At 46.3% G+C, this 70,552-nt stretch overlaps 1 protein-coding gene across 3 annotated transcripts; it reads left to right on the top strand.

The window, feature by feature from the left end:
* Positions 1-10,233: 10,233 nt before the first annotated feature.
* On the top strand, positions 10,234-27,231 carry RBM38 (RNA binding motif protein 38). Of its 3 annotated transcripts, none has more exons than XM_029613769.1 (5): positions 10,234-10,453; positions 14,581-14,704; positions 15,440-15,494; positions 23,342-23,506; positions 25,005-25,469. In XM_029613769.1, exons 1-5 carry the CDS (start codon positions 10,433-10,435, stop codon positions 25,306-25,308), a joined length of 669 nt encoding a protein of 222 aa, XP_029469629.1. In that variant the 5' UTR covers positions 10,234-10,432; the 3' UTR covers positions 25,309-25,469. The 3 variants fall into 3 exon arrangements, with proteins under 3 accessions (XP_029469629.1, XP_029469626.1, XP_029469627.1); XM_029613766.1 differs by lacking the exon at positions 10,234-10,453 and adding an exon at positions 12,893-13,260 and having other exon boundaries at positions 25,005-27,231; XM_029613767.1 differs by lacking the exons at positions 10,234-10,453; positions 23,342-23,506 and adding an exon at positions 12,894-13,260.
* Positions 27,232-70,552: the final 43,321 nt, after the last annotated feature.

Here is a 70,552-nt window from a genome sequence, read left to right as displayed (position 1 = left end):
CCCCCCCGGGGGGTCACACCTTGCCTTGTGGGTGCAATGACTTTTTTTTTTTTATTATTGGTTCAGTCGACTACTGGGGATCGCACGGATACCCCTGTTTGTCTTACACTGCATGTTTAGAGATAAGAGCTGGGGAGGAGGGCAGGACTGGGGGGGGGGTCAGGAAGTCCCTCCACAGTTGACACACACAAGATCTGCGCACGTGTGCATGAATTAGCACTCAGGGATGCAGTCTACTCCAGCCTGAAGGCTTTCAGTTTTATTGTTTCGTTACTTGTGAAGTAATTTTTTAAAAAACGAAATAAACTTGAGGCTACCATGAAATTCGAAGCTGTGCGTAAACTGAAATTACCCTGTCGGAGCTCTAAAAATAAGATTGAAAGGAGCTGTGTTCAAGGACACATTTTATCTAATCCTTTGCTGTTCTCTTCGACGCAAAGTCCTGGCTCTGTTATAGAGGAAAAAAGGTGAAATGTGTTCCGTGGCTTCTAGAGGTAGATTTATTTGTGTAATTATCTCATAGCTGGTGTGGCCAGAAAGCTTACAGACTTTTTTTTTTTCTACAGCCGCCCTTCAGCATAAACTTCATGCGGTGTCATCTGGACGTGTCTAAAATTATCTTAGATTTAGGGAAAAAAAATATTCTGCACTAAACCGTAGCCCAGTTGACGGATGAAGAAAGGGATGGCTTTTCTAAAGAGCAAGTTCCGGGTCTTAGCTTTTGAAGGAAACCAAGTAAAAATAAGCAAATGGGAATTGCAATCGCAGTTTTACTGCACCCTGGGAGCTGAAATGACCAAGTCGGTGGAACCTGGCTCGGTTCTTTTCTGATCAGAATGTGGGTCACGGAACCTTCTGGAGGGCTGGTTTTGAACCTAGCTGGGCGATGTGCTGTACCTCGAGCACGAGACTTATCGGATCCTGCTGGGCTTTAGGCTGGCCTCTTTTGCTGACTTGTCGGGACTCTAGGCTGGCTGCGTTCAAGCTCCGCCTCGGTTTAGTCAACGGTCATTGAGTAATGTTCTCTGACCATGATGTTTATAGTTCATTTTGCACACGGCATTTCTCATTGTGAAAAAAAAAAAAATTCTGTTGTTCTCAACAGACACTTCTACTAAAGCATGAGAGCTGGCATGCGTTATGTTCTCTTTTTAAGCACGGTTGGAGCAATACTGCTGGCTTTTCCCTGTAAATTTCATAGTTTGTTAGAAAAGAGCATAGTGGATAGTTTGTAGTTGGATATTTTACTTAGAAATATGCCTGGTGACACCTTATGATCGGACTAAAGTCAGAAGCTATAACTCCCTCCTTCAGGTCAGTGCTAAAAGACCTAAGATTGATGAGGGCCGAGTCTATCGGTAAATTTATAGATCAGCCTGCAGCGTCCGTGTTTGTTTTGTAGACAGTGGCTGCCCTTCCACGCATTCCTTGTTAAGTCTATGCACTGTGCACTGTAGTGGGGCTATAGAAAGGGTAAGTGGTAGTAAAATTTGAGGCGTAAGAAAGGTGAGTGAGACAAACAGCAGAGCCCTTCTTAAGTCCTTTTCTGTTTGTTGTGAAGTGTGTGACCATTTAATTTCAATTGCCATGCATTCTTGGCTCATTTTGATGTTCCCTTTTAAGTATCCTGCTCATCAGGTCCGCACTGTGCGAGTCTGGCCTGGAAAAAATGTTTCCCCAGAGGAATGCCACTTCATTCTTTACGCTAGTGCATTATCTTCTGTCTGTGGAAGTTTATTCTCTTCCTTAACTTCTCAGCTCTTTCCCCAGTGCAGCCTCCCCCTTCACACTTTCTGCATTGTACGATGTTACATGAAGGGAGCACTTTTTATGAACCCAAATCACAGAGAAGCATCATCTGCGCGGCACTCGGCTCCCAGAGTGCTTCAAACTGCAGCGTTTGCTTTAGTCTGTTCTGTTGCAGAATGCGTGCTTCAAACTGCAGCGTTTGCTTTAGTCTGTTCTGTTGCAGAATGCGTGCTTCAAACAGCAGCGTTTGCTTTAGTCTGTTCTGTTGCAGAATGCGTGCTTCAAACAGCAGCGTTTGCTTTAGTCTGTTCTGTTGCAGAATGCGTGCTTCAAACTGCAGCGTTTGCTTTAGTCTGTTCTGTTGCAGAATGCGTGCTTCAAACTGCAGCGTTTGCTTTAGTCTGTTCTGTTGCAGAATGCTGTCCTCTAGCCCTACAAAGTAACACTCGCTGTAGCTGGTGTGCGGTCACTTCTGCCATTGTATTTGGTTCCCTGCGCTGTCCGATATAGCGCAAGCACGTAGGCACACACCCCCCTGCTATACTTACCTTGAGCACTGCAGCATCACATTTAAGTAGGCAGTGAGAGAGGGAAGTTTCCACAGGTGCCCTCAGTCAGAAGGAGGGGAGGGGGGAGTACCACCCCGAAAGTCATCTGAGGTGTGAGGAGACTTCTCCCGATGTCCCCCCCCCCTCATGTGCTGACAGGCTCTGCAGTGCCCCACCCCCTCGCACGGTTTTCTGGGGTAACAAGCAGCCTGTGTGGATGGAGAGGGCATGGTGCCTCGGGGCCCGTCACTGTGCGAGGGTTTGGTTTTTTTTTTGCAGACCCTGTGCTGAGGTTTCTTGATCACGTTTCTGCCGCTGTGATGTGGGCGCCTCTGGCAGGCTTGGATGAATGCATGGCGGTAGGAGTTGTTCTCCTGCCCCTATGAAAATTTGGTGATGGAGGCAGTTGCCTAGTCCTGAATTCAGGCCTGGCGAATATTAACAAATAGAAGTTTAGGCCTCCCAATACATCAAGATCTATCAAGTCTACCTCACGATAGTGCTCTCATCAGTCATTTTATTCAGCACAAGAGCTTATTGCTGCAGGCTTTACTGGTCTACCGGAGGCAGAAACGAGCTAGTAACGACTTTCCTAACAAATGTTTGGTTAATGTTCCAACAAACAGGCCGATTCAGTAAAGTCCGCGGGAGAGCGGGCGAACGCCCACTCTCCCGGCGCGCACACCGGCCACTCGCCAGTGCATGCAATTCAGTATTTAAATTAGGCCCAGCGGTAAAAACGGGCAAAAGGAGGCGCTAGGGACACTAGCGCTTCCCTAGCGCCTCCTTTTTGACAGGAGCGGCGGCTGGCAGCGGGTTTGACAGCTGACGTTCAATTTTGCCGACGTCTGTTCTCAAGCCCGCTGACAGCCACGGGCTCGGAAACCGGATGCCAGCAAAATTGAGCGTCCGGTTTTCGACCCAACAGCCGCTGGCCGACTTCCAATATTTTTTTAACTTTTTTTACTCTTCGGGACCTCCAACTTAATATCATCATTGACATTAATATCATCAATATATTCAATAATATATTAATATCATTAATATATTAATAATGTAATATATTAATTAATATATTAATACATTAATATCATCAATATATTCAATAATATCATCAATTGACATTAATTGACTTAATATCATCATTGTACTGTATCGGCCTGAAAGGAAGTCTCCCTGGTTTTGACCTGCTTAGAAAACTGTGATGCAGATTCAGTTGGATTCACATGACCCAGGCCAGGTTGGCCTGCAGTCTTCATATGGGATCTTACCCATTGTCCAGACCAGAGCAGTCGAGACTGTGCATGATGTCCCCCTGCCAGCAGATGGCGAGAGTCCCTCCCCTTACAAAGGTCTGGTGCTGCTTTCAGCTCAGTATTTCTGTCTCCAGCAGCTGGTACAGTGATGTGGATTGGTGCTGCTCCTTTGGCAAGGCAGGCAGCAGAAGCTACACACAGGGCTTGTAGGGCAACAGCTTTCACGTTGATCTCCCTGGGAAAGCAGGAGTACAAAAACAGAAGTCGACACCTTACCATATGTAAAAGTGATGGGTTCCCCAGTTCCCCTATGGGGGAAGACAGCACTATAGTGGACTTGAAATAGGGTCTGCTCAGTGTGCTGTTTCCACAAACACGTTTTGTCCTTGCTTATGCCTTTAGACATCCAGTTAACCCCTTGCTCAACTTCAGGTAATCAGAGCTCTGTAATTAACCGCACAGCTGTAATGATGTTGCACGATGATAGCTGAGTTTAACAGAGCAAGCTGCAGCTGTGAGAGAAGCTGGAGTTCAAATTACAAATGATACAGTGCCTTTCTCAGGAGCTGCTGGATAAAGGGGACAGAAGTAGCAGATAGCTTGCTGTGAGCCGTTATAAACTGAAACTCCCTCCAGGCCATAAACCGTCCCAGGCTGCTTTGAATCAAAGGGACCAATTAAAAAGGGAGAAACTCACTGAGAAAAAAGAAAAGGTAGAACAGGCAATAAAGCAAACATATACCAAATATACTGTGAAAATGAAACTGTCAGGGTGCCTGTTTTGGCAGGATTAGCAGCTTTGGCAGGATTGCCACTTTGAACCAAAAATGATAATAATTTAAATAAGACAAACAGGCTGACTCTTCACCTCTTGCAGGTGGCTTTTTCACTGTTGCCTCCTGCAGGGAACAGATATTGAATCTCCTTCACAGGAGCTATGATCCTAGGGTAGCTGAAGCAGGGACAGGAGCCCTGGTGGAGATCCAATGGGTGCGGGTCTAGGCAGAGGGCCTGAGCGAGACATTTGGCATCCCAGAAATCCTGGCTTGCAGCTCAAAAGAAGACAGCCCAGGCGGTGTAGCGGTCAGTGATCTGAAGAGACTGAGGGAACCAGTAGCTCCTGGGTATGCTGGTGAGTCAGATTTGGTTTAGAATGGAGTTCCCCTGGAGGACTGAGCAGCACCTCATGTAGCCAACACGAGCATCATACAGAAACCAGCCTCTGCCTTATGGTGGGGGTCATGTGGTGCGCTTCCATGAGTGGATTTCAGATCAGTCCCATGAAATTCCTAGACAAGCAAGTTTTGCAACTGAAAAAGGAAAGCAGGAACCAGTGGGTTTGGATATCCTGGTAGAACCATGACCGGCAACCAGCCTTTGGCATGTGTATTTTCCAGGAGCCTGGACTGAGATCTGAAGGTGCAAGCAGGGGTGCTTCCTTAGCAGGTCCCTTCCTCTCTCTTTTACAGTCTTGGCTGTTAAAAGAACCAGGCTACATAGTGAGGATACTTAATATCAGGGGTTACGTCAGTGGAACGAAAGAATACCATGTAGCAGAACTCGGAGGCCAGTTTATGGAGACAACATTTCCTGTTGAAAGGTCCATTTCTTCAGTCTTGTCCTTCTGCCAAAGGAAACTAAAGGCAAATCTCACAGAAGGCCGAGACTTGTCCAGGCTTCCTGCAGGAGACACAGGCATGGAAGCTATCTTGCAGCACTCTCAGATTAGATACCTTCTTCCAGGATTCAAGATCACAGGTTCTCCGCTGTGGGAAGTCGCCTTGACTTGGAAGAGAATTTAGTTATAAAGGGATCTGACATCTCTTCCTCTCGAGCTTTGTAGCATAACGTCTCTTTGAGTCTTGTTGTTGAAGTCAGTCTCCCCGGTGGCCTTTGGAATTTTAAAGGAAATGGTAGCTTTGCGCCCAATATGCTACTTTTTTGGGGGGTGGTGTCTCACTGCTGTTGAACTCAGGCTTTAAAGTTGGGTGATGTAGGCTGGATCAAAGATAGGTACTTCAGGTCCATTGTAGGTCACCTTTGAGATGTTTGTAGCGAACCAATTTCTTATTGGATAGGTCTTTGGTCTATTAAGGTGTCCTGTTAAAGGACAGTGGTTTTTAAGGCATTAATTTCAGGAGTAATCAAGGAGAGGAGCTGTTAGCCTACTCCAGCAAGAGTTTGCAGGTCTTAGTGACCCCACTTAATGAGGATAAAGGAGTCCTTGTAGGCAGAATCAGTCTTAAAACACGTGGATGGATCGGTGTAAAACAAGGTTTTATTGAAGCTTGCCCGACTCTGGCCGAGTTTCGCTCAAAGAGCTGCCTCAGGGGCTTACAAGCCACTCGAATTGGCTTAAAGCGTCACAAAGTTATCACGTAACGAAGTCAAAAGGGATAACACAGCAGGTTTCTTTGAAATAATATTCAAATCAGGTCCTTTTAAAGGAGATCTTTAAAAGTAAGAATATTGTATACCAAATAAACTCTCAGAGCATTTATTTGGTATACAATATTCTTACTTTTAAAGATCTCCTTTAAAAGGACCTGATTTGAATATTATTTCAAAGAAACCTGCTGTGTTATCCCTTTTGACTTCGTTACGTGATAACTTTGTGACGCTTTAAGCCAATTCGAGTGGATTGTAAGCCCCTGAGGCAGCTCTTTGAGCGAAACTCGGCCAGAGTCGGACAAGCTTCAATAAAACCTTGTTTTACACCGATCCATCCATGTGTTTTTATTGCTGACAGCCACCTTGGATCGGCTACCGGTTTGCTTTCTTGGCAGAATCAGTCTTTACAGACTATATTTATTTATTTAAAGACATTTTTATACCGGTATTAGAGGGGACATCATACCGGTTCACATTTGAACAACAGGTTTGAAAGTACATATTAACAGGGAGAAAAACGGGGGAGGGGATCACACAAGAACAGAGTAGAAATACAGTGCAACAGCAAGATAAAAACTCCTTAACATAAGGTGAATGTCCGAAATTGTCGATATAGGTGACAACTCCTTAACATAACAGCTTAACAACATAACAACTCCTTAACAAGGGCTGTGCCCTTGCACCCACTGCTCTGAGCACCTCAGTATGGATATGCATGTGGGGAGAGGCTATGCCTTGGATGCAGGAATTCTGAGAGCTTTTATGGCTTCTTCCCGCCATAGATGATAAGGAAAGTGAAGTTTAAACTTACCTGTTAATTTCCTTTCCTTTGATCCTACCAGATCAGTCCAGAACCCACCCAAGCAAGCCACAGCATCAAGGGCTCCTAGTTTGATAAGGTCAGACTAACAGTGAGTACCGTATTACCCATGCCGAAGGCAGCTGGCCTAATTGTGAGTTTGGTGTAGGGATTCTTATTCCTGGGTTAATAACCATGGAGTGAAGTTTTTTAGCTGCATCGGGTTTTGGTTGTAATGGTGATTTGAAATCCAAAACAATTTCCTTTGGTTGTCTTAGCTTTGACGTTGAATACCAAAGAGCTGACAGTAGTAGTAGACCTTGATAGGGGAAGTGGAGTCAGCTTTGAGCTTTTTATTTATTTATTTTTTGTCTCTATCTGCTGGCAGGGGGGAACATTACCCACTTGTCTGGATAGTCTGGAAGGGCTAAAGGAAAGGAAATTAACAGGTAAGTTTACATTTCACCGTAAAGATAGCGCTGCTTGCGACTATAGTTATACATTTTCAACTACTGACCACAATGGATCAAGGGTGGAGACAGAGTGATGGTGTGGCGCTTGGCACTACATGTTAAGGATTCCATAGAGTTGAATAGGATACAAATTGTGCAGAAAACCAACTACTCCGTGGCATCTCTAAGGATATAAATTCAATGTGAGAGGGAAGAGAATAGAAGTGTGGGTCACCACCATCCAGCCAACCAGGTTCGTGAAACAGATTGTGAAATGCTAATGGCAAATTTCCATTACCCCCCAGTATTGATTGGGGGAATGATTCAGGGAGATTGTTCCTAGATGCTATGAGTGATTGCTTCATGGAGCCGTCAGTCATAGAACAAACGAGAGGGGTTGCTACTTTGTGCATTCAACTGAGAATTAGATCCAATCTTGTGCAAAGGGTTATTGGTTGTGGAGCTGCTTGGTAATAAGTGACCATAGTGAAGTCAAATTTGACATATTTGGTGGCGGGAGAATAAATAAAGAAAACTACGGTAACATCTATTAAAAAGGAAAATTATGATCAAAGGAGGAAACTTGTTAGAACCAAAAGGGGCAGTTGCGAGGGTTCAAAGTCTGTGTGAGGCATTGGGACTATTTAAAAGTACCATCTTGAAAGCTCAGATAGAATGATTTACACAAATAAGTTTGTAAGAAGAACAAGTGTCTGTCACAATAGCTAAATAGTGCTGTGAACGAGGCTATTCAAATCAAGAGGCCTCCTTTAAATGAAGAAACCTTGAAGGTGCATAAGCACTGGGCTGTGGTAGATTTTCTGCTTCGAGCCTTTGATAAGGTTGAGGTAGTGGTGGCCTTATTTTTAAATGTCGCTTCTGCATTCGACACCTTTTCCAATATTGTGTTGCTGCAAAGATTAAAATCTCTAGGTATTGGGGGAACTGTCCATACATGGTTTCGGTCAGATCTGGTTACAGGATTCCAGTAGGTTTCTGTGGGTGGGAACCAGTCTGGTTTAATATCCCCCGCAAGGGTCTGTGATTTTAACAGCACTGTTTATCGTCCATTTAAGATCAGTTTGTACTCTTTTTAGATATGCAGGGAATTCAATTCAGAATGTATGCAGACGATTTACAATTTTGCATTGTGAAAGGTGACCCACGGGCTATATTTAATTGGTTTGCAGAGAAGATTACAATGATTAATCACTGGATGAGTCAAAACAATTTGATTTTGAATGTAGAAAAAACTAAGGCCATTTACTTTGCCCATGAACATGATTATCTAAGAATTAATACTTCACTTTCTACATTGGGAACTGTGCTCCCATTTAAAAACTCAGTACGTAACTTCAGTGTAAGCTTTTAAGGATCATCTCTGTTATAAAATCTGGATACGATAAACTCAGACTTTGGCTTTATTTAAAATATGTACTAGAAGTGAAGGATTATTGCAATTCTTTATTTATGGGGTTACCAACCACCTCATTACGGGCAATTCAAGTATTGCAAAATTCTGCTGCACGTTTTAATATCCTGTACACAACGCTGGAAGCACATTTCCCCAGAGCTGAGTGAGCTGCACTGGCTTCCTGCAGCATACAGGATCAAGGTTAACATTTTAGTTTTGACCTTTAAGGTATTAAGAATGGATGGCCGCAGTTATTTAGCAAATCTCTTACAAAATGATGTATCTGGTCGTGCTTTGTTGTCCATAGACCAACATTCATTGGTGCTCCCCTCAGTGAAGACAGCCTTACATCTCTCAACAGTAGGGCCCAAATTATGGGATTCTCTGTCCCCAGTGTTGTGAGCTATTAAAGACATTTGCGTATTCAGGAAACGGGTGAAGGCTCATCTAGTCATGGAAACGTATGAATTGCAGTGATAAATACTGTGCACTGATGTTCAGCAGTAATTTTAGTAATGTGCCATGTTTTATTGTATTGATTGTGAAATTTTAAGTAGGTATTTTAGTTATGTTTTTAATTGTAATCCACCTAGCATGACTGCTCATGTTAGATGGAATAGAAAGTATTTTAAATAAAATAGATATAAAATGTTAATAAAGGAGGCCAAGAGAAAATGTGAGGAAAGAGTTGCTAGGGAGGATAGAACTAATAATGAAAGCTTTTTCAAATACATTAAAAACAGGAAACAGAGAAAAAAGGAGCACTGAGGGACAATAAGGCCATACCAGAAAAAAAACCCCAAATTATTTACTTTGATCTTTACGGGAGAGAATGTTGGGACATGCCCACATCAAAACCATTCTTTTGTAGGTGATATGTGGGAACTGAAACCATCAGTGTGAAGCTGGAAGCGGTGCTAGAGCAAATTGCAAAGCTAAATGGCAAATCACCAGGGCCTGATGATATTCATCCCAGGCTTCTGCAGGATCTCAAATTCAAAATGTAAGACCTGCTGAATATCACCATAAAAGTCGCGAGTTAGCCAGATAAGTATTATCCAGTTATCTTTAGAGCTGCTATGGAGTCCCGGGTCACTTAACCGACAAGTCCGAATATTGGCACTTATCGGGCTAGGTTAAACAGATTAGTAGCTAGCTCCTCCTGATCCGCCCGCATCCCACCCATGACTTATCCGGCTCACTACTTATCTGGCTAAGGGGCGAACACTGATCATAACCGGAAACTCAGCCACAGCCACTGCCACTTAGCTGGTTAAGTAGCGCTGAATATCTGCCTCTAATGATCTGAAAAAGAGTGCAACAAGGCATTACAAATCAAGGTGACACAAAAATGTGCAAGGCAGTTAAAACACAAGCAGACTGAGGAACTGCAGAAGGAAATTGGCAGGGCCGCCTGAAGTACTAGGCAGATGCCTAGAGCACCACGGCTTGGGAGTAGCTGCCCAGAGCTGGCACTGCCCCAGTCTTGAGCGCAGTGCATCACCACCCTAGCTGTATCGGTCGGGAGATAAGAGGAAGTGAATGCCGGTGCTGAAGCTTTGTGAGTGGAGATAACGCCACATAGCATTAAGCTGCTGCTCCTGTGATGCTTCCCCGACCACCAGACCCGTCCTGTATGCTGCAGGGGGGAGGAAGAAGAGTTGCCAAGGAAAGGCAGAGCAGGAGGATGTCAAGCCGTAACCTTCGCCAGCACCTCTGCCTCAGCCACAACCAGGCTGGGGTCATCCTCAGCCGGACCACTGTGATGGAGGACTCCACGCAGCTACCCACTGACCACTGCGCCATGCCTGGAGAAAGGAGAAATGTCCTCACCAACCCAGGAGGTGAGCAGATCCTAAACTGCCGGGGGGGGGGGGGGGGTGTACATGATTTTTAAATTATCGGATGATATTCTGCCTGTCAGCTGTTTTGAAATCTATAATTTTTAGTATTATGATTGTTTTATATTCCTTGATTTGATATTTTTTAAGGAATGGTGGTGATTCTGTATCCAGTGTTACAATGTATACAGAGTCTGGCTTCTTGTGGTTTCCAATTAGGTTTTTGTCTGCACGTTTATTTATACTTTATGCTTTCTTTATTCTATATTTGCTAAGGGTCAGTCTGTATTCTGCGCATGTGCTCGAAGTGAGGTATTTTGATAGCATGTAGTTTCAGTGTAAGAAGCTATTGCAGCCTGGTTTGTTCTGTTTCTGAATAGGTGTATTGGTGTTTGAGGGCCTGGTATAATATTTGCAGTGTTGCCTTTTCATAGGTAGGGTTGTTATGAGTGCTGGCAGTTAGTGCTGTTTAATAAATCCCCCATACCAATATTCTAATTGTTTACTTGTGGCTTTCTGAAGGCTAAGCCTACACTCAAGGTGCATTATGTAATAGATCCAAGTGTCTTTTTTGCAGGCTTTTCTAGTTGGCACTATAATATATTTTATCTCTAAATGTTCTTTTGCTTGTAAAATGTTATAAATGCATACTTTTTAATTGTGTGGAAAGGGTGAGGGGGTACCAGGCTGTAAAGTTTGCCTTACAATGGCCATGGAAACAGGGCACCTAAAGGGCAGGTGCAATTTAATGTGGACAAGTTCAAAATGATGCACATACAGACAAATACTCCTAATTCCAGAGGTACAATGCTGGGTTTTGTATTAGGAGTCTGTACTATGGACCATATTTATTTATTTAGATTTTAATATTCTGCTTTTCGGCAAGTACTTCTTCCTGAGCCGAACTGGCCACGGTCAGGAGCCAGGATACAGGGCTCAATGGCTGTTTGCTCTGACCCACTATGACCCATCTTTGATTCTTAATCCTTGCTACAGGAGGGGTTCATATTAGCAAACTGGTTTACAGTCAGGTACTACAGGTATTTCCCTATTGCCAGTGCGCTTATGCTCTAATTGTGTACATTTGCATCTTGAAAGCAAATAAAATGCAGAGAGTAAGGGAGAGCAAACGGAGAATATCATAATACTGCGGTAGTGAGGCATAGTCCATTGGACCTTGCATATTGGGTGTGGTTCTGGATCCCCGGTCTCAAAAGCGATACTGGAATTGAAAAAGTACAGAGAATATTATGCTTGTCAACATCGATGGAAGTGCTCCCTTAGGTTTTGGGCTCTTCAGTTTAGAGAAGGGAGAGGTGGTAGAATAGTGTGTGTTGTTTTTTTTTAATATATAAAATCAGGCGTGAGATGAGAGAGCTCCATAAGGAGCACTTATTTATTCTCATATATAAGCATTTATTAGCTAGGTCCCTGTGAGGAAGGTCATAGCCAACACAAAATGCATCGCTGTAGTACCATCTGCAAGTACCTCGTCCGTGGCAGCTAGGATGCAGGGCTATGACGTTTGCTGTGACCCAGCATGGCCTATCTTCGATTCTTAATGTTTGGTACAGGAGGGGGTCGTATTAGCAATCTGGCGGCCTGTCATTCAACTAGGGCCTGGATGAGAGCAAAATGAACCCAGAAGCAGTGCTAGCAACGAGGGAGGCAGAATAATTTTAGGAAACTAATCGGGTGGAACCATGGGCCTGTTAGAAATTTCTAACAAGAAGAAAAAAGGAAAGTAGCCAACCACCCAGAATCTATGCTAAAGCAGGCATTATTACTCCAGCATCCTCGAGCCCTTGCTCGTGTTTAGAGAAAAAGAGTGGTTGACATCCTTATTTAAATGTCTTACTACAAATGCAGCTGTTTACACAGTCTGCAACCGTAAAAGAGAACAAAAAAAGCCTTTTTCCTTTTAAAGCGGCTCTTGGTGGCGGGCTCTAGCACTGATATTTGTTTTGCAAACGTCCATTTCTTAGCCAAATGAGGGCCGGCCGTTCCTTTGTGCACCGCGCCTGAGCTGCAGCGCGGGCCGCACGTGGGCTTTGCTCAGCGCGCGGGTGCGGTGCGGGCATTTAAACAAAAAAAAAAAAGAAAAGGGGGGCGAGCGTTGGCTGTAACGGAGCACAGTGCGACTTTTGCAGTAGAGAGGGCGTGCAATGCAGCTTTCCAGTTCCCCCGCACCCCTCCTCTAAACATGGTGCCGACTCCCCTGCAAACGGTGTCGCCCAGGACCCCGTGCATATATTGGGTGGGTGGGTGGGGAAGAGATCAGGTCCCTGGCTCGCCCCCAATAGTAGGTTCGTGGCTGCGCTGGGTTCAGCCGTTCCCGGCTTCCGCCCGGCGGGACTACACCTCCCGTCACCCCCCTCCGCGCCCCGCCCCTTTGGCGCGGCAGCGGAGGGGGCGGGGCCAGCTGCGGGTACAAAGCTCGCCGAGCCGCCTTTCCTGGCCGGCAGTGCCGGGGGGGACTCCGGGGGGTGGTCGCATGGGAGCGCTGGGCGCCGGCTACCTCGGAGCTCCTCGTTCGCCTCCATGCTCTTTTAGCGAAGAGCCTGCCCTTTGCCTGCGCTCTCCTTGGCCGCGCGCGCCTTTTCATGCTCCTGCAGCGCTCCTTAGTTTGCACCCCGGTGACCATGCACACGGTGCAGAAGGACACCACCTTCACCAAGATTTTCGTGGGCGGCCTGCCCTACCACACGACGGACTCCTCCCTGAGGAAGTACTTCGAGGTGTTCGGGGACATCGAGGAGGCTGTGGTCATCACAGACCGGCAGACGGGCAAGTCCCGAGGCTATGGCTTTGTAAGTGGCCCCGCGAGGCGAGCGGGGGGCGGAGTTCCTTCTATGCCCCCTACCTAGCGATCTCTTTAGGGGAGCAGAGCTGAGCCTGCTGCATGCCTGGGACCTGCAAGCCCGGATCGCCCCCGCTCCGGCCGCCTCTCTGTAGAGCTGAGCCGAGTCGTGCATGCGAGGAAACTCGTGGCGGATCGGCGGGGAGCCTCTCGCAGGGGTGCCGATGCCCCTCTCCCTGCTCCGGCTTTGTGTCTCTGCGGCCGGGGTGGGGGGGAGGAGAGGGAGCGGGTTACTCTTTCTTTCTCTCTGTGCACTTCCTCCTCTAAAACTTCTCGGTGTCCTCATGGAAATCGGACGGAGGGCATCTTCTTGCCCCATCCTCATTGCTGCTCATCACAGGAAGGACCCGTGATGAGCAGGGGGAGCTCTGAAGCTAATTTAAGAAAAAAAAAAAGAAAGGGAGGGAGGGGACCACTTCTTAGCAAGACAAAAGGTCCCTATGGACTTGGAGAGACAAGAGCCGGAAAGAGAGCGGAGCTGCCAAACGGTGACTGCCGCCGGCTCTGAATGGCTCTGTGCTTTCCCCCTCTTCATTGAGGAAGCCTTTGTGCGAGTTTCCTGCTCTGGAGCAGGGGATTGCAGGCCCCTCTCCTAGCCTTCCGGGGGGGGGGGACCTTGTTTCTCTCTTGGTTTAGCAAATAATTTATAGTATCGCCCTGTACTTCCTGTGTGGGATGTGTGCTAGTCCCTGCAACATTTCTTTGTTTGGTTTGTTTTTTTTTGGGAGGGGGATTTGTGTCTTTGTTGTGCATCAACAGCAAAAAGCTGACTGCTCGGATCAATTCCTCTGTTCGCACCTCCAGGGCGCACTTGGACGGGCCGAATGCTAAGGGATGGCAAAGGCATTTCTGCTGCCTCAGAGGTCATTGCTGTGGCAACCGAATGTGTGCAAAAAAAAAAAACCCCTACTAACCAAGAATGCCCATAAACTGTCTGAAATCTAATTATTTTTTATGGTCTCTTGTGGCTCCTGTTCTCTACTGAAGCTTTCCCACCTCGGGCCTTCCAGAGTTACCTCATGCACCCCGTTCCGAGCTCCCTAGTGTCCCCAAGACACCAGCAGAGCCCAGCATGTGACACCTTGGGTTTGGTTTTTTTTTTTAATTTTTCTTGAATCTTGCCCAGAGCTAATGGTTTTGAATTTCAGACTCCAGGAAGAAATGCTGATCCCTGCTCCTCCGCGCGTGCACTAGATTGCTTCAGTTCTAACAGGTGGCTGTGGTGGTGTTGGACTCGGGGCTTCCGCTGACCGTCTCCGTTCCTTTGCAGGTGACCATGGTCGACAGGGCGGCAGCAGAGCGAGCCTGCAAGGACCCCAACCCCATCATCGATGGCAGAAAAGCAAACGTTAACCTGGCCTATCTGGGAGCAAAGCCAAGAAATATTCAGAGCGGTGAGCCACAGGAGGGGTTTTGTTTTGTTTTTTTTCAAACAAAGCAAGTCGAGCAGCACTGACTGATACATGGGGTAACCTGCGGGGCAGACACTACCATGGGAAGCTTGCTGGTGGGCAGATTGGATAGCCCATTGGTCCTTTTCGGCCATTATTTCTATGCAACATCTCCTATAATGAGAATGGAAACCTGTTATAGAACCAGAATTCCAAACTAGGCTGGGGATTTTTAGGTTAAAATCAATGTCCCTCCTCTACGAAGGGCATTAAAACTAGAATTAAAGGGCTGTAAAGCACAAGTATAACCTGTTAACCAGAATATACTTAGTTTTGTTTTGTTTTAAACCAGTTTTTTTTTTCTTTTCCGGTATTCAAAACTTAGAGGAGCCACCAAGTGGCCTGTTTTTCTCCCTTGGCTTCCACATTCACGTGGAGGGAAGGTTTTGGGAAGTCTTGGTGCCTTGTCTTGGACGGTTGGTCTTTTCCACCCAGCTGCGTTACCCATAGAGTTGTAACTTTTCAGTAGTTGCGTACAAAACCGCTGGGTCGGGCAGTGCTTTTAGTCCATTGTGAGTTAGAGAGCTTATTTACCACTGACTCCCAGTTGTGCAAGAAAGACGACAAGTGAATTAATTCCTGGTATGTAGCTTGGATAGATGTCCAGGCTGTTCTGGCTCTGAAGCCCTCTTCCTGCGTGATTCATTGGCATTTCAACCTGACTTCTGTCTGTTCTAGGTTTCACCATTGGTGTCCAGCCCTTACACCCTGCTTTTATTCAGAGACCTTTTGGGTAAGTGTGGCGTGCGTGGTTATGTGCGTTTGACTTTTTTTTTTTTTTTTTTGTTCTGTTTTGATATGAAAAGAGCAATATGCTAACTCATTTATAGCTAAACACACTGTGTGCAACTTCCTCATCTTTTAAAGGCACAAACACAAGTTCCTTTGTCGCATGCAAAGTACTTGACTCCCTTTTTTTGCTTTTCCCGCTATGAGTTTCATGGTCTAGTTTTCAGATGTCTGCAAAACAACCTTTGTTTTTCCCTTGTTCTGCTTGGAAAGGAAAACTTCAAAGCGTGCTGTGTTCTGGCCAATGTGTGTGTGGGGGATTTTTTTTTTTTTTCACCTCCTCCTGAAGAAGTGTGAAACGTTTAGAGCTGAAATGCGCCCGCGTCTTGTTGTACAATCTAACAGCACTGCTTGTGCTGTCTTTCCTGGTGGTGTACCTTGGCTTTGTCTTCCGCGCTCTCTCCCACTTAATGAACGTGACATGGGGCTGGACAAACGTGATCTTTTTGGACAGCTGTTCTGCAGACCCTGAAGAGGGTGGTTTTTTTTTTTTTTTGCAAAAGCGGGTTATTGTCTTGTGCCATTGAATAGCTTATCCCATCCCCATGCAGTCCGAAAGGTCTGCCTTCAGATATCCAAAGAGATCAGGCAGCTGCTGTGGGAGAGACAAATGTTACTCCAGAACAATGGAGACTGTCATAGCGCCTGCATTAACTGTTCAATGATTCATGCACGTCCCTTTATGCCAGCCCAGAAGGAGAATATTCATACTGTGTGGAAGAGACTTGGAGCTTTTTCCTTTTAGTTAATCTATTTTTTTTTTTTTTGCAATGGAGTGGGATTGTTATGCATTTTTTGTTGGAGAGGGGTCACAGCGTAGTTTGGCTGGCCCCGTCCTCTGCCTGCCCTTTCTGTTAAACTAGTGTACGTGGCATGGGCTGTTGTCATAACAATATTCTCCCCATACATTAGTGTGTACGTTTGAAACAACATTCTTTGCTTTAATCATCATTATCTGGCCTGTTGGTTGCTTTAGGCGCCACCTCTTATTTTTGTTTTGGTTGCCTATTGAATGCATTCCATCTTTGCGGGGCAGCGCAGGATACCTGCAGCTTGTATCCATTCTTCCTATACTGGTTTTAGATACAAGGGAATGGAGAGAAGGAAAACCTTGCTTTAAAGATAATCCCCTTTGACAGTGCAAGCTTCTTAAAAATGTGTATTACCTTGGCCAGGTCAAAACTCGGTCCATTCCCAAGATGGCTTAGCTGCTCCTCTGAAAGAATTTGAGTTTCTTATAACTCGCATTAAAGCAAGTGTCTGTTTCCTGCAAATTTAAAATTTGGATACACAGGTTGGAGGGCAGTGATCCCTACAGTAAGGAAGACCAGGACAATTTCGTAAGGATTTTTGTTTTTTTCCAGTAGCTTGGGTTTTAGTCGGAGGGGAGCTGTGACACCCCCCCCCCCCCCCTCCCCAGTGTCGTGCAGGATAGCCAGATCTCCTTTCCCTGAAGTAGCACCTGCTACAGGGCCTGGGAGCACTGCTTAGGCCCACGTCAGCAATCACTGGACGGACTACGGGGGCTGTCTTTTTAGCCCCAGACCAAAGAAATGTAGCTGGAAGAGAGACAGTCTCTCTGGGGTGGGGGGAAAGGGATAAAGAACTTAATTTCATTACGAGCTGCCTCTCGTCATTCTTCCCCACCCTCAACCACCTAATTGATCAGGAGAATAGTCTCTAAGGAGAAGAGGGAGGCTGAGGGGCACAGCGGCCAGGCTTCTATTTATTTATTTTACGTGACTGTATTTTCAGGACAGGTTGATCCTGTTCTATATCTTGCACCACTGCATGCTTGGAATTGTAGTCTAGACATCAGAACTCCCAAGTTCATGCAGGGTAACAGGGTAAAATAACTCTATTCCCAGTCAACCAACTACATTTTAACCAATACTTGTTAAACTGGGACTGTACTATGAGATGCTCCCTTAAAGGCAAACTTTAAAAGCCCTGTGCGTGCCAAAGCAGGAGATATGTGCAGAAGTTGGCCGGTAGGCGCGCACTATGTTTTTTGGGTTTTTTTGCCTTGTTTTGAGTTTAAACAAAACAGGGGTGTTTGAAAGAAATATGAATGACACAGATGCTTAAGTTTTTACACTCACCAGGGTTCCTAACCACCTGTGGATGGCAGGTAACTAAAAAAAAAAAAAAAAAGGCAAGTTAGTGATTTAAGAGTTGTTGGTAAAAGGACAGTTTATTAACTAGGGGGGTTAGGAAGTCCTGTCCTTTAACTGGGAATGCGTAATTGCGCCTGCGCACGTATGTACCAAAATCCCCCTGCTTCTGCAGTTGAAGCGTCATGTACGTGTACATGCGCGTGTCCATATAAAACTGCGTGCACAGGTACACATCAAGCTTATTCTGCACGTGTATATGTTGTCAAGTGGCCACGACCATTTGTGCGCGCCGGCATACGTGCGACCTTGTGCACCCGCGTGACTGTTTAAAAGTTACAGTCTTGATTTTTTATTTCCCCTTGTTCCTTTAAATCCTGCGGGGGGAGGGAAGGGCGTCTTCAAGTTGCTAGCAGGTGATTTGACCGCGTTCAGATAGGCATCTGATGTCTTTCTCCATGCGAGGTCGGTCGGCCTTCACCATACAGGGAGGGGGAGGAGAGAGGCCCGCTAGGAAATAATATTCAGCAGTTGCCAGACGGCTGGGGGCATGGAGCTGGAGCATGAGGTGTGGTGTGGGGTTTTTTTTTTCTCCTTAGATCATTGTTTGCAAGCATTGGTAAAGTTCAGGGCTTATTTTTAAATGCTCCCAGGGGTCCGAGTGATTACAGGAAACCTTCTGCCAGGCATTGTGTGCTGTGTGCCTGCGTTCTTCAGCCAAATAACAGGTGTTCACTCAGGCGGCACAACCTGGCTCTGCTTCCCTCCCCGTTGTCTTGAGCACGACTGCTCAAACGAAAGCAGATTCTTTGTTTTATAAAATAAAAACAACGAAACAAAACCCTGCAGTTTGCCCGGGAGTCCTCTCCCTACCCTTTGCCGCTGCTTTAGGTTTATTTACCTATAGAAAATGCTGGCCTCTTTTGGGGTAGGTCCAGGTTTGAATAATGTGACTACAAATCAAAGGGCAGAGTTAGGTGCGAATATATATTTAGGGAGTTTTATATACCGTCACTCGGAAACGCCATCGTAACGGTTATAGATTAGATATTAGATGTACCCGCATTGCTTGTGTGCCTTCAAGAGGAGGGAGAGAGGCAGCAGGTAAAGGTAATCGATGCCTGCTCCAGATGTGCCCAGGTGCCACCGGGGGGTGCATGTGTGTGTGTGCCTGGAAAGCCTGTTTGCCTACAGATCCTTTTACCTCTTCAGCTGAGATGTGAACTGCACGTGCTGCTCGTTCCTTCTCTTCAGCTGTGTAGAGACACCTGGGATTAGTGCACCTAACTCTGCCACATTACTCAAATCTATATTATATATAATGTAATGTGACTCTAAAACACATCAGAGGGCAGAGTTAGGTGTACTAATCCCAGGTGTCTGTACACAGCTTATATATCATTGCTAAAGCAAAAAAATACTGCTGATTTGGGACCCCACTGGCTAGGATTCAGGCTCTTGTTTAATTTAGCATTTTTCTTGATTGCATTAGCAGCTTAGCAGTCTCCTTAAACTGGGAGTCTGTACCCCCAGATTTCCTGGCTTCTGGACTCTTGGGTGGGGGAGGCCCCCCCTTGATCTCATTCAAAGGTTTCCATTTTAACTTGTCGTCGTCCCCCCCCCCTCTCTCCTGCCGGAGGCCAACCTTGCCTTTGAGTATCCTCGCTTGACACATCCTGCACAAGGGGCTTCAGTTGAGGGTCTGCAGGGTCTGCTCCCTCCCCCTGGCCCCAGTTTATTTTAGATCCTTCTGGGTGGGGGAAGAAAGCATTAATGCTTCCTAAGAATGAGAGAACCAGGTGAGGTGCCTAAAACTGCCCTTGCACCCACCCTACACCTGGCACTTTTGACTCAGAAATAGGACGTGCGTCAGTTGACCGCGTCGCTTGGCCGGTTTTCGGGACTGGGGAGTAGCGCCCCCTTGACCAAGGCTCTTTTTCCAGGTCAGTGTCTCTGACCAAACTTTCCTGTGCCCACACGTTTCATGGATTGAGTTCGTGATGTACTCGTTTGGGACAAATAGGAAGGTGAGGGCCCAGGAGGGGAGGAGGTGTGAAGAGAAGGTAAGCGACACAATGGAGCTGTGAGGGAAGCAGCAGAAGGAACATTTTGGAGTCTTGTGTGTTGTGTTTTATTTTTAATGAGGATCAGTTTGATGGACACGGGAGGTTGTGCTTGACTTTGATTTAAAAAAAAAATCAAAACTCTGTTCTCCAGGTAAAGGTGAAAAAAGTGCCTTTTCCCATACACAGAACCTGGATTTGTAGTAACTGGGCATGTATGGGGCCGTCTGCCCCATGAGATGTGCCCACCTCCTCCCTCCCCCCTCAAACACGCAGAGCCAGTCAACACAGCAGACAGTGTGGTGCAGGGTTTCTGCTTCCTAAACATGGATTAAAACAATGAGAACTTTTGAAGTATCTTAACCCAGTGTCCTAAAACATTTGGGACAAACTTTTAAGTCTTGAGCTTTTATTTTGACTCTTAGAAATGTCAGACTAACGTCAGTCTTTTTGCTTTCCAAACTGTAAGGCATTAACTGAGCAGCAAATACCCAAAACTCTGCTTAAATCCAAACTAGGAAGGCTCTGGTTGGTTAATGTGCCACACATCAGACTTGTTGCCATGCATTTTTGGATTCCTCATTCCTAGCATAAAAAAAAAATAAAAATTGTCAAAGGTGAACCCAGGACAGGTGGTAAAACAAGTTACTTCAGCTTTTCTGGCCATTCTGCATCCAGGGGTGGGGTTGGTAACTCGGTCGCTTTTTCTTTAAGTAGCAGCAAGTGTGTGTGTGCGCGCTCTTACGAGTAAAAGCAGAACTTGCTACTGTCAGGCCGATACAGTAAAAATCGCGGGAGAGCGGGCGCTCTCCTGTGCGCACGATTCAGAAAAAAAATGTATTCAAATCAGGGCCCATGGTAAAAAGAGGCGCTAGGAACACTAGTGCGTCTCGCCTCTTTTTGGACAGGAGCGGCGGCTGTCAGCAGGTTTGACAGCAGACGCTCAATTTTGCCAGCGTCGGTTCTCAACCCGCTGACAGCCAGGGGTTTAGAAACCGGACACCGGCAAAATTGAGCGCCCGGTTTTCAAGCCGTGGGATGATTAAAAAAATTTTATTTTTAACTTTTGGGACCTCAGACTTAATATCGCCATGATATTAAGTCGGAGGGTGTACAGAAAAGCAGTTTTTACTGCTTTTCTGTACACTTTCCCGGTGCCGAGAGAAATTAACACCTACCTTTGGGTAGGCGCTAATTTCTGAAAGTAAAATGTGCGGCTTGGCTGCACATTTTACTTTCTGTATCGCTCGGGAATAACTAATAGGGCCATCAACATGCATTTGCATGTTTCGGGGGGGGGGGATGCGCGTTTTCGATGTGCTATTACCCTAAGGGGTAAAGCCAGCTCGTCAAATGCGCGTCCAAACGTGGGTTAAGTGTGCTCCGCCAGAGCTTGCTGTACTGTATCGGTCTATTAGAAACTCATTTTGTTAAGCAGCCGGGTAACTGCCTCACACCGTGGCTAGGTCTGTGTATCTAGAGAGAGGAGTTTGTCTGGTCCCTCAGCTTGCTCTAGGATTGGAGTAAAGATTGCTATGCCAAGGGCGCGAGAAGGCGAGGAGGAGAACCTCTCTGTAGGATTGTGGGGTGGCTTTCTTTGTGCTTGGTCTCTTGCTTCATATACAGCTAACTGTCTAGTGCAGGGCTGTGCATACCTGTCCCGTCGGATTCTCAGGATCTCCACCATGACTATGCATTACCTCCTGAACGCACCCGACTGCTGTGGCCTCCCCAGGAGCAGCTCTGGTCTAGTTCATAAGGGTTACAGGTGATTAGATTGGGTTGTGGGTAGGAGGGAAGGTCATATGCATGTTACTTTTTTTTTTTGAAAGCCAATTTTGCAGCTAAAACAATCCACTCCTTATCTCATTCTGTTTGGTGCCTGGAGAGACTTCTGCTCTTACGGCTCCTCCCACATGACCACTGGGAGTAAATTGGAGGTAGCTGGTCCTTATCAGAGCCCCATGCATTGGGGGAGGGAGGGGGTCACACTTACAAAGCCTGAATACAGCACGGAGGGCTGATAAGCACTAATATGGTGATTGTTTTGGGGGGGGGGGGGGTTATTTGTTCATGTAACTAAGCATGACTAAAGGTTTTATGGTGGTGACGGGAACATATCGCCTAAAAAACTTCGACCCGTGTGTTTTATCTGTGTAACTGTGTTTTTGTATTTTTATTTTATTTTGTTGGTGATTGGGGCAGGTGTAAGCTGGTGCCACCTTGTAATCCTCTCTCCTAGTTAGGCACGCTGGGTCATGCTGCCACCGATGCGGAGTGCCACGGGCCAGAGGCACAGAGCCAGGCGCTTCACCGCCATTCTTAGGTTTGACCACATTTATTCAGTGTGTTGTGGTCCCTACCAGTGATTAATATCCCAGCGTGCCTCCTGCCCTTTTTCATCACAGGATGACGTTGTGATGTGTGAGAGTGCTGTTGATCATTGACCTGATTATCTATTATTTTTTTTTTCTTTAATCACTTTTTTGTTTTGGTTTGTTTTTTGTGTTTTTTTTTAATAATCACCTTGGTTTCTGGTTTGCAGATGGAAGTTTTCTTCTGGTTTATGAATATTAACTGAAGTATACATGATTTAAAGAGCCATCCCCCTGCATAGCTATCAGCCATCCGGAGCTAAAATGTGCTCAATTTTAAGTGGCTTGGAAGTTTTCTCTTAAGCTGCTGTTTGCAGTGTAGCCTATTAGTCTGCATTCAAACCCTACTGTCAAGACAGCCCTAAAACTGGCTTCAAACTTGACCTCCCCCCGAACTACCTGTAAAACAAAAATAATTTTCAAACTATAAGATTTCTGCCATTCACTGTGCAAATTACACTCTCCACTCAACAACCTGGCATCAGAATAGCAATATAAAGCAACCAGCAGATAACTTCAGGATATTTGTGTTTTGGTAGCTTGTAGTCTTCAAAACTGACCTTACTTTGGGGGTGTTTTTTTTTGTTTAACAGTATTTTGAACTACCTGGGAGCTGTTGCATGCTGTATCCTCTTCACTTATCAATGCATGCGCTTGCATTGCTTTGCAATAAGGTCATGTGTTCAGGGGTTTTTTTTCCCTCCTTTAAGCCATGCATTGTGTGCTGGACGGTCTAGGCAGTTAAAGGCGACAGAGAATTGCAGCCACTAGATAGACGCAGCACTTCGAGCTCTGCTCCTTATTTTTTTTTTTCCTTAGCAGGAAATTTTGGCAGTGAGAGTTTTCCATCCTAGCAGCATTGCTGCACACTGCCCTGGTTCCCCCATCTCTGGAGAGTCTCGCTGTTCTTGGAGACTGTTTTGCATTAATACATTCTGATGCTAGTGCCTGTGAGTTTGTCACTTTTTTTCTCTTGCTACTTGTAAATCTGTGTGCTTTTTTTTTTTTTTTTTTGTTTGGCTTTGTGGAATTTGTGCCTGACTTGAGATAACTGTCAGATCGGGAAAACAAAACCAAACCATTCATTCTGTATTAGCAGCTTATACGCTAGTATTTGACACCTTCCCAAACTTTGTTCTGACTTACTGGACAGATAATTACTGTGGCAGGAAATCGTGTATTATGACTTTTCCTTTCACTCTAACCAGTGTGGATTTGTTATGGTCTTACCTTTTTTAGATGTCTCTGCAGATGCTTGGAAACGGGAAGGTGTGTCTTGGAATCTGAGCAGAGCACATCTGTGTCTAAGAGTTACTGTAACAAAGCGACTCGCTTTGATGTGGATTCAAATCTAGCTCCTGCAGCAAGCCTTGAGGCCATCCATGCAGTGTATCGGACCTTCTGGTGAGAGAAGGGGATAAGTTCTGCAGGCTGCACTCCCCACCGTGTCAAGGCTCCTGAGGAACTCCAGCCCTTGGGCGTTCTTTCACTTATTATATATTTTAAAAGCGCCTCCTTATTACAAAGTTTTAGCCTCTTTCTGTAGAGGTGAGATGTCTGTTAGTGAATGGAGGGTTACGTGGGTATGGACCCAGACCATTGCCCATCTTCTCCTGATGTGAGAAGTCCTGCTTTTGGGATATGGTTGTATCCAGTTAGCAGTCTTGCGTGCAGAACGGAGTCCTTTGGGGATTTGGTTGCCTGTGTCTGCTGCGGGTACCTCCCTCAATCACGTGCAGGTAAAAGTGAGCCCTGGCTTTCAAAGTGGGTTGTAGCCAGGTTGGTTTCCAACAATACACCATGGCTATTCCATGCTATTGGAATCCTATTTTTGGTGCCATCCTCCTCAGAGGGGCAGAGTCCAATCTTTGCATGTGAATATGAGAGTGCGGTTGGTTGGTTGTCTGAGTTCTTTTGTTTAGCAAAGGTGATAGCTGATGTTTTGCTGGGACCCGCTATTGCAGGGGCTGTTTACTCTGCTTTTGCTGCTGCTATCTTGATTTTCTTAAAGGCGATCTGGAAGTAGATAGTAGGGATGTGAATCGGATCCGATATCGGATCCGATTCTGGTTCCGATTCACATCTCTATAGATGTGAATCGGATCCGATATCGGATGTGAATCGGATCCAATATCGGATCCGATTCACATCCCTAGTAGATAGTGGTTTAGGGAAGTGTCCTGTGTTTGCATGGCTGAACATAACCAGAGGATTAGCAGCCAGTGACTTACAAGGAACAATAGGTGGGGTTGGTTTTTTTTATCACTGGAGTGTGGAACGTCACACATGAGCAAGGCTGACAAATTAATTAGTGAGGTCCTGTTGGAATCCCTGCAGAACCGTCGTGATTTTTATTTAGAGTTTTGTGATCTAATGTAGTCCGTAGGGGATGGTTTTTAACCCTGAAGGCAGAGAAATGTGATCCTGTGCCATGTTACTCTCTCTCTCCTGCCAGAGGCTGTAAAAATGATGAACCATGAAGTGAAAGGGAAAAGGGACGTCAAACACAACAGATCCTCAGTCCATTATTAAGTGGCTGGGGGTGTTGGCATGGTAGCTGCTAGGAAATATTACACAAGAGATGCAACACAACTATTTCTGTTTTGCAACAAGCACTAGGACAACTATTGCCAAAAGGCAGTGCTGTAGAAACCATTTCAATAGTGAACATTTGATGTCCAACACTGCAAGCCTTTACATTTGTGTGGTTTGTTTGTGGGGGGGGGGGGGGGGGGTTGTGTTGGAGCCTTTCCTAGTTCTAGCATTTGCTTTTCACTTTGCAGGAAAGGAGAAACTCAGCAGGGTCAGTGATACCATTGCAAATTATTATACTTACACTCATGGTTTTGCAGTCTAATGTGTGTTTTTGTGTTTTGTTTTGTTTTTCCGTCTCTCTTCACAGGCTTGCTCCTCAATACATCTACCCTCAAGCGATTGTTCAGCCAAGCGTGGTCATCCCTACCCCCATCCAGTCTCTGACGTCTCCGTACATAGACTACGCCACTGCTGCCCAGGCCTACAGCCAATACAGCACAGCCGCCTACGAGCAGTACCCCTACGCAGCGTCCCCCGCGGCGGGTTTCGTGGGGTACGGCTACACCGGTGCCCTTCAGCAGCCCCTCCCTGCCGCCACCACGCCTGCCTCGGCCTCCGCAGCTTTCGTCCAGTACCAGCCCCAGCAGCTGCAGCCCGACCGCATGCAGTAAGCGGGGGGCAGCGCCGGCACAGCCTTGGACAGCCTCTTGGAAGGATACAAATTTCAGAGTTGCTGAAAAATAAAAAAAAATAAAAAAAAACCGGACACGGACTCGTTAGGCACCTGTTTATAGTATTTAAGGGAAAGGATCGGCCCTTAAGTCAGACTGCATTCACGACTAAAACCTCTGTAGAGGTGATTTAGAGACAGTTCTCTTGAAGAAAATGACACAACTTTTTTTTTTTTAAGGAGAAACTACATTTCCTTGCACACAAATGATCTGCTTCCGAATTTTGACTTTAGTTCTCTTTTAATTTTTTTTTTTTTCCAGGTCTGTTGGCAAAAGTACTATTTTCGGAGGTACAGAGTACTCTTAACATTTTTAAACAACTTTTTTTTTTTCTCTTTTTGTTGTACAAAAACATTGTAATACTCGGATGCCTTACAGAAATACATATTTTTGACTATTTATTACGATCTATTATATATATATATATATATTTTTTTTTTTTTAGTCGCATGAGCTGTGAATTGCAGGAAGGAGATTAGTAAGTATCTACCTTGTTTAATTCTCATTTTACTAAATTGCGAGTAAGGGAAATTATCTGAGCAATTGCTGAAAACATTTCAATATGCAAAGAGTATTGACGTAAAAGCAAGCAATAGTCACTGCACTGTAATATTTTCTTATTGTAACTGTTAATCTGTTCAGATCACAAATTTAGCTATTTTTTAAAATCTCTTTAAAAAAATACAAAGCAAAATTACATATTGTATACTTTGATAGGTCTTTTTATTATTGTTGCAACCTATGGAGAATTTTTCAGTATTTATGTAAGGATAAACGTGGTACGTGCTGGGTTTTTTGATTCAGAACTGATCAAAAGGTGTTGATGGATCTGAACAAAGTGAACTTTTTTTTTTTAATACCTGTAGTTGAACAGCATATTGACAAACTACAATTATTTTTTTTTTTAAGTGCACAGATTTTTGAGCAAGACTAGCAATAAACTGTCTACATGAAAGTGACAATTCCTGTGGTATCCCTCCATAAATGGGCTGTGTACCCTCTGTTCTAGGTGGCATTTCAGACAGACCCACATCAACGCCATAGGAAGAACCCTGCACAAACTAATGTTGCTGCTAAATTTTTTTTTTTATTGAAGGGGTGGTTATCTTTAAGCTGTGTCTTCTCCCCAGCCCACCTCCCTCTAAGGTTTTTCTGAACCCTGCAAACCAGTCCTGTTCAGAACCCATGTCTTCACCCCCCCCCCCCCCCTTGAAATGGGATCTGACTGTAGGGGAGGATGTGATGTCATCGATTGTCTCATAGCTGTAACGGACCAATCTCCTCCCAGACAGCGCAAAGTTTATTTGTGACCTCTCTCTCGTAACTTGATTCGCCCAAAGGGTTCATGGGAACCAACAGGAAAACAATTTCAGCCGTACAGAGATTTATATCCCCCCCCCCACCCCCTTTCCGCCCTGCCGGGCATGGTCAGGGGACGCAATTCTTGTTTAAGTTAGATTCCATGGAGCTGATGCGCTGTCGCGACGTCTTCGTTTAATAGAAAAAAAAAATTGGCATTTTCAGCTTCATTTGTTAAAGGGAAATAAAATGTGCTGTTCTTGTTTACAGTTAACAGGTGAAGCCATCCAGAAGTCTGCCAGGCAGATGTCCCCTGTTTGGGCACGGAGGTGCTGTGTTGCCCTGTAGCAGGGCTGTTCTCTGACTTGGGGGCCCTTCTGAGGGTCAGGCCAGGATTCAGTTTAGGTTCTTTTTTTTTTTTTTTTTTCCCTCCTCCCCCCTCCCCCCCTCAGCCCCCCCAATCTGCCCTTTATGGCTTCCCTTTAGTAATATGGTTTTTCCTTTTGACTTTAAGAAAAAGTTTTACAAGATTTTAAAATAAAAGTGACCATATTTGAAATAAAACTATATCTTTGTGTTCTATTCATTCACCTGTGCCGGCCATAATCGTGGCTTTGTCCAAATCGTACTCGGTTTGTGAGGGGAGGGTGTACATTCTGGAGGTACTGGAGCCCCTGGCTACGCATCTAATTGCTCCCTGCACGGTTTCTCATCTGCTCGCCTGTTTCTGTTGGGGGAACGGCGAGGGCAAGGGAAACTGATGCCTCTCCCAGGCAGGGGCTCCCGTTGTCATAAAACCACAGCATCTGAGGGGGAGGGGAGGGGGGGCCATGTGCCGCCCATTCCAGAGAAACCCTCGCAGGCCGATACGGTAAAGTGCGCTCAGCTGAGCATGCTCTTTACAACCTGCCGTTATACACACCCTCTGCCCCTTGTACAGTAAGGACGTTTAGCGTGATCAAAACGCACTTCCAACACCCCCCCCCCCTCAAAACTAATAGCACTCATCAACATGCAAATGCATGTTGATGAGTGCTATTCATCAGGGATACAGAAAAAAAAGTGCACCCAATCAGCACATTTTTAGGCTCAGAAACTAACACATGTGCAAGGGAGGCGTTAATTTCTGAGCAGCCAGGAAGTGTACATAAAAGCAGAAAATGCTGCTCTGTCCATCTTCCGGCAATATGGTGGCAATATTAAGTCAGAGAAACCAAAAGGGTAAAAAAAAAATAAAATGTAAAAACATGCCTGCAGGTCAAGTTAGGAAAATTGAACATCCATTTTTCCAAACCCGCTGATGGCCACCTCTCCTGCTTTTCCGCTGGTAAGGAGGCACCAGAGCCATGCTATTGTCCATAGTGACTCCCCCCCCCCCCCCCCCCTCTCATTTAAAATCGGCAAGGGGGGAATGAAGAGAAGAGTATTTATATTCAGACAATAACCAACAAGGACTGAATTGCATAGGCGTGGGAGTAGCTTGCTTATTGCGGCAGTTACTACCCCTAACAATTTAGGCTTGATACTTCACTTAGATGCAGCTCCAGCACTGCTCTCTACATCAATGGCTGGGGTGGAAGGTAACTAGAACCAAAAAGTTACTAATAAAGGCCACTGAACTTATTACATTATCAACCAGTCGCCCAGACTTTGCCTTAATCATGGTAATTAACATCCCTACCTCATAAGGGCAATTCATCAATGCTATAAGCACATTGACTGGCATATATATTCTGTTAATTTAAACCCCTGCATTCTTTTCTCAGATCCAAGTTATTTTATTCCCTTGTTTTATTGTAACTGCATTCCTTAGCCTTCTCTTGATCTATGTTTTTTACTACTATTATTATTATTATTATTTATTACTAAATGTTATTTTTTGATTTTGTTCCTATCCACTTGTTAATTGTGAACCGACATGATGCGATATTTATCGCGAATGCCGGTATAGAAAAACTTAAAATAAATAAATAAATAAGAGTGTCAGATATGTATGAGAGAGAAATATTTGAGAGAGTTTGCTGGGCAGACTGGATGGGCCGTTTGGTCGTCTTCTGCCATCATTTCCATGTTTCTGTGTATCGAGTGCCCAGGAGAGGTGGTTGGGTGTGCGTTAGTAAAGCGGGCTCTGACCCTTGAGTGCCTGCTTTTTTTCCCCCACGCACGTTACTGTATCAGCCTGTAAGTGTCTGACTACACCGGCAGGTTCTGCTTTCCTTTCTGTTGTAGGGCCTGGCTTTCCTGCTTCCCTTTCTGGGCACGGGTGTGTGCTCTCGAATTGCTATGCCAAAGGCATGGGGGGAGGGGGTGGCGAAATTAGTGGCTCGCAGGTGCTGTGCAACTGAACAAGAACAAAGAACCTCGTAAAATATTTCCTTACTGCTGCAATAGGTAGAAAGTGACGTTTTAGTAGTAGATGACCCCCCATCCCTGCGGAGTAAGACCTGTGCCGGCACAGTTGGCAGATAGACAGGCTGCGTGGGCCACCCCAGCATCTTGTTCCTAGTGCGCTGCCCTCAACTACAGGTTGCCGCACAGGGAAGAGGGTGCACAGTTTTTTTTTAAATTACTTTTCCTTCAAACGCAGGGATGGTTCAAGGTGTGGCATGAACTGACTAAATCTGGATTCTTAGAGGCACGCTTTACTTGTAACTAAACTGGAATTTTGTTTCTACTTTTGCTCATGGTGAAGGATGAATAAAGTCACGAGTAGCGGAGTGGCTTTCATGGATTCCTGTTCTCCCTCCAGGATTCCCCGTGGCCCTCTGTGAACAATGCACGGGGGTCTCTCTAGTCTGAAATGAGCAGGTGTATGACATGGCCTGGCCTTGAAGGTTCAGTGAGTTAGGCAGTCAAGTGTATTACACAGCTTAGGTTTTAATCTATCCTTCTTATTCTATGAACAGGCAGCAGGGACTGGAACAGGTCTCAACATGTTGGTTTTTCTTACAGCTCATAGGATGTTTTGCAATTTGGGGGGGGGGGGGGGGGGGGGTGTGTGCTGGCAAAACCAATTCAGTTGACCAGGAAATTAGTTTGGGAGGAGAGGGTGTTGTGCTCAACAGTGCCACCTACTGCCTCACTCAAAACATGCTTTGTGCCAGGGTTTGGCAGGTAGGTGTGGAGGAAGAGGGGTTGCCCCTCCAGTGGGGGGCTAGATTAAAGGGGGGAAGAGGGAAATTCGTGCTTGTGTAGAGTGAGTTTGCTCTCCCTGCATTCAATTGGGTTCTTCTCCCTTGGGCTTCAAAGTGGATTTGGGTCCTATTTTCTGCCACTTCCTGTAGTTCTGGCCTGTCTTACTATGAATGTGAAGTGGTGCTCACAGCTTGAGGCGGGTTTGGACACGCTAGAATAACTCCCAATGCAAAAATGGGATTAACGTGTCCAAACCACCGCGTAGCTAACAGCACTCATCACGTGTAAACGCCACGTAGCTGAGGCTATTAGCTGTTAAGTCTTCGTGTGCTCCAAGCCACCACAAAAAAAAAAGCCAAAAAATACTTATTTTCTGTGGTTCCTCCTACTTAATATCAGTGCGATCCTACAAGTAGGAGGAACCACAGAAGGCAGCATCAGGAAAAAAAAAAAGTCTTGAAGGTGGTCAGGTTAGGGAAAAAGATGCTCAATGTACCAACCATCTGCACAGCCACGTCTCCTGGGCCCCTAATGCCAAGGATGTGCTAGGGATTCACAACTGATCCCTAAGGTATCCTTTTAATTCAGCAGCTCATTTGCATATTATTTTGGGCCCCTAGCAGAGGTGGCTGTGCACGTGTTTAAAAAAAAAATGGCCGTCCTGTTTGGATGCATATTTTTACACGTGTCTTATTGCATTGACCCCTGTGCACTCCACAGTTGCTCCTGGATAGTTTTAGTGGGTTTGCTTCTAACTGCACCTGATCTATTTTTTTTTGTCAGTTTTGTTATCCTGCTTGCTGTCTCTGATACCACCGATAGCAAAGTCCATACTTCTCTGCTTTTTGGAGCGAGAGGTCTGGCCTTGGAAGCGGAATTTGATGCCTCTACGATGGCTTTTCTCTTTTTTAATTTTGCTGAAAACATATCCGGTACTCGGACTTTGTGTAACTAATCAGGTGGCTGCAGGTTCTTTAAATGGCAATGGATCTGCTGCCTGCGCCCTTTTAATGATGCTGGACACAGGCATCAGGTACTCGTTGATAGCATAGCAGGTCTGCCCTAGCTCACTGCTGCCCTGTCATCCCTCCCCACTGGCTTTTTTTTTTTTCTCCTGATTGGTGCGTGACAGAGATCAGAAAGTTGCCCATAATACACATTCACTGCTGGTCTGCCAGACGTTTGGACAGCTTCAGCCCTAGATAAGTCTGCCGAGGGAGGACCTGGCACAGATGCATTGCTTGTTATCGATCCAGGCCACTTGCATGAGCTGCACATTTCCTGCTGGAAACCTTGGGTAGTGTTGATATCTGACCTAGCAACATTTTACAGTGTTGCTAGGAAAGGCAAATGGCCTGCAGTTGGGTTGCAAGGGGCGGGGGAAATTGCACTCTTCCAGGGCACGCACAGAGCAGATACCATGGAGACTGGGGTGGGCCGAGCTGGTGCCAGGTGTCCAGAAGCCCTGCCTCAGCCATGGCCCTTGGCTCTGTTTGTGCTGGGCAATTGCCCTACGTGCGCCCCTAAAACCAGCTCTGTTTACTTCACCCCAAGAACTTATCCTGTTGAAACCAAGGTGCTTGGTGTGTAAAATGTGCAGTAAAAAGTTTGGAAAACCTGGCATGGGGGTAACGGGTATGGCTGCTGCTACCATTTGTATGGCGCGGACTGGATGGACCGTTTCGTTCTTTTCTGCTGCCGTTTCTAGGCAAGATAACAGGGAGGTAAAGTAAAGCTTCAGCCGTTAAGCAGAAGGCAAAACATGACTTATCGTTTCAATCAGAAAGGGGGTGCTTTAAAGTGATTGTGCTGCTGCTGCACCCCTCTGCCGCCTGCTGGGCCTATTGGGAAGGCACTGGAGGTGAATAGGGCTCCAGTACCCCAAACTCGATGGGGGGTGGGGGACCCGGTTTTAGTGTAAATGTGCCCTCCTGCTGCGGCGGGGGGGTCGGCCTAGGTGGGCTGCCGGGGTTTTCTTCCCCTCCTCCCCCGGGCGGGCTTGCAGCACTGGGCCTCGGGCCTCCGCCCTCCGAGAAGCCGGCGTCGCGTTGGGAGGCCGCAGCCGGTGTAAGTAAGAAGCAGGTCACGGGCTCGGTGCCCGCCCGGCTCCTTCCTCGAAAGCTCTCCCAGGATGCCCTTAAAAGGAAGCGCAGGGCCTGCTCCCGCCGCGGCCCCCCCCAGCGCCGCCTTTCTCCTGCAGAGGCGGCAGCAGAATCGGCTTTTCGTCGTCTTCTTTCTGAGCCTTGCATCATAAACACCTGCCCCGGGGGGGGGGGACGGGCCTTCGTTAGGCCTCAGCTCCCGCCTCTTTCACTGGATTCGCCTTTCTTCTTTATTTACACTTTGGAAACTAAACTGGGCTTCGGCACTTGGCAAAGCGCTTCTGGCCTCTGAGATGCATCAGAGTTTCCAAAGAGGAGAAATGTCTATTTGTTTAAGCAGGGCCTTCCTTGATGCCTTAACTGCTTTTATGGGCTTTCTAGTCCCAAACCTTCTTCTCCCCACATCTGATTTTTTTTTTTTATTGCTGTCTCTTCTGTCTAATGCTATTAAGTGCGAGGCACCCTGGGGTCAACACCATCATAAGCACTCAAAGAGATCTTGCGCCTTTCAGAGAGAGAGAGAGAGAGGCAAACTGACAGATCCCCAATCAGTGGGAGAGGCGATCTAAGAATTACACCTCATTGCCACTCCAGTGCTTTAAGCAGAATTTCCAGCGTCTCTGATTTATGCAGGATTAAAGTTCACGGCCTGTTCTTCCTCTCCAGACTTCACTGCTCGTGAAAACTTTCCAAGCCATGGAAGAGGGGGGATTCCTTTGTTATACTTGCTGGCTTGCCAAAGGCTGAGTCATTTATTTGAGCACTAATGATGAATGAGAGGGCGTCTGGCAGTGCTCTGGTGGCGTGGGTGAGCCGAGTTCCCCCAGGTGAAGCCAGCAGCCCTTAAGTCACAAGGATGCGAACGTACCAACCTCCTCATAGTAGCTCACTTTAAATATTAATTCAAATGAGATTCATGGCATTTATTTTGCGGTATATTCTGTGCAAGTTTCGTGCTCTAGTCCTTATGCCTATTATAGCTCGGACCCATCAGCCTCCTGGAGTCGTATCCCATCTCCTTCACTCCAATGTATAACCTTGACCAAATGACCGAACTTCCCTGTTCTCACCTCCTGTGTGCTTTGCTTAAGCTTTCTGTATTTAAAAGGTACCTGGCCCTTAGCACCTACAATTTAACTTGCATCTGCCATTAGGTATTACCCTGCTGGGGCTTTACAAAGCGATGGTTCGTGTTACTATTACTGGGGTTGGATGTAACGCGGTTGGTTGTACAGTGCTGCATATGGCTAGTAGCAGAAGAGGTGTGCTGGCCTCGGGGTTAGACCTTACACTGCAGTCCTGCCGCCTCCAGGAATATTTAGGGACGCTGTGGTAACTTTCCTAAGAGCATGGGTGTTAACTCCAGTGTGCTGGCCAAAATCCCAGCTCAGGAGGTGGGGGGTGCGCAGATGTGGGGCTCTGTGAGATTCAAGCTCTGCCGGCGCACGCGCCAGGCATTCTTTCTGACTCTCGTCAGGATTCTAACGAGGGTCTGGAAGGATGGACACAATATGGAGCGATGGGCCGGAGGCCATTCGCCACGAGGTTCCAAACTTCGCACTTCTATAATACAGGGAGCTACGGGAGCGTGGATCGGGCACGTGGTGACAGACGCCTGGCGGGGCCATAATACCTCACTGTGTAAGGTACGGAAAGGGAGCCTCGTCGCAATGTTCCCATTCTGGCGAAGCACGCGCGTTCCGCGCCGAAGGACTTGTGGAATTCTGCAGCATGCCCACGGCTCAAAACGAAAAAAAGACGAGTCTGCGTGTTGCCCATTAATGCAAAAAATAACAATAAATCACCAGATATGGGAAGAAAATGTCTCTGTTACTAAAATACTGAAATCCATTTTGACTTAGGACTACAAAACTTTCCAGAGACAGTATTCAAAGCTCCCTGGATCTCCTTGAAATGCTAGCCTGGTTTTAGCTGGTGGGAGGCTGCTTAACATACTATTTAAATGCAAATCCCCTTGACCTATCCACATTCATTCATTGTTAAAACAAGAACAGCCTCATGTTAAGTACAGAGATTAAACAATGCTCAGTTTTAATCCTCTTTTTCCCCTTCAACTACTTCCTTTCAGGCCTTCCAGAGCGCGCATGTTCTCAGTCACCAGTTCTTTTATAGGAGACAAAAGGGGCTGCTGCACCTCGTTAGGGTGCTCAGGTCTGCACTGCCTGCCCATTGTGATAATTTGGACCATTCTCGGCCATTGGCTTCCTTCCACACTTACTTTGCGATATGGAACTTGTTGGTGGGCAGGTATGTTTTGTTCTGTTGCTATTTTTTGGAAATTTTGCAGGCTGCAATACAATTTAATGGAGCAAGGTAAGAATTATCCAAAGGGGCTGATGATTGCGAGCTTCTCAGATCACGTGGGTTCCAATTTCAGATGTATGCGCGTGTGGCGCTTATGTAGAAAGCGGCAAAAAGGAGGTGGCATCAGCAAGCCAAGTCAACAGCAATTCCTGCATCCAGGGAAGTACAGAACACGACTGGGGGCCACTGTTAAAGGCTTCAAAGCAGACAGCTCTTGCCAAATGTAAGCTGAGGAAAAAGGCGATGAATTGTTGCAGCGCTAGTTTTGCTCAGTAAGGTGAAGCAGTGCCCCAGCTGATTGAACCACAGGTCCACGACCGTGTGTTCCAGTATGGGCTTTTTTTTTTTTTTTTTTCAGAAAGCTGGAGGAGTGAGCAATTACTTCAGGGTAATGCCTTATCACAGCTGAACCAGCGCCTGACATGTTGCAGTGCAAACTGACTGGTCCTCCTCTGTGAAACTGGTTTGCAATTAGAGGGCTCCTGCATTCAGCCCGCTTTTCTACGGCATGGTGGGCCTGTTGTTGCTGTTGCCGGGACTTGCTTGTTTAGGGTTTGTTTTTTTTGTCTGGCTGAGAGGAAAAGCCCCTGTGCTCTGAACCACAACCGCTGCAGGTGCAGGGCTTTTGCAGAACTGGAGCAAGGCAGCAACTTCACACAAGTTAGGGACCTGGCAGAAGAGGATCTGCGAGGGGAGTGTCTGTCAGCAAGGCATGAAAGCCCCATTTCGGAACAATTAACACAAGGGTAGGGTATGTTGAAATTCATGCCCAGATTAGAACCGTGTTATAGACAGGGCAAGCCACCTGACCATGTCAAGGAGAGAGAAGCCGATCCGGTCCTGGTTTTCCTAGGCACGCAACGGGCAACTCAGAACTACATCTCCCTGCCTGCAATGGGGTAAAACCGGATCTGGCTGATGGAGTTATAGGGTCACCCTAGTTAGAAAGCGCTATACATCTTTAGTAGCAGCCCAAACCTTCCTCCCTTCTCCCCGTCCCTGCAGAATTGGAAATGTGTGTGTAGTGGGGGGGATTGTTTCAGATGTTCTGAGTGGATCCAGGTCCGGCAGTGTGTAAATCTGGGTCTTTCATGGCTCAGCTCACAGAATTGTGAGCTATTTCTGTGTCTCTGCTTGCATAAATCCAAACCCACGCAAATAAATCTGATGTACAAAAAAAAAATGCATCGGATCTGAAGCTGACTCCGATTATCTGCATGAACCTCAGTTAAAGATTTGTGGATTCAAAATGAGAGTTGGGTTGAGTGAAAGAGGGTTCACCCAGTCTTAGGTGAGTAATAGCCCTGGCTGGGGTTAACCCATGCAGTCAGATAACTGTTGAAGATGGTGCATTGCACTGTCATCTCATGTGCTTATCTAATCAGGAGGGAGGGATGCATCACATCATGTGCGCCACGCACATACCGCATGCAACGCACGTGCAGACTGCCTACGTGTCTGCTTCACAGTAGTTATAAATGATCACAAATATGCAGATTCCTGAGATCCGACTGGTTACCCCCCCCTTAGCACCGTCCTAACCCACTGTCAAACAAACTTAGCCACCATCGCGTCCATCCGTCTACGCCACAATTTCATGCAAACAAATCCCCCCCCCCCCCCCCCCCCCCCATTTCCACTGCTTAGTTGTTGAGTACTGCTTACGTGCAGATCTTCGAATGTCCAGAGACTTATCGCTGTGGAAGTGTGAGGTAGCGTGGTTCATAACTGAATCTTACAGGGGGAGATGCCACTCCTAAGTGAGAACCAGAAAGAGCGAGCTCAGAGAAGCTTCGGCCCGGGTCTCTCTCTCTCTTTTGTTTTAGCTTCTGGCCTGTCGCCTCCGGCTGTGGCACACACTGCACCGAGATGCCCCGCATCAATCCTTGGCGGCGTTCTGGGGGTAAACTTTGTCCCTTCCGGAGATTTCTCCACGCTTTGCTTATTTATTTCCTTCTGTGTGGCGCCCATTCGCACACCTGTTTCTCACCGGCCCCGTTATTTCCAGTGGGGCCTATTTACTGCTAGCGCACGCTATCACACCTTGCACTTCAGAGAATGACACCCCCCGCTCCCAGCCCAGCAATAACTACCTCTAGGATGGCCTCTTAGCTTCTTGCAAACTGATCGATTATTTTTGGAGCAGGAATGCACTAATTTTACAGAACTGCTTCAAGTGCAGACCCAATAAATATGTAAACTGAAATTTTCGGTTTTGTATGTTTCCCCCTGCTAATTTCTGCCTTGTGCACTTCCCCCCCCCCCCCCCCTCTGGCAGGTTTGTGTATTTGCACCGGACTAGATGTCTGCACTTCCTGCTGGTGAATATGAAATGCTAGACCACAAGGAGGTGGCACTGCGGAAGATTTTACTAGGGGCAGTTGTTCAGGACATCCATAAGGAATGCCTGCTTATATTTGGGCTGTGATCCAGTTTGATTTGCATATTTTGGATCTGCTGAATAACAGACTTGTTTTCCGCCCTCGAAGGGCTGAGTTACCAATCTAACCCCAAAACAAAGACATTCCAGAAAAATTCAGCAAGAGGTTACCATGGAATTAGTAAAAACGTTCTGCCATTGCCCTGGAGGGGCTGATTAGTGCTGTGTGCTGCCCACACAGAACAATGGCAGAAGCAAAGTGCGTAAAAGGAACAATTGCCAAGGTCAGAGTCAGTACTGTAGCCCCCCCCCCCAGTCACTGGTCCAAATCTAAGTGCCCTGTGAGAGACTCGAGGAAAATACTTTACCTTGAAAAATGTTGGTTAATGGCAGATAAAGGGGGTTAATCCATGTTGGTTTGCTTTTGATGCTGTCCCAACAAAGGAGGCTCCCAAATGAACTGAGTGGTCTAGGGGAGTGGAAGCTAAGGTGGTGGAATGGATTAGAAGTGGTCGAGGGACAGATGGTGCGTGGTGGCAAATGGAATTCACTCTGATAGTGGAATACCTCCGGGATCAGTCCTGGGGCAGGTTCTGCTCAGTGTCTTGGTGAGCGACATTGCAGAGAGCTGCGGAGGAAAGGTTTGCCTTTCTGCGTGATGTGACACTTAAGATCTGCAGCAGAGTGGACATGTCCTGAGGAAGTAGATGGTAAGTTTGATGAGCGGTCGACTGCCAGCTAAATTTCAATATTAAAAAAAAAATGCAGAGTTTTTCATTTGGGATGCTGAAATCCAAAGGAGTGGTAACACAATTGGGTGGTGAGATACTGGTGTCCACAGCAGGACCATCACCAGGCTAAAGGGAGCCCTGGACTGCTGAGGTACAGCTCCTTTCCGAAGATGTGGATGAATAAGAGCAGCCACACTGCTAAAATGACACTGGCAGTATGGCGTACTGGTGCACCCCTACTCCCCTGCTTGGGCACCTCAGATGGGCACCCATCTTGCCCACCTCTTGCAATGGCGCTGTCCAGAGAGCAGGAAAGAGGCTTCGGGTGCTTATATCTAATAATTTCAAGATTGCAAAACTGCAGCAAGATGGTGACCAGAGCTGGAGGATGCCAGAAAGCATAAGTAGAGGCATAGCGCCAGTTAAACCATTGTACAGATTGTTGATGCGACCTCAACTGGCGTATCGTGTCCAGTTCTGGAAGCTGTGCCTTCAAAAGGAAATAAAGAGAACGGACCGGAGGCGCCCCAGAGAGAGGCTGCCAAAATGATGAGACATGAGGATCTAGATATTTATCCCCGAGAGGAGAATCGGAGACAGGGGAGCTATGATAAGAGGCAATCACGAATCATAATCCAGTATAAAATCAGGGGTCATGAGGGAGGAGACTCAGGAGCAACGTCAGGAAATATTTTTTTTTCACGGAAGGGGTGGCGAACGCATGAAAGGAGCAGGCGATGAAGTCTAAAACAGTGGTAGATGTTGAACAAGGCACTGGATAAGTGCAGAAGATCCTTGGATGCAAAAAAACAAAAGTGAAGAGGTAGGAGAAGCACGGCCTCGTGGGCCATGTTCAAGCGTCCTGTTCGGCAGTTGGCGGTGAGTGTTGGAGTTGCCAGAATGAAAGGCCGATGGGTAGAGTACGATACGTTAGGAGCCCCACGCAGCCTGGCCCATCTGACAGCCGGGAGATCTCCTTGAGCAGCGAGGAAAGGATGGGGGGGGCCGGAGCTAGGGGGGGGGGGGATCAAATGGTTCTTGTCCGCCAACATCGGGAGGAGGAATAGCCTAGTGGTTAGAGCAGTGGACTGTGAACCAGAAGACCAGGGTTCGAGTCCTTCTGTCACCCTTTTGTGACCTTGGGCAAGTCACTTTACCCTCCAATGCCTCAGGTACAAAACTTAGATTGTAAGCCCTCTGGGGATAGAGAAATACCTACAGTACCTGAATGTAAACCGATGTGATATCTCAATTGAGATCGAATGTCGGTATATAAAAAAAAAAAAATAAATCCGTTTTCTTACTGTGCTAGAGACGCGGGGAGGGGGAGGGTTTTTTGCCAGGCCCCTGGATGATCACATGAAGAATAGACCAGTTTACAGGAAGCATCGACTCAATGGGCCAGTCGTCCCAGTACCGATACCACCTGGGGTCCTGCAGTGTTACGGCGCTGTTTGTGTCCGGCAGCTTCAAGGCCCAGCACGGTGACACACACTCAAATCGAAATCCCCCGTAGAAGTGCAGACTTTAGCAAAACCGCCGGACACGCAAGTATTTAAATTCCATCACGCTCTGCCAGTCCCCTTTTAAAAGCAGTAATTAAGCAGGCTCTAGAAAGCTCCTGGAAAGACCCTAACATAAATGCAAATGTACAATTCTAAAGTTTAATATAAAATTATGAAACGTTTGTGATCAACTGCTGTATCGCAAAATGCCTCACACCGGCTACCAGGACTGGACAACGTGAGCAATTTTTTTCTTTGGCTATTTCTGTCCTTGTTACATCACAAGCGTTATCGGGTCCTTGACCTTGCAGACTGAGGGTTTTTGGCTCTGCCCTCATCCTAAAAAGGAGCAGCTTTCTCTCAGGTGATGATCCCGTTACGCCTGTCCTCGAATACAGAGGGGGAGGGGGGAGTGGTAGGGGCACATCTCCAGGGACAAGGGTTTCCTGATTCTTGCTCAGAGACAAGCCCAGTGCATGAGAAAAAGGGGTACACATAAAGAAAATTCAAGGCTTCCTGGATTTACAACATAGAGAGAGTCATTTCACCCTTTTTAGCACTCGCTAAAAAAAGTGGCTTATGTATTCACTTTGTCTGTCTGTGTACACATTATCTCCCAAACCATCCAAACTACAGTAACCAAATTTTCAAGATAGCTAAATGAATATAAAAAGTAGAAAATGAACATTTGGGGGGGGGGGGGGAGAACTAATGCATCTAGGCCCAAAATTCAAATAAATAAGACTTATTCCCATAAAACGTATGGCTCTAGGGGTTTTTGGTTGGGAGGGGGGGGGCGCTCATGGCCACAGGTCTGCAATTCTTGGGGTACCGTGTCAAACCTTCTCTTCTGGACGCGCTGTCAGCGGTGCTCACAGCCCTGAAATGAAAAGCTGCTGACTGCTTTTCTCCTGGAGCTGGCAGGCTGATAAGGGCCCTGCTTCCTAATCTCTGGCTCCAGCAGCTGACATGGTGCGAGTGATAATAAGCACTACCCTCTGCTTCCCGTATCAGGGTGCCAGCCATTTGAAGGCATGCTCGGTCCTAACGAACGTTTCGAAATTCCTCCTCTTTTCAGCAGGATGCTTGGTCGCAGCCAAGAAATGTCGCAGGAGGGGGGAATTGATAAAATGTTCAGGTCGGCGGAATGACGGGATCAAGTGGTCTGTAAGGCGGCGCAGCTCGGTATGGGAGAGCAAGGGCGAGAGGCAGGGAGTGACTCTGGGATGCCCTCTCCATAGACTCCAGCCATCTGGCTGCATCGTGGTTAAGAAACAGGCTTCTTTCTTGTTTAAAAGTGCCATTAGTATACACAGCACTGTACAGTTTCATAGTACGTAAATGTAGAGGCAAAAGTCACTTCGATGAATAAGCTGTAGAAAAACAGAGAGACGGGGAAAAGGACATTTAATATGGGGAGAGCGGGATCTAGATGACAGAATGGGAGTGATAGAAATAAAACTAAAATTAGAGAACTGGTGGGGAGTGGGGAGAGAGGAAGAAGCGAGGGGGGGCTCTCAAGCTTCACAGATAAAGTGCCCTAACCGTCATGTGTAGCCGGGGCCAATAGAATTACCTTGGCAATGTTTAGGCTTTGAGAATGTGGACTTCTGGCAGCCACGATGGTCCTACAAAAAAAAAAGCTGCACTACCCTTTGTAAGAGTTATGTAAAGAGGAAGATGATGTGCCCGCTCGTCAGATGAAGAAAGCGGTCCCCAAGGGTCACGTGCAAGAGCATCTTTGGGCGCTTCTTAGCTTGGTCCAATAAAAGGTATCACGGTCTGGCGGAGAATCCAGCTTTCGGAATGGGATAAGGTTTAGCTTTTCCGTGCATTTTGGAGGCCAATATTGAAACACTACTTAGCCGGATAGTCCATGGGTGGGGAATGGGAGGATCGAGGCAGTGCTACTTATCCGGTTAACGTAACTGGATGAGTGCTGATATTCAGGCTTATCAGGTTACGTTAATCAGATGTTAGACCTGCTAGAGAGCCGGTCTAACTAACCCCTAGATTTATCATTCTGCTATATTTGTAGCAGAATGATGTGCCGTGAAAAAAAAGGGGCGGGAGGGGGCAATAGTGGGCAGCCGGCCGCATCGTGACGGTGAGGTTTTGCCCGTCGCAGTGCGGCCGCACCGCCCAGTATCGTCCCCATGGCGCCGCAGTTATTTCCCGCGGTGCTGCCGGTGATAATGTGAAAAATATTATCGCTCGCTGCGCTGCCGGGAGATAACTCCGCCCAAACCCCTCCCTCACTGCTCCCCTTCCCCTAATTAGAATAATGCCGGCACATCGCACAATAAAGAATGACCTTGTTAGCCGGCTATAACTTATCCAACTAAGGAGAGGCTTATATACATAGCCGTGCTGCTGGATATCCCGTTTAAGTTAACCGAATAAGTCTTATTGGTTAACTTAAATGTTTAATTTTGAATACTGGGCCCAAGGAGAGACCCCAAAGGCATTCATAGAGTTATAGCATGAAGAGAGCCTTTTCCGCATTGCTAAAAGCGGAGTGCCAAAGGTCACAATGACCAGCTTGCGACAGAAAGCACAGGGGGAGAAAGCCAGCAGCGGATTTACCTCTGGTGAACGTGCCATGCTCTGTAAACCCAAACTCCTACCCAGTGACCCCCCCAATGCAGCCAAATAACTATGATGCTGCCGGGACGCTGCGGAGGTCAGAGAGCGCCATGGGAAGTTCTAGCTTTTGGGAGCCTTCAGAATTTGGTGCCTTTTTTTTTTTTTGCCTATTGCCTAAATCTGGTCCTGAGAAGTCCCACTCATGCCAGCGAGCATTGTGACCTTTACGGTCAAGAATTTGGTATTTTGCCAGAAATCCATTTACTGTATATTTTTTTTCCTCTGCCTTCTTTCCCATCTGTGCAATTTATTGAGGAATTGTCTGTGTAACACAGCCTCAGGCCCGCCTCACTCTTCCAAGTAATGTCACAGCCGAACCATCTGTAATGACACCACTTGCTGCCTGTCCTGGAAAATGTAACTGTGATTTTGCTCTCCTCATCCCCGTGGTATCAAAAGACAGTGGGCAGACGAGGCACATTAAAGGAAAGCGTTACGAAAGATTAACACGGAATTAATAGAGCCTACTTTCCAGAACCCATGTGGATCCCAAAATAATACGTCTGTCAAAATCCTCTTGGATTCCCTGACGTGTCCTGAAAGCTCAGGGGGTCGATTTTCAAAGGCGCGTGCGGCTCCCAGCCCGTGCCCATGGACGCGGCTACTTCATAGCACACGCACGTGTTGTAAAATACGATATCCGCGTGCACTTGCGCAGCGGATTTTTATCATCCCAGCGGGAGGGCGGATGGCCCCCTCCGCACACGCAAAGCTCACGCACAGCGATGGGACTTGACCTTCCCCAGTTCCCTTCCAGTCCACTCCAATTAAGTTCCCAATACCCCTACCTAACCTTCTTACCCTTTCCCCTCTCCTCCCCCACCCCTAGCCCTTTCCTCACTACTTACGTTTTTTCGTTGTTAGATTGCTCACTGCTCCCCTGGAGGGGAAGAAATCTGCTCACGCCAGCACACGCTTCCCCACCACAGCAGCTAATTGCCCTGTCCCGGCCCGCCCCCCCGACCCCATCTTTTTTTTTAGGCCCGGCACTTGTGTGCGTATCGGTGGCCAGGGCTCTTTACAAAATGCGTGCAGCGCGCACAGGGACCCAACCCCACACCTAACCGCCAGCATTTGCGCGTCTGGCCCTTTGAAGATCGACCCGTTAGTGTGGATAGTATAGCGAAATCAAAAGATGTTAGGCATGCAGGCTAGGGGTTTGCAGTTGGATGATCCGAATGTGAAAAATGCGATGAGTAAAGTGATTTTTGTTCGGGTCGTTGCAACCGAACTGAAACATCGATTCATCCCAAACAAAAGTGCACACATTTTTGGAGCATTCATTTAGCAAATAGCACACACTACAGAGTAAGTTTTGCGTATAAAAATAGCATATACGTGCCTAAATAGCATGCCCTGCATATATACTGCTTTATAAACGTCAAGTGAATGCGCGTATTTTCCATTTCGAACGCCCGATTTCATTGGTGGGAGTATTGCAGGCCACGGTTCCGACGCAGGCGCAGTATTTGCTGTTTTATAAGAGATTACGCATGCACATTACGGAAATCGTTTGTACACTTTTACACCCGCTCATTGTCTGGCACAAGTGAAATTGGACTTGTTGGCCGCACTTTTCGGGTGGGCTGTCTGGATGAACTGGGGAGGGGGTTCGGCTGAAAGGCTAGAGATGGACTGGGTGAAATGGGGTTTGCAAGTGGGTGCAAGTATTTTCAAGACGGTATACGGACGTGCGTTGTAAAATACCTGCCTCCCCGCCCCTGCTCACCTGGGCACATTTCTGTATGCAGAGCCTCACTTCTAATCAGCAAGAAGTTTTCTGCACAAAAAAATGTGTACGGCAAACCTGAGTAAAAGCTGCACCCAGCTTAGCTCGCCTCCTTCATGCAAATCCCACCTTAATCAAGGCATTAGCCATTATCCCCAGTGCAGAGAGGCGTAGGCTTAACTCAGGTCTTCTTAATGCTGGAAGTTTAACTCCACATCAGAGGTGGAGTAAAGGTTCTGGAGTTTGTAGTGCAGGGGTCCTGTACTCAGGATTTATCCTCATAAGACATGACTTAGGTGGATCTTGTGCACACAATCTATGAGCTCAAATTTGATACTCTTACCTCCTGTTTTAGGGGCATAATTTAGCTCCTCACTCGGTTTTTCTGCGCACAGTTTAGGGGCATAAAAAGTTGTATTTCTAACTCCCGTTTTCTGCCTATAAATTGTATGCACACAGATCATGTTTTCTGCACACAAACTGTGCTGTTGCTCCTGAAATACGTTTTGTGCACAATAGGCATGAATTATGTGGGCAAAACATGCTTTGTGTGTACATACATCAGGTTTTATAAGCACGAGTCATGGTTTGTGGGCATAAACATGATTTATTCGCGCTGTTCATTTTTTCGCACACACGTTTAGGTTTCGTTTTTCCTCCCAATGTATTTGCATACTGTTAGCTTACTGAATTGGGAGTTAGCAATTTTTTTTTTTTTAGTGAGTGCATTAAGAAAATGCACTTTTTTTTTTTTTAAACTCTTTTCTGATTACGCTGGGCCCTAAGTAAATCAAGGAGACGCTGCTGTGCTGATCTTTGTCCTGCAGACAAGAGTCCCCAGGGGAGATCTCTAAAACCATAGGGTGTGAATGTTCTAAAATTCCACACATTCTATTAAAAAAAAAAAAAAAAAAAAGATAAGATATGTAACATATTAGGACACAAGGAAATCTAGAGATAAGACCCAAATTAGAAGCGACAGAGCCAAGAGGGAGCACAGCACCCAGAGGACAGACAGGTCACATGGGCGTTACCAAAACTGCCCATGCTTTTACTATACTTCCTGGAGTATGGCAGGGGCTCTTTATCTGTGACCTGGGGTCAGGTCTGGGGGGGGGGGGGGGGGGTGCGCGATGGAGGTGCACCCACTATTACTGGATAAGGACTCTGAAAGGGCTGTGTGAAATGGTTGCCTAGGATTAAGATGACCTCTAGAAAGGTTTCTTTTTAGGAACCTTTTGTATCAGTGGACAATGATTTATGGCCTCTTCCCTCCTGGGCGACTCCTATTTAGCCAGGGGTTGCATTGCGCTCTGAGGAACAGGAGATGCTATGAGGATCCTCCCTGATGACCGAATAGAAGGAACAGATCTTCCAAACAAAATGTTGGTTACTGCAAGCACCTAAGGAAGCCAGAATGCTACTACTTATTTTTAAAGTGCTCCGAGATATTCAGCGCTGTACAGATACATGTAAAATATAATCTCTCCTCCATGGAGTTTACAATCTTGTCAAGACAAACCATGCATGCCCCAAAGAGTCTGTGGGAAATTTTTATTTATTTATTTATTTAAGTTTTTTATATACCAACATTCAAGACGGTGGTCCCATCATGCTGGTTCACAAGAAACAGGGGTGAAACTTTACCATTTAACAAAAGTGCAGAAAAGCAGTTACATAAAACAGGGAAAACAATAACTTGGAATGAGAAGGGAAATGAAGATTAGATAGTAAAATATAAGTATAAATAACATTTTGAAAGGTGGCTGTTAACGCTAATACTAGCGGAGCTTGTTGTGTGAAGGGAGATTAGATGGGGTTGGAGTTAGGAAAGGCCTGCGTGAACAGCCACGTTTTGAGTCTTATCTTGAATGTTGAGATGTTGGGTTCCATTCTAAGATCCGGGGGAATGGAGTTCCATAATGTTGGACCGGCTGTGGAGAATGCCCGATCTCTAAGCGTGATGTGTCTGGTAGTCTTGGCTGGAGGTACTTGAAGTGATCCTTTGTAAGCATCTCTTGTCGGTCTTGTGGAATGGTGTAATCGGAGGGGAATATGGAGATCGATTGGGGCTAATTGATGGATGTTTTTGAAAATGGTGAGAATGGCCTTGTAGATTATTCTGAAGTGGATGGGCAGCCAATGGAGGTCCATCAAGATAGGTGTTATGTGTTCTCTTCTCCTGGTGTTGGTGAGTATACGGGCGGAGGCATTTTGTACCATTTGTAATGGTTTGGTGTGTGATGAAGGGAGACCAAGCAAGATGGTGTTGCAATAGTCCAGCTTTGCGAAAATGATTGATTGTAGGATCGTTCTGAAGTCATGTGTGTGGAAGAGAGGTCGTATTCTTTTCAGCACTTGGAGCTTGTAAAAGCAGTCTCTGGTGGTTTTGTTGATGTTAGCTTTCAGATTTAGGTGATTGTCAATTTGAACTCCTAGATCTCTCACTTGTGTAGTGCTTGGTACGGTAGGATGAGTGTATGTGATGGAGCTGTTTTCTGGAGTGATGATTAGAAGTTCCGTTTTTGATGAATTTAGTATCAGGTTGAGACTTGTAAGAAGTTGTTTGATGTATTTGATGTTTGATGATCTATGAAATGTATTTATCATAGAGAGGTGCTTAGGACTCATGAGATTTTAGACTGGACGTTAACATGACCAGAGGGGGAGCATGACACACTGATTAAGGAAGTCTATTCCAGGCATAAGGCATGACGTGGTGGAAAGCATGAAGTCGGGAGCTGGCGGTAGAAGCGGAGGGCACAGACGAGCAATTTGCCCAGTGAACGATGTTCACGAGGAAGGTCGTAGGGAGAGAGAAGAGAAGAGAAGAGAGGGAATGAGGAGCTACAGAATGCATTTGTAGGAGAGTCCGAGAACAACACAAGAACATAAGAAGTTGCCATACTGGGTCAGATCAAGGGTCCATGAAACCCAGCATCCTGTTTGCAACAGTGGCCAAGTTACAAGTACCTGGCAAGTACCCAAACATTAAATAGATCTCATACTACTAATACCGGCAACAAGCAGAGGCTATTCCCTATTAATTCATAGCAGTTTATGGATTTTTCCTCCAGGAACGTATCCAAATCTTTTTTAAAACCAGCTACACTAACTGCACTAACTACATCCTCTTGCAAGACATTCCAGAACTTAATTGTGCATTGAGTGAAAAAGAATTTTCTATGATTTGTTTTAAATGTGCTAATTGCTAGCTTCATGGAGTGCCACCAGTCCTTTATTATCCAAAAGAGTTAATAACTGTTTCACATTTACCCATTCAAGACCTTTCATGATTATGTAGACCTCTATCATATTCCCCCTCAGCCGACGCTTCTCCAGGCTGAACAGCCCTAACCTCTTTAGCCTTTCCTCATAGGGGAGCCGTTCCATGCCCTTTATCATTTTGGTCGCCCTTCTCTGAACTTTCTCCAGTGCAACTATATCTTTTTTGAGATGCTGCAACCAGAAATGCACACAGTATTCAAGATGCAGTCTAACCACTGAGCGCAATATAGAGGCTTTATGACATCTTCTGTTTTATTTGCCATTCCCTTCCTAATAATTCATATGAACATAAGAAATTGTCAATGCTGGGTCAGACCAAGGATCCATCAGGCCCAGCATCCTGTTTCCAACAGAGGCCAAACCAGGCCACAAGAACCTGGCAATTACCCAAACACCAAGAAGATCCCATGCTACTGATGCAATTAATAGCAGCGGCTATTCCCTAAGTAAACTTGATTAATAGCAGTTAATGGACTTCTCCTCCAAGAACTTATCCAAACCTTATTTAAACCCAGCTACACAAACTGCAGTAACCACATCCTCTGGCAACAAATTCCAGAACTTAATTGTGCATTGATTGAAAAATAATTTTCTCCGATTAGTCTTAAATGTGCCACTTGCTAATTTCATGGAATGCCCCCTAGTCCTTCTATTATCCGAAAGTGTAAATAACCGATTCACATCAACTCGTTCAAGACCTCTCATGATCTTAATACTTCTATGATATCCCCCCTTAGCCGTCTCTTCTCCAAGTTGAACAGCCCTAACCTCTTCAGCCTTTCCTCATAGGGGAGCTGTTCCATCCCCTTTATAATTTTGGTTGCCCTTCTCTGTACCTTCTCCATCACAACTATATCTTTTATGAGATGTGGCGACCAGAATTGTACACAGTATTCAAGGTGCGGTCTCACTATGGAGCGATACAGAGGCATTATGACTCTTACAAACCAGGAGGTGGACCCTTAGTTTGAGGTAGGGTTAGCGCTATCTATGAGAGAATCAACCCTCTTAGGTTCCTACCGTCGGAAGGCAAGGCCTAGTTGACTGGCAGTTACACCGGTACTTCGCCACTGGAAGCCTGTAGTCCCCCCAGGAGAAGCCTGTAGGAACCCAGCCGCTTGGACTTAGGTGATTTGAAGAGGACGGAAAGTAGTTTGGATGCAGGCGCCTCCAGCAGGTCGTAGTCCAATCCAGTAGTCCAAGTAGTCTTAGGCAAGTTGAATTGTTTCACTGTAAACCGGTTTAATTTGCATCCAATGCAAGAAGATCGGTATATAAAAAACCAAAAATAAATAAATAAATAAATAAGTCAGCAGAATGGTCGGAAGCCGGTCCAGTGGTGAATCCAGGAGAATGGTCGGAAGCCATTCCAGAGTTGAATCCAGGAGAATGGTCAGTAACCAGTCCAGGGGTGAATCCAGGAGAATGGTCGGAAGCCAGTCCAGAGATGAATCCAGGAGAAGGGTCGGTAGCCAGTCCAAAGGTGAATCCAGGAGAATGGTCAGAAACCGGTCCAAAGTCAAGCCAGGGAAACGTTCGGAAGCCAGTCCTAGAGTCAAACCCAGAGAATCCGTCCAACGAGAGAGAAGAAAACACCAAAGAACCAGAACAGGAACCAGAAATCCAACAACGAGGATCAGGAACACCGGAACTAAGCAGGCCTGAAGTCACAATACCAATGCAAGGTCTGAGGAACAGACCTTGCCTTATATACTAAAACTAGGGGAGGAGTCTGCAGGAGGATCCACGACCACTTCCTGTCGTGGCCCCTTTAAATCAGCACTTCAGCCGCGTGCGCAGCTCTAAGCAGAGCCAGAGGGGGAGGAGCCAGCCCGGCCAAGAAGGGAGCCATGCGGCCGGGCCCAGCAGCAGCAGCGACCACGAAGACAAGGCTAAAGAGGCCTGCCTGCCTCTGCGGGATCCCCAGAGGTGGCCCGATGCCTCGGGTAAGTCTTCGGCCCCAGTCATGGACCACCGCGGCCGGCGGCCTTGACACCTGGTCCCGGTCGCGGCCCGCCACAACTGGCGGCCATAACAGTACCCCCTCCTTTAGACCTCCCCCTAGAAGATTTGGGTTTTCCTGGGTGTTCAGAGTGAAAGTTTTTGAGAAGAGTCTATCCAGGATGTTCTTAGCAGGTTCCCAGGAATTCTCCTCAGGCCCGAAACCCTCCCAAGCCAAGAGGTATTCCCATGTGCGTCCTTGTCTTCGGATATCAAGCACTTTATGGACCTGGTATATAGTCTCATCCACTGCCCTGGGTTGAGGGGCTTCAGGAACCTTCCAAGTAGGCCAAGTGAGGACCAACAGCTTCAGAAGGGATGTGTGGAAAGTATTATGGATCCTTAAAGTTGCCGGCAAATGAAGTTGATAAGTCACAGGACCTAGCTGTTGCAGCACCGGAAAAGGCCCAATATAACGGGGGGCTAATCGCATGGAAGGGACTCTCAGACAGATGTGCCTGGTGCTAAGTCATACCTTTTCTCCTGGACGGAACCAAGGAGCTGGTCGCCGATACTTGTCGGCAGTGTGAGCCGATTTTTGTAGCATCTGTTGAGTATGGAACCAAAGCCGTCTCAATTGTGCAGCAGTGAGCTGGACTGCCAGTTTTGGCACCGGCAAAGGCAAGGGCAGCCTGGGTTGACATCCAAATACAATCTGAAAAGGTGAGGCCCCAGTCGAGGTACAGGCGTGCGAGTTGTGCCAGAACTCCGCCCAAGAGAGGAGTGACGCCCAGTCGTGCTGACGGGAGTTGACATATATTCGTAGAAATTGTTTTAAGGTTCAATTCGTGCGTTCGGCCTGACCGTTGGCTTGCGGGTGAAACGCGGTGGTAAAATCCAAGGAAATGCGAAACTTCTTACAAATATGTAGCCAGAAACGGGCCGTGAACTGAGGACCGCGGTCAGAAACGATGTGCTGCGGTAGGCCATGGAGGCGAAAAATATGTAGCATGAACAGTTGAGCCAAACGAGGAGCAGACGGGAGGACGGGTATTGGGGTGAAGTGGGCCATTTTCGAAAACCGATCCACTACTACCCATATTACTGTATTGCCCTCTGATGGTGGAAGATCCACAATAAAATCTGTGGAGATATGTGTCCAAGGTTTCGTGGGCGCAGGCAGTGGTTGTAAAAGTCCCCACATTTTCCCAGTAGGAATCTTATGTTGAATAAAACAAATCGGAAGGCGGTCCCACGTAGCCAAGGCAAAAAGCAACGGGACAACCTTATACCGTGGAAAGAATTTATTTAGAAAGCCCGACTCCGGCCGAGTTTCGCCAATCGAGGCTGCATCAGGGGCTCAATTCACAATTGTTGATTATATAAACTACATGTCCTATGTAGTAAAATGGACGGCAAACCAAGCCCTTAGTTGTACAAGTAGCTCTCACTGCTACTGTCTTCAGACTCTATCAGCAGATTTTTGCTTATATTGAATCTTTGCATTGCAAGAGTTTTTTTCACATTTCAAAATTGAAGAAGGTATAATCACAGTGCCTGGATTGGCATACTAGCAGTGAGAGCTACTTGTACAACTGTGAATTGAGCCCCTGATGCAGCCTCAATTGGCGAAACTCAGCCAGAGTCGGGCTTTTTAAATAAATTCTTTCCACGGTATAAGGTTGCCCCATTGGAATCTTATGTTGGGCAGGAATCGACATATGCTCATATATCCTTTTGCATTTCAGTCCAGCAATAATATTGTTGATGAAGTGCTTGGGTCCGAGCTTGTCCAGGATGCCCGGCCAACTGGGAATCATGTCCCCAAGCCAGTACTTTGTTATGCAGTCTCTTGGGCACCACCGTCTTACCGGGTGGAATGGTGAATGTCACTGAGAGGGTGAAGCAAGCCAGATCTATAATATGTTGAGTGAGCTCCTCAATGTCTTCGGCGGAGAAGGATCGGGATAGAGCATCTGCCTTAATGCTCTTGTTAGCTGGTTGGTATTGAAGTTCAAAGTGAAAACGTGTGAAAAAGAGCACCCAAAGAGCTTGGCACGGGTTCAGACGTTGAGCTTGTTGGAGGTACACCAGGTTCTTATGGTCAATGTAGATTGTTATACGATGTTAAGCTCCCTCCAGCCACTGCCGCCACTCCTCCAACGCAAGTTTAATGGCAAGGAGTTCTTTGTTGCCAATGGAGTAGTTACGTTCAGCTGTTGAAAATTTCTTAGAGAAGTAGGAACAAGGATGGGACGTCGTATTTCTTTCCAGATCATTTATAAATATATAGAAAAGTACGGGTCCCAATACAGATCCCTGAGGCACTCCACTGTTTATCCTTTTCCACTGAGAAAATTGACCATTTAATCCTACTCTCTGTTTCCTGTCTTTTAACCAGTTTGTAATCCATGAAAGGGCATCGCCTCCTATTCCATGACTTTTTAGTTTTCTTAGAAGCCTCTCATGAGGGACTTTGTCAAAAGCTTTCTGAAAATCCAAATACACTACATCTACCGGTTCACCTTTATCCACATGTTTATTAACCCCTTCAAAAAATGAAGCAGATTTGTTAGGCAAGACTTCCCTTGGGTAAATTCATGTTGGCTGTGTTCCATTAAACCATGTCTTTCTGTATGCTCTACGATTTTGATCTTTAGAATAGTTTCCACTATTTTTCCCGGCACTGAAGTCAGGCTCACTGGTCTATAGTTTCCCGCATTGCTCCTGGAGCCCTTTTTAAATATTGGGGTTACATTGGCCACCCTCCAGTCTTCAAGTACATTGGATGAAAATTTCATTTTTTAGTTCCTTCAGTACCCTAAAATGCATACCATCCAGTCCAGGTGATTTGCTACTCTTTAGTTTGTCAATCTAAACATTCCTAACATTCTGTTTGCTTTAATGACTGCCAGAAAACACTGAGCCAACGATTTTAATGCAAAATTATCTATGACACCCAGAACCTTTTCCTAGGTGGTAACTTCTAGCTACAGCATGGGTAATTTTTCCCTATATTCATCACATTGCACCTGTTCACATTATATTTCATCTACCATATGGATGCCCAGTCTTCCAGTCTCGCAAGGTCCTCCTGCAATTTATCACACTCTGCTTGTGATTTAACTACTGTGAATAATTTTGTGTCATCTGCAAATTTGATCACCTCATTTGTAATATTCATTTCCATATCATTTATAAATATATTAAAAAGCACCGGTACAAATATAGATCCCTGAGTCATTCCACTGTTTACCTTTTTCCACTGTGAAAACAGACCATTTAATCCTACTCTCTGTTTCTTCTCTTTTAACCCGTTTGCAATCCACAAAAGGACATTGCCTCCTATCCCATGACTTTTTAGTTCTCTTAGAAGCCTCTCACGAGGGACTTTGCCAAATGTCTTCTGAAAATCCAAATACACCACACCATGCTTATTCACCCCCTTCAAAAAATTGTAGCAGATTTGTGAGGCAAGGCTTCCCTTGGTTAAATCCATGCTGGCTGTGTCCCATTAAACCATGTCTATCTATATATTCTGTGATTTTATATTATAGTTTCCATGATTTTTCCAGCACTGGTCAGGCTCACTGGTCTGTAGTTTCCCTGATCACCTTTGGAGCTCTTTTTAAATATTGGGGTTACATTGGCCATCTTCCAGTCTTCAGGTACAATGGATGATTTTAATGACAGGATACAAATTAATTTCAATAGCTCTGAAATTTCATTTTTTAGTTCTTTCAGAATCCTGGGATGTATAACATCTGATCCAAGTGATTTGCTACTCTTCATTTTGTCAATGTGGCCTACTACATCTTCCAGGTTCACTGTGATTTGGGTCATTTCATCTGAATTATCACCACTGAAAAAGGATACTGGAATATCTATCTCCCCAACATCCTCCTCAGTAAACACCAAAGCAAAATATTAATTTAGTCTTCCCTCGATGGCCTTATCTTCCCTAAGAGCCCCTTTAACCCCTCGGTCATCTAATGGTCCAACCGACTCCCTCTCAGGCTTCCTGCTTCGGATATATTTAAAAATGTTTTTATTATGAGTCTATGGCCAACTTCTTTTAAAATTCTCTTGCAGCCTGTCTTGCCACTGTTTATGCTTTTTCCTATTTTCTTCAGATGGATCCTTCTTCCAATTTTTGAAGGAAGATCTTTTGGTTAAAATAGCCTCTTTCACCCCTTCTTTTAACCATACCAGCAATCATTTGGCCTTCCTTCTTCTAAGATGTTTTTTGGTTTTTTTTAACAATGTCCACACCTGTTGTATACTCTTAATCTTTATAACTGCACCTTTCAGTGTTTTCTAAGTATTTTTCTCATTTTATCAAAGTTTCTCTTTTGAAAGTTTAGTGCCATAGATTTACTTATTGCCCCCTCTCCCAGTAATGAATTCAAATTTAATCATATTATGATCACTATTGCCAAGTGGTCCTACCACCACTACATCTCTCACCAAATCCTGAGCTTCACTAAGAATTAGATCTAAAATTGCTCCCTCTTGGTTCCTGAACCAATTGCTCCATAAAGCTGTCATTTATTCCATCCAGGAACCTTATCTCTCTAGCATGTTCCGATGTTACATTTACCCAGTCAATATTGGGGTAATTGAAATATCCCATTATTACTGTACTACCAATTTGGTTAGCTTCCCTAATTTCTCTTAGCATTTCACTGTCCGTCTCACCATCTTGGCCAGGTGAACGGTAGTATACTCCTATCACTATACCCTTCCCCAACACACAAGGGATTTCTATCCATAAAGATTCTATTGTGTATTTAGTCTCTTTCAGGATCCTTGTCCTGTTGAATTCTATGCCATCCTGCACATAAAGCACCAACCCCCACCAAGGTGCCCCTCCCTATCATTGCAATGTAATTTGTACCCTGATATAGCATTGTCCCATTGGTTTCCACCAAGTCTCTGAGATGCCAATTATGTCTATCTCATCATTCGCTGCTATTCACTCTAACTCTCCCATCTTACTTCTTAGACTTCTGGCATTGGCATACAAACATTTCAAAGTGTGTTTTTTGTTTGTATTAACTGTTGTGGTTCTGGCCGCGAGCACCGCGGCCAGGCTCTTACCTCCGGGCTCCCAGACCTGCTCCCGCTTCCAGAGGCCTGGTTGGTGGCCTGTTTGGCAGCGTCCCCGCTGGGGCCGCACCGCTGCGAGCTCTCCTATGGACGACTGACTCCTAGGCACGCGCGCGCGCCACTTGGGCGCTTTTCTAGGCCGTTTCCCGCCATTGGTGATTCCGCCCAACTCCTGACGTCAGACGCCACGGCCTTGATAAGCCGGCCGCGGTCATCCAGTCTTTGCCTTGCAACGGGTTAGCCTCCTGGTTTCCTGTTGCGCTGTGCCCCGGAGTGACTCGCTTTGCTCCGTTCCTGCTTCAGTACCTGCTTGGTTCCTGCCTACCTGCTACAGCACCTGCCTGATTCCTGCTTGCTTGCTACTGTACCTGCTTGGTTCCTGCCTACCTGCTTCAGTACCTGCTTGGTTCCTGCCTACCTGCTACAGTACCTGGTTGGTTCCTGCTTGCTTGCTATTGTACCTGCTCGGTTCCAGTACCCGAATCCTGCCACAGTTCCTGCCTGGTTCCAGTACCCGAATCCTGCTACAGTTCCTGCCTGGTTCCAGTACCCGAATCCTGCTACAGTTCCTGCCTGGTTCCAGTACCCGAATCCTGCCACAGTTCCTGCCTGGTTCCAGTACCCGAATCCTGCTACAGTTCCTGCCTGGTTCCAGTACCCGAGTTTTGCCACAGTTCCTGCCTGGTTCCAGTACCCAAATCCTGCTACAGTTCCTGCCTGGTTCCAGAACCTGAGCCCAGTTACAGTATTGCTACTGTCCTAGTCTGGTTCCAGTTACCTGACCTGACCCACAACCTGCCTAAGTCCCAGCGGCCGAGCCCCTAGGGGCTCCTCCCGGGGGGGCTTCAGCTTCCAAGGGTGAAGCCACCTAAGTCCCAGCGGTTGGGCTCCTACGGGCTCCTCCCGGGGGAGCACCAGCTTCCAGGGTGAAGAGCATCTACGTCCTGCCTGAACATCTGCCTTCCGGCCTGCCACATACTAGAGACATTGTCCATCTTTCCCAGTCTCCAGCAGGTCAGCCCAAGGGTCCACTAAACAGAGACTCCCATAACATTAACAGCCTGCTTTTCAGTTGACAGCAATAATTTGGAATCTTTTAGCTCAGGTGATTCATTACTTATAGGCACATGGACTAGCTTGAACTGTCTGCAGAAGTGGAGGGGCGGCTAATGCAGCAACTTGAAAAGAGGGGGGTTACATGGTCAACAGCGACACTGAAGGGAAGACAAGTCATGCAGGTAAGAGTGGCTCAATAGGCTTCGCTGAAAGATGTGGCCTCGGAAGCGTACAGTCTTCCTTCCCCACTCTTACAATGGTAGAATTAGCAACAATTTATTTCAACATAATACGGGCGTCAAAACAAATAAAATCATTAAGATCCTGCTTTTCTGCTCTGATTTGTTTCACTTTCCAAAGGAGGTATTAGTGTTTAAAGCTTCTGAAAGCTTCGGCTGCTGAGTCACCCCCTCTGTTCTGAGTCTTAGCAAACTGCGAGTCCGCAGAACCCCATGGAGCCTCACACTGATAAATGCAAAGCATGAACTCAACAAAAGAGCCTTAAAGTATAGATCTCATTGCAATAATTAAGCGTCAAATATATTACACTGACCAAAGAGGTGATAGTGATGCCAAAAAGCACAAGTTGTTATTTTGAGAAATGTAGTTTATGTTGCTATTTTTGAATGTATTTCCAGTTCAGTGCACCTAGCTGAATGCGAGACAAGATTATAAAATGCACTGATTTACTTTTTCTCTATAATAATTTTCTGTAAATTGTAAGCCTGTGGTAGGTTTGATAATTCCTGGTCTCATTAATGCTGTATACAATTCACAGTGTAAAGAACAAAAGATTGGCATTACTGTAAGGAATAAATGTATTAGTTTTGCACACCTGACGCTCATATGATTATATAACCCTGCAAAGCAATTCCTCTCCCTTCCTATCTCCTCAGAACTGCCAAAGCTTCCCTTTCACAACATAATAACTCCTGCAAGTCAAGCTTCCCAGAACCATAGAAGCATGATGACAGAAAAAGACTGTATGGTCTATCAGTCTGTCCATCCACCCCAACTGCTCAGCTCTACAATACCTACCTCGGAGATGCTCTGTGTTAATCCCCTGCTTTCTTGAATTCAGATACTGTCCTTGTCTCTACCACTTCCACGGGAAGGTTGCTTGAAGCATCCACCACCCGCTCTGTAAAGAAATATTTCCTAAGATTAATCCTGTTAACCCCCTTTCACCCTCATCTCATCAGCCCTTGTTCTAGACCCTGTTTTCTGTTGAAAGAGGCTCACCTCCTGTGCATGGAAACCTTGGAGGTATTTAAATATCTCTATCATATCTTCCCTATCCCCTCTTTCCTCTGGGGAATTCGTGTTTAGATTTTAAGTTTGTCCCCATATGCTTTAGAATAAAGATCACTGATCATTTTAGTAACCATCCTCTGAACATGAGAACATAAGAAAATGCCATACTGGGTCAGACCAAAGATCCATCAAGCCCAGTATCCTGTTTCCAACAGTGGCCAATCCAGGCCATAAGAACCTGGCAGGATCCCAAGGGGTAGATTCATTCCAAGCTGCTTATCCCAAGAATAAGCAGTGGATTTCTACAACTCTACATTAGTATTTATTAATGGAGTATTCCTCCAGGAACTTGTCTAAACCTATTTAAATCACAAACCACAATCAGGGATGAATACTATCATTGGTAAGTACTACAAGTTAAAGCTGATTTACTAGTCTTGGGTATATTATTATTGATACTTTATATGTTTTACTTAGTTCTCCAGGCCCCTGATGCAGACGCAATGCATCGAAACACTGCCAGTGTTGGGTGGGCGTGTGTTCCGAGTGATTGGAAGTATTACATCAGCTAGAAGTGGACAAGCAAGCAAGCAAGATAAGTGTGTGATAGTTAACACAGCTGCTGTATTTTACAACTTCCCATTGGGAGGGCCATATGATGAGGACACGTACCATATTAGCTTTTCAAGAAATAAAGTGATTTTATTTGCATAAATAACAAAAATTTAAAAAAAGCTATTAGTTGCTTAAAATAGAGCAAAGCGGTATTTGTCTTGTGATTGAGTTTTAAACCTGAAACGGTCATTACAAGCAATACCGGACATTAAGTTTTCAACTTAGATTTGTGCATCCCTGATTGTGGTTTATGGTTTCAGTTATAGCAGGATCCACTATAAAGGCCTTCAAATTGTTTATGGAAGACAGTCGTCACCTCTTTTGCCTAGCCCATTGACTGTTCCCTCGCCGGCGACTCAGTTGACAGCTCAGGAGCTCCAAGAACTTTGGATCCACACAAGGGAGATGCTTCAGAAAATGACTGGGAGGGCCAGGAAAGAATTGGACCCACATCGTAGGCCAGTTCCACAATTTAAGCCTAGGGACAAAATCCAGCTCACCACCCATCATATTCTGCTAAGGATGCCCTCCATGTGGCTTGCACCCCAATACATCGGGCCATTCCCAATCCTTTGCCAAATAGGCCCAGTAACCTACCAGTTACACTTACCAGCCTCTCTAGGAATTCATAATACCTTACACATTTCTCTCCTAAAACCGTTGGTCCTCTCATGGCTCTCCAGGAGGCCACCAGATCCTCAAGAAGTCTCCTTAGAAGATAAGATTACTTATCAAGTAAAAGAGGTCTTGGACATAAGACGCAAGAGATGGGAGTATCTTATTTCCTGGGAGGGATACGGTCCAGAAGAGAATATGTGGGTGCTCGCCTCTAACATTCTGGACAAGAATCTGCTAAGAGAATTCCATGCCATACACCCTTGGAAACCTAAACCCGTAGGAGGAGCTTTAGGGGAGGGGGTACTGCCACTCTTACCTCTAGCCTGTACCCCGATGCCACAGCCAGCCTCCCTGGCAAGGATGTGGCCATATGCCATCGCCACCGTAAACAACCCTGGAGGGAATCCTTAGGTGCATGTGTGCCCGACTTGCCACATTTAAAGGGCCCATGGCTTGAAATCCCTTGTGGTGCCCTTTGATGACATACGACTCTTTTGGTATTTTAAGGCAACCTCTCCCTGCAGCCCTTGCCTCGGCAATAGGTTGACTCCTTCTGGAGAAGTGCTTGGCCTTCACGTTCCCTCTTCCCGCTGTGTGTCATTCCTGTGCTCCTGTGTCCTGTTCCTGGTTCCTTGGCAGTCTGTTTCCTGAGTTCTTGTCTTTGTGGTTAGTCTTTCCTTTGACTTTCTTCAACATCACATCTTGTTCCTGTTGTCCGTCGTCCTCCTTTCTCCTTTTCATTCCTCATCTCTTCGGATTGGACGTCTGGCTTTGACCTCAGACCGGACTTCTGGCATCGACTTGGATTGGACTTCTGGCTTGACCTTGAATTGGACCTCGAAGCTGCATGATCTCCGCTTGCCCCTGACCACTGTCTACTTCTGCTTCTGACTGAACTGTAGGGAGATATCCCATGTTTAACCACTGAAAGTACCCAATATGAATCATAATAGCCAAAGAGGGATGCAGATAAGTATACTAACAGGCCAAAACACTGTCACAGCTAAAGAAAACAACTATACCCAGATGAGAACCTTAAATCAGAACAGAAGGATACTTATTGTTGCGTTCATACCTGTTCTCACCCTCGTTCCACCATCTCTACCTTAGTGGCAACTCCCTTCGGGTCTGACAGACAGACGTTGCCATTGCTTCTCCTCGCCATTCTTCCTGGAATCCCCGGGCTGGACTGACACTGCAGATCCGCCATGTTCCTGATGACGTAAGGGCGCGCGCGCTCCAGAGTTTGAACCAGCAAGGGCGCGAACCTCGGAGGTATTCCCCCATAGTGACGTCATCCACTTCCAACTTAAAAGGTCTTTGCTTGCAACTATGAATCGAGTTAGCAAGGGAAATTCTTTCTCCGCTGCTCTGCCTCTACGAACTTACCAAGGGGTACCAGCTCCTCGGGGGCCCCACTCTCTCTTCTTGATTTCACATTGCTAAGTCGGGATCCGGTACTCGCTCCACAAGGGCCTACGTCCCTGAATGCTCAGAAGACTCCTTATTACCTGGAAGCAATCGCAGAAGTGAACACTGTGAGTTCTACTACAGATAGGAACCGGTACTCGCTCCACGAGGGCCTATGTTCCTAATCTCCGAAGACTCCCTTCTGTCTAATATGTTATCGCAGGTACGGAGATCATGAGTCGTCATTGCAGATTGCAGATAGGAACCGGTACTCGCTCCACGAGGGCCCATGTTCCTAAAACCCTTCACAGACTCTCTTCTATTCCAGAAGCCATCTCATACACAGATATTGTGAGTTCTCATTCCAGACTGCATATAGGAACCAGTACTCGCCTACAGCTCCTGTTCTTGAATATACTGAAGACTCTGTTGCATAGAAACCATTACTGATATCTACAATTGTGAGTGTATCATCTACTACTGGTTATGTATCCAGCATACCCTGTCTACTCACTACCTATAGTCTCGCTCTATAGCTCAGCAACCCAGAGACCGCAATTCCAGTATCAGAGGAACTTCAGCCCTGCCGGGCACATCAGCTCACTACTGCCACCTCTGGTGATTCTACTTCCTGTCTAATAAAAGAACTATCTGTGTTTGTCTCCATACTCCAGCCTAGCTGGTGGTCCCTCTCAGGATATCCTCCTGGGGGTGCTGTTATCTGCCATTGGCCCAGGGATTCACCAATTTACATTAAGTGTTCATTCCTTACACTACTAGAGTGGTATTATACAGACTGCCACTCTGTGGGAAGCCAACCCACTACAGATCATTAACTCCGCCTATGGAGTATTACAATTGTTAGCTCCTCTCCTTTGGTGGAGTGATCCATATCTGGTTGCCAACTCCTTAGCGGACTTATAAAGATCGCTAACTCCTAGTAGCAGATTGACAACAGATTGCTAACTCCTCCCTCTCCTGGAGGAGATTGATAACAGATTGCTAGCTCCTCCCCTTGGGGGAGCAGCATTGAACAGATTGCTAACTCCTCCCTCTCCTGGAGGAGATTTATAACACTTATCAAGATTTGCCTGTTTGTAAGCTCCTGTGTATATAAAACCAAGGCAGAGGGATAATGCAGCAACTTAAGCTCATAAGCAGAAGTCATGGACTGGCCAAGGGAAGTCCAGAGGTCAGAGGGACTCCCACCCTTGGATGAAGGGGGAGCATTCTGAAACAGAGAAAATGCTGATGCTCGCATACTGCTTGGCAGACAGACTTGGTCCAAACACGGCTGGACTCCCCCTCAAAGAAAAGGGGAGGGGGAAAAACTTGCAATGCGGCAAAGACCTTGCACCCACTACATGATTATGCATGAGCTTATGCATATTTATTAGCTGGAAAGTATAAAACAGGGGGAAATAAGGAGAAAGGGAGAAATCCTGAAGCAGCCCAAGTACCCCCTGCTGTCAAGGAGGGAGAAGACTAGGTGTGGCCAGGAGACCGAAGAGAGGAGGCGCCCTACCTGGTGTCAGACAGTGGCGTGGAATCTAAGGTGGTAGGAGCCGAGAGCAGCTAGCAGCTCTGCCAGTACCAGACCCGGAAGCAAGCCCCTTCCCAGATGATTCTTCAGACCTCCAGAGGTAAACAGATGGAATTCGCCTGAAGATGGGACCAGGGATAAGTAAGTTAGCCATAAGTATTAATATATTAAGCAGGATAAGGTTTATAGCATGTTTGAAGCCACCTATGGCACAGAAGTTTCTTTAGGGTAAACTAGTGCTTAGTGGCGAGGATGTTAGAGACAGGAATTGTTGTTATCTTCTAAATGTTAAATCCTGCCAAATCTGATAAATAAAAGTCTAATTCTGAGGAGAACACATTGTCTTTTCCTGAACTTAGGATCATGAAGTGAAGTGGGATGGGAACTCGAAGTGTCCTATAGCAGACAGGTCCCTGCATCCCTAAACTTACTTATAGAACTTTGCCTGTCCAGATCACTGCCTGAACCACAACACCGCAAAAATGCTGCCTGCCTCTGACCACAGCTTGAACCTGACCCTGTTGACTGCTGCCTGTCCTGACTCTGCTTCCTCCTTCTCCATGCTGGCCTGCAATGACTTAATCGCTATGGATCTTCACCTTCGCAGAGGTCTGCACCTAAGATCAGCCAGTCCCAGCACCCGAGGGCTCAACCTAAGGGGAACGTGAGCTGGTATTTGCAAAGCTCCAGTTGGGCCTCTATTACTGTCAGATCTGCCTGCCGATGATGGTAACTTGCAAGGCTGCTCCCTGTGGGTTGTGCCAACTCCACCTCTGCATAAGGGTCCACATCCACAGCACAAAAGATAAACCATTTCTACAATATCTCTTATAGAAATATTGAAAAGAACTGGTCCAATGACCAATCCCTGCAGCACACCACAAGTATGCCCATCTCAAGAGAAAACTCCATTTACCACTACAATTTGTTGCTTGCCATTCAACCACTTTCTAATCCAATGAGAGAGGCTCACTAAACTAGTTTCTAAAATAATGAGAGAGATTCACTAAAGCTTCAGGTCTGCAAGATTCCTAAGAGGTGTGAATAGTAAACATATTTGGAGATAATCCATCCCCTACGTTTTTCCCCATGTTCCAAAGAAAGCTATCTGCAGGGCCAGCATGGTGGAATATTTGATGCTGTCACATAGAAATATAATCCTCTGCACCTTTATTTAAAAAGTGAAGACCTTGACGCAACTCAGAATAAAATACAGAAACAGAGATTATGCCAGCATTTTTTTTACCTCAAGACATGTACAGTTTGCTCATTATTAAATGTGACCTGAAATGACCCAAATGAACCCAATCCAGCTCTTTTAAACTAATTGTTGGGTGGACCACCATGAAAGTAATAGATGAGAAGCCTCATGTGTAACTGTATTTTTATTTATTTAAAACCAATTTTCCTAGGAATTAATGGAAAGGGGTGTTGATTAGGAAACTACAATTTTGAATCTCAAAACAGGCTGCATGGCTTCCCTCTTTGACTTTCATGGGAAACGGATGAAACAAATAAACAACAATTTGTTTTGTTTGAAACTAATGAAACGAATGTAGGTGACCTACGAAACGAATGAACACATTTTTGCCTCTGGACATCCTTAGTCTGTACGTGCTGCACATGTTTAGTAACACTTTAAAAATGCTAAAGAGTAATAGCAAAAATACTAGTAGATTTGAACTCCATATGTATATACATATAGACCCACTGAGCATGATATATTGTCTTACAAAGACCATATTGCATCCAGTGAAAAGCAGAACTCTTTAGGCACCCAGGCGAATCTGTGTTAGTGAGAATTCACCTTCGGTGAGTCAAAAGGACCTTTTCTTTTTCAGCACAGTGTTATGTTTGCTAAACATCTGATAAAATGTGAAAAAATGTAGGTCAAGTTTCAAGTGCTGGATAAAGAGGCTGAATTAGCACAAGTGTGAAACTTGTGAGCAGTGGCACCAGTCATCAAGCTTCAACTCCAGCTTCTGTCCATTCACACAGCTTTCAGAAGCCGTTTTTTCCAATTACTTGAAAAAAACTACAAATGCTAATATCAAAATAAAAAGTAAACATTTCACACCCTCACCTCATGCTTGGATTAATATGAAGGGGGTATAATAGGCAGGGTCTGAGTTTAAGCAGCTGGGCCTATCCCTAGAGATAGTAAGATAGAGCTGAGTTATGAATCTAGCTTTTTGATACATTATTGTATTTTGCTGATATAGTTGAATGGATTTATTTTATTATGCTGTATTGATTATTTACTGCATTATTTATAACCTTCTTTGTATCAAGAAGGGCAATATATAAATGTAAATTACCATTAACAAAAGCTGTCTCACATTAGGCAAGAAAGCTGCAAAACATCTTCCATGGTGGTAAGCCGGATAGGAAGAGAGGGAGCGATAGGAGCTCCAGGGCTAAGCATTGTCTCCACGCCGGCGGCATCACGGCTCGTTCCCCGATATCCATCACCAAGGAACCAGCACCCAGAGTAGCAGATGCTGCGGTAAGAAAACTACCAATCTTCAGCTGAAGTGGGTCTAGTAGGGGGAGGCTGGGGAACACCCTTGAATCCAACCCTTTTGTTTGGTATGAGGCATTAGTAAACAGGGGAAAAAAAGAGCCAAACTGAAGACGCCATCTTGTTCCCCCCCCCCCCCCCAATGAGTTTTTAATAACTGAATATTATTTTAATCGGCTGTTTTGAAATATTTATTCTTTTTATGCATATGGTTTTATTATCATGATGTTTTATATTTTTTTATTTTATAATTTGATGTTTTATTTGGCAAGGTGATGTTTTTGTTTTTCCTTTGTTGCGCTGCATACAGATTCTGGCTTATTGTGGTTTCTAGTTCAGTTTTTGTCTGTATGCTTCTGTATATGCTTTATAGTCTCTTTATGCCATGTTTGGTGAGGATCCGTCTGTGTTCTGCATGTGTCGCCAATGTGACATATTCTGCTAGCATGTAGTTTCTGCGAAAGGATCTATAGCAGTTCGGCTTGTTCTGTTTTCATAATAGGATGTGTATTGGTGTTTTAGGGCGTAGTGTAATTTACAGTGTTGCCTTTTTACAGATGGAGCTGTTACTGTTTGAGTGCTGGCAGTTAGTGTTGTTTTGGATGGCAAGTTTACGATATTGTATTGTAATTCTTTTTTTTTCAGAGGATTCACTGTCAATTTGTTTTCAGCACCAAATTAAAGACCACACAGTTTTTAAATGTCTACAATACTGCAACACAAAGGTTATATGTAAGTGGCAATGTGCTAAGCTATGCTATGCTGGATCCCTCAGCCAGCTGTTGGGAGCACCTTAATAAAGAATCAGTGAAGAGCGTGGATGATTGATGCACTCATATTATTCTCAAACCTGTGGGAAAAATGAGTAATGCACCCATAGTACACAGGCACACACACAACTAATGGAATGCCCGCATCTACGCAGACTATGCTCTGTCTACTCATGTTTCACGTTGGTTCATGAGTCTATTACTCATTACTGATGCCCTGCTGGTTCTGTTGAGGCATTGGTAGATTGTTCATTGCCACTGTCCTGGGGATGCTAGAATAGAAGGGACAGAGGGATGACAGAGAGGAGGCTGGATCAGGGGCAGTGGTGGCAGATGTATGCAAATGAGGAGAGGATCAGGTGATAAGTTTCCCCTTGCCCCCTCTTCCCTGTCCTCCAGCGTCCAGTTCTGCTCTGAGGAAAAGACACAACCCTGGAAGGCGGGGGAAGGAAGGACCTATGGAACCATGCCTCAGATCTTTGACGTTCCAGGAAAGAAGGTTTGCAGGGAATGTGTCTGCCTGGGGAAGAAAAGTTAAAGGAAAAACAAACTTATTTTAAAAAGCTGGGAAGTTGGCTTGTTCACGTGCATTTTTCAATGCGAGTGCTGGCTGTGCAACTATAGGAATAAGGACAGGGAGGTGTTAGTTTAATAGCATGAATTCATAGGGAGGAGGCCTCCCACAGTCTAACCTATCATCCCCCCCATCCTCCCTCAGAATTTGGATTCAGCACAGCATTGAAAATAAGTCCCTCACACATGTACTGCAGGCAGCCAAAGCTGCATGGGCAAAGAACTAGAAAACACCTAACAGTGGCTGACCAAAGCCTGAGAGATAGAAACCTTAGAACAAATAACTGCCTCGCTTCGTACACACACCTGAAAGAGTAGAGAGAATAAAAAAAAGTAATTTAAGAAAGCTTGAAGAGTGGTCAGAGGTTTGGCAGCTGGGATTCAATGCCAAGAAGTGCAGAGTCCTGCATCTGGGGTGTGGTAATCGAAAAGAGCTCTATGTGATGGGGAGGTGAAGAGCTGCTGTGCACAGAGCAAGAGAGGGACCTTGGGGTGAGAGTGTCTGGCCATGTGAAGGCAATGAAGTGATATGACAAGGTGACAGCTAAAGCCAGGAGAATGCTGGGCTGCATAGCGAGAGAGGAATAAGATAATCCCCTTGTACAGGTCCTTAGTACTGCGCTCAGTTCTGGAGACTGTGTCTCAAAGCGACAGAGACAGGATGGAGGCGGTCCAGAGAAGGGAGACCAAAATGGTGTGGGGTTAGTATCAGAAGATTTATGAGGAGAGGCTGAAGGATGTGAGTATGTACACCCTGGAAGAGAGGAGGTGCAGGGGAGATAGGATACAGACCTTCAGATACCTGAAAGGTTTTAATGATGCACAATGTCAAACCTTTTCCGTTGGAAAAATTCATTAGAACTAGAGGTCGCAAAATGAAACTCCAGGAAGGACGACTGAGAACCAGCCTCAGGAAATATTTATTCGCGGAGAGGGTGTTGGATGCCTGGAATGCCCTCTCTGAAGAGGTGGTGAAGAAAACAGTATTGGAATGAAAAAGGACATGGGATAAACCCTGCGGATCTCTAGAGGCTACAGGATAAAAATGAAGAAATGGGAAAACCTCTGTTAACTTTAGGTGTAACATTTCTGCATGGGGGAAACCTGCACAGAGCGGCAGTTATGCCCTTAACAGAAGGAATGGGGGTAACCTGCATTGAATAGAAGTTACTACCCTTAACAGAAAGCATGGGGGTAACTTGCAGGGAGCGGCAGTTACATCCCTTAACAGAAAGCATGGGGGTAACTTGCATGGAGCGGCAGTTACTTCCCTTAACAGAAAGCATGGGGGTAACTTGCACAGAGCGGCAGTTACTTCCCTTAACAGAAAGCATGGGGGTAACTTGCAGGGAGCGGCAGTTACTTCCCTTAACAGAAAGCATGGGGGTAACTTGCACAGAGCGGCAGTTACTTCCCTTAACAGAAAGCATGGGGGTAACTTGCACAGAGCGGCAGTTACTTCCCTTAACAGAAAGCATGGGGGTAACTTGCATGGAGCGGCAGTTACTTCCCTTAACAGAAAGCATGGGGGTAACTTGCACAGAGCGGCAGTTACTTCCCTTAACAGAAAGCATGGGGGTAACTTGCATGGAGCGGCAGTTACTTCCCTTAACAGAAAGCATGGGGGTAACTTGCACAGAGCGGCAGTTACTTCCCTTAACAGAAAGCATGGGGGAGATCTTGGTTCCTTGGGACTTCATCTTTGGGGAAGTGGGGTTTCTGCACATTGAGAAAGGGTTATCATCTTTTGTTGTGTTTTGGTAACTCACAGCTCTTATTCTTATGTCCATCTTTAGTGGCGAATCTTGCAGTTTAACGTGGGGGGTGGGGGGGGAGGGAGAAGGTTGGGGAAGAATATTTGTCTGAACCCAGGTTGTAGACTAAATGGGAAAACTGACAACACCCTTTTTATTCATTTGCTATTTTATTGCATTCAATTTTAGCAGTACCCTGCCATATTGTTGTACCGTACCGTACGTTATGTTAAAAGTTGGTCTCACTGTTGCTCCTCATTATACATGCTGTACGACAGATTTACATGAAAGACATGGATTATGTTAATACTATTTGCTTATTATATTGTGTTGTGATATCAATAAACTTTAAATTACAAAAAATAGAAAGCATGGGGGTAACCTCCACAGAGCGGCAGTTACTACCCTTAACAGAAGGCTCGGGGGTAACCTGCACGGAGCGGCAGTTACTACCCTTAACAGAAGGCATAGGGGTAACCTGCATGGAGCAACAGTTACTATAGCAATGCAGTGCTTCCCAGCCCTCTCCTGCAGGCACACCTAACCAGTTGGGTTTTCAGGATATCCCTAATGAATACGCATGAGATAAATTTGCATGCCCTGGTTTCAAGTGCATGCAAATCTATCTCATGCGTATTCATTAGGGGTATCCTGAAAACCTGACTGCTTAGGGATGGCTGCAGGAGGGGGCTGGGAAGCACTGCTGTAAGAAGTCTGCTGGGCAGACTGGATGGACCATTTGGTCTTTAGCTGTGGTCATTGACTATGCTACCCGATATGTGTCAGGCCTGGCTTCTGCCCTCGGGGCGGCCTCGGTTGGGGACGCTGCGGAGGCAGTGTTCACAGTGCTTGGTAAGGATGTGTGGAGTGGGGAAGGGGAAAGTGAAAACAGCAACATCTAATGGCCACAGTAGGATACCAGCATGCACAGTCTGTGACCCCTAACCAAGGACCGTCACAACCCACAGAAGCAGAAACCCCCCCCCCCCCCCAAAAAATATGGAACTGAATTAATTCTGGCTACTGAATTTCCTGACCACTAGCCAGGAGGCTTTTAGCTACTTTAGCTGCATGAAGGCAGCACTGAGCCTCTGTTACTGCATAATGAAAACATAACAGGGAGACGTGACATCCGCACGAGCCACTTTAAATGTGCAGGAACTGGATATAGAGAGAGAGCAGTGCATCAATGGTGCAAGGACAACATTCAGTCCTCACAGGTCTGATTTTAGTATTAAATATTGGAGGAGGCATGGTGAGGTCAGGGGAGGTTTCATAATGAGGTAAAGTTTTGGGGTTGCAAACAGTGCCCCCCCTTACCCTACCGCCTGATACATATCTAGCTAAATGTCGGCAGGGTCCCACCCCCCCCCACTGGTGAATGAAGCAGGAGGAGACCCTGCACACCACCACCCCCCTCCTCCCACTGGCGAATGAAGCAGGAGGAGACCCTGCACACCACCAGCAGTAAGAGGAAAAGAAGGGGCTTCGTGGCCACCGCCGACAACAGGAAGAGAAGAGGCAGGAAAAAGAAAGCAGGACCTGAGTTCCACTGGTGGACCCCCATCCCGCTGGCGGTGAAGACTCGCAGAGACCGTGAGGCCGTCGGTGGATCCCACTCCTCCAGTGGGGAAGACAAGAAGAGGCCCGTACATGATCCATCTGGGAGCAGGAAGGAGCCTGCTCACCTGCTGCTCTTTCTCCTGTGCTTGCCCTGTGGCATTCAAAATTTGTTGAGCTAGCACTTCCTTCATGCTGATCTCGTGCATCGGTTTGCACACCTGCAAGCGCCGGGCCTGGGCAGGAGGAAAAGTCTTCACTGCCGCCAGCAGAGCACAACCCACTGGCAGCAGGAGGAAAGAAGAGGCCCAGTCTGTCTGCCGAGCCTAACCCTCTCACAGCTACAACAGAAAGGGGAGACTGAGCCTGATGGGCAGCATGTGTGGATGTGTTTGTGATAGAACATGGCTTTGCATGAGAGAGAGCATCTGTGTATCTGTGTCTGCATGTGTGTGTGAGAGCATGTGCATGTGTGAACATGTGTGAGAACATCTGTGTGTGTGTGGGTGAAAGCGAGTGTATGCATACGTGTGTGAGAGCATCTGCGTGTGTATGAAAGACAGCATCTGTGAGTGTGCCTGAAAGCATGTGCACATAAGTGTAAGCATGTATTGTGTGTGTGTGAAAGAGCAAGTGTGAGAGTGTGTATGGGTGGGTGAGAGTGTGTATATGTATGAGAGAGCATGTGTGAGAGCATCTATGTGTGTGTGAGTGCATACATGAGCATGAAAGAACTTGTGTTGGAGAGAGAGGGAGGAGAAAGTACCCCACTGTCCTTCCACCCCACATTAATCCACAGAAATCTCAGGGTGACCAGAAATCAAAAGTTTCCAGATATGGAAAGTGGGAATTTTTTCATTCTTGCTAGTTTTAATTATTGGGTGCTATTTAATGTTTTTGTTAGTTTAAAATATTTTAATGGTGTTTGGAATTTTTTAAATAATTTTTATATGAGATTTTAATTATTGGATGTTCTAATCATCAACTGTTTAAAATATTTATTCTTTTTATTAATATGGTTTTACTATTATGATTGCTTTATTTTCTTTGATTTTTTTTGTTTGTTGTTTTATGAGGAATGGTATTGCTATTTTGCCATTGTTACACTGCATATAGTCTGGCTTGTGCTTTCCAATTCAGTTTTTGTCTACGTGTTTGTTTATGCTTTATGATCTCTTTATTCTATATTTGGTGAGGGAATCTCTGTGTTCTGTATGTGCGACCGAGGTGACGTATTCTGCTAGTGTATAGTTTGTTTGTAGGGATCTGTTTTCCTAATAGGAGGTGTATTGGTGTTTAGGGCCCGCTGTAATATTTGCAGTGTTGCCTTTTCATAGGGAATGGTATTATTTTTTTGAATTAGTGCTCTTTTTTAGTATAGAAGGCTTACTGTATTGTAACTGTAATTCAGTTCACGCATGGCTTTCTGAGGACAAAGCCCACACCCAACATGCATTGCAATAGCCTAATATCAAAGTATGGTTTTTACTTTTTTGCATGTATAAATAATATGCATCTTGTTGTGATACCTTTACCTCAGAAGCCTGTATTTTGAATGTCCTTTTTCATGTAAAATTAAAGTAATATAAATGCAGAATTTATAATTGTGTGTGGTGAGGGCAGGGGAGGGGGTGTGGCCACAAGGCTGTACAGGGCCCAGCCTGCCTTATGCCCTTGCATCGGCCCGGAGAGAGTGCGCCACACCCAGATCACCACCATTCACCCATCTCCCACTTCTGCAGGGGGAAATGCTGGGGAAAGGTGGGGGGCAGGTCTGGGGGCTCCTGGGAGTGTGGCGGGATTGCCAGCTTCCTAGAAACATTATCCCTGCCACTCTCTGGGAACTCTGACCCCCTGCTTTCCCCCTTCCGCAGCATTTCAAATCACTGAAGGGGCCAGCCTGCACAGAGGCTCCCCTCCTGATGATCTGACCTGTGCCGTTCCCTGGCGGGGCTGGGGGAGCACCATCGTCTCATCCCTCGCCTCAGGCAGCAGATTCTCTTGATCCACCCCAGTTAGGTTTGGAACCAGGTAAATCAGCATTCAAATCCCCCTTCTCTTCCATCAATGTGACCTGAGGAAAGGCACCTTGTCTCCTATAGCCTCAGGCACCTTCCTAGATTGTAAGCTCTTTGGGGAAGAGACTTATCCTATGTGAATACCTTAACCATCACACCCTTCTGAACACAGCCAGCAGCACTCTAAAAATGATAACCAGCATTATTGTTACGCCCGTCGCTCGCAGACGGCTGCGACCACTAATGCTCACCTCTTTCTTTGCTGCCTTGTCATCTCTTGGCCGAATGGCGGCTTCCACCAACCACCGCCGACCAAACCTGGCGTTCCCGGGACGGCGTGGGCGCTGCCGACCGCCATCTTGCTTCAGGAATCACCTAGGCGCGTGCGCGCGCATGGGCCACCTTTGTACACGTCATGGCGGGAACCTCGGGGCCGTCCCCTCCGGATGATGCCATCCACCTCTTGGCTGGCTGGCCCTTCACTTTGACGAGTTAGCAAGGAGCTCCCTCGTTGCTGAATTCCGCTCCATCCTTGGACGTCCGGTTCCAGATCCTACGCTTGGCGTGAGACACTCTGGGTACCCGCTCCTCGGGGGCCCTGCTCCGTCTCTGGCTATCCGCTCCTCGGAGGGCCTTTCTGCCTTGGACTTCTATCTGTCCCGCTCCCCGGGACCTCCCCTGGAACTACCTCCTGTGAGTACCTATTTCTACGGACTTCAACTATTTCAAGCCTCGTTGTGGGATCCTCTTCGGCAGACCTGGGCAAGGGGCAGCCCGCGGGCTGAATCCGGCCCGCCTACGGTCTGAATCCGGCCCGCCCACTGCTGAGAGCAGACGGGGAATGAGGCACTGCTGCCTTCCCTTGCAGAGGGAAGGCAGCAGTTCATTCTCCGCTCCCTCGCTCCCCGATTGGCCGGCCAATCGGGGAGCGAGGGAGCGGAGAATGAACTGGGTTTTTTTTTTACAGCGTCCGGGGGGGGGGGGGGGGAGGAGGGAGTGACTCGAGCGAAGGCACGCTGTCCGATTGGCCGGTGCTGTGCCCAGCACCGGCCTTGCCCAGCACCGGCCAATCGGGCAGCGTGCCTTCGCTCGAGTTTCTTTCCTACATATGTCACGGAGTTTTTTGCCGGTCTGCGGCGCGCGCTCCCGGTCTCTCCCGCTGCCGTTGCCGCTGGGCTGTCAGCACGTTCAAGCCCAGTGGAAACGGCAGCGGTGTTGGAAGAAGCTATGGCACCCGCGGCTGGGCCTTTTCTTCTTCCCGCGCCTGCCCCCCCCCTCCCGTGACCCGAAACAGGAAGTGAT

This window comes from Rhinatrema bivittatum, chromosome 8 (assembly GCF_901001135.1).
Source record: "Rhinatrema bivittatum chromosome 8, aRhiBiv1.1, whole genome shotgun sequence".
NCBI lineage: Eukaryota > Metazoa > Chordata > Amphibia > Gymnophiona > Rhinatrematidae > Rhinatrema > Rhinatrema bivittatum.
This window is presented reverse-complemented; position numbering and strand designations above follow the sequence as displayed.

Coding starts and splice junctions, on each gene's coding strand:
- RBM38 (XM_029613766.1), top strand. CDS start 13,054: ATGCTCCTGCAGCGCTCCTTAGTTTGCACCCCGGTGACCATGCACACG. Junction 13,261..14,580: donor AGTCCCGAGGCTATGGCTTT/GTAAGTGGCCCC, acceptor GTTCCTTTGCAG/GTGACCATGGTCGACAGGGC. Junction 23,507..25,004: donor GCAGTGTATCGGACCTTCTG/GTGAGAGAAGGG, acceptor CTCTCTTCACAG/GCTTGCTCCTCAATACATCT.